Source organism: Cucurbita pepo, unplaced genomic scaffold (genome assembly GCF_057944985.1).
Source record: "Cucurbita pepo subsp. pepo isolate OVF unplaced genomic scaffold, ASM5794498v1 scafford_6, whole genome shotgun sequence".
Lineage (NCBI taxonomy): Eukaryota > Viridiplantae > Streptophyta > Magnoliopsida > Cucurbitales > Cucurbitaceae > Cucurbita > Cucurbita pepo.
This window is the reverse complement of record NW_028257911.1, coordinates 425,813-496,859: the sequence shown is the minus strand read 5'-3', so window position 1 is coordinate 496,859 and position 71,047 is coordinate 425,813. Positions and strand designations below refer to the sequence as shown.

Genomic DNA, 71,047 nt, shown 5'->3' with positions numbered 1-71,047 from the left:
GACCAAACTTATATAATGATTTAGGCAACTAAAGGACGAGAGATTTTGTGATATAACTATGTCAAATACTTGCTCCTACCTAACATCCATGTGGTTACATGATTTAGTTACTACATAAAGTATAGTGAAGAGTTAGAAGTTTACCTTTGACCGTAACTAGGTAGATAAGTAGAATGAGCCATATAACCTACGATTAAGAATCTAGGTTATCCTTAACAACAGCTTTATAGCTAAGTCTAAGATTTATATGATGATGTTGTATAAGAAAAATGTTTAAGTTTAAGCGAGTTTGAGTGAGTATAGTAAAACTTGAGCTAGATGAATGAGACAAAACAGGAAGGAAAGACGAAACAAGAATGCTCCTGAACCTTTACATTACAGTCGGTAAAAGAAAAAGAAAAAGACTCCTTTCCTTATTCATTCTACTGAACCTTTACAGTTGAGCTACTTACTCCGGTTCCTATTCTCTCGTTCACCTTCAAACACTGAAAAAGAAGATGAGAGTCACCCACCCACCCTATTTATTCAAACACAAGGTCAAAGAAAAAGAGAAAGACTTTCACCTCGCTCGTAAACTATTAGTTTGCTTCTCCTTGCTTTCCTTTGATTCTGGATTTTCTCCTTTCTAGAACTGTAAACACTAAAGATGAATGAGACTCAACCTTAAACCTTAGACTGATGGAAGTCTTTCGGTAAAGTGGCTGGAGGATTCGATTCTTCTCTCACTCTTTGACTCTATCCCCTGAAGTGATTGTGATTGTGATTGGATAATATTATTTTGAAGTGACCAACATTCCTCCATGAAAATTTTGGAACATAGTTGGAACATACTTCACTTAGCCTCGTTAAAAATTACAAAGGAAAACGACAAGTCGACTTTTGCTTTACATAGCTGTCACCTAATCCAATTAAAATTACCCACACAGAAAAAAGAAAAAGTATATATATTATTTGGAGAAGGAAGAAACGTGGAGGAAATGACCATTTTAGTGTTATCTATATATATATATATTATAATTAGTGTTGGAATTGGTGATATTCCAGGGTTCGTTTCAGTCAAAATGTGACTACTTCCTTCAACGTGGATAATTCCAATCATTTTTACCCAATCTTTTCTTTTTGTTTTTATTTATTTATTTTTATTAAATACTTTACTTTTCTTTTTATTTAAACGGCAAAACCCCCAACCTACCTCCTACCTGCTACCCGCTACCTTTTCCGTCTTGTCTCGGTCAAATTCGTCGCTGCCTTCCTAATCCGCCTTTTCTTACCAATATAATCGGGTCTAAATTATTAAAAATATCTATAAACTTTATAATTTCTTTTAATTAATAAAAATACTTTTAATTTTTTTTTTTTAATATTCTTCAAATTTCCCCATTTTCTTTTTTTCTCTCTATTTTAAATGAAAATTTATATCTAAAAATGTTTAATTGAGTATGCTTACTTGAATATGCCATTCTAGATTGGTTCATCGAAAATGGCTCATTAGTGAATTTGGATATGCATATGTCATAGTCGATAGGAGCTTACAAGTATTGTTGATCACTGTGATGAGTAGGCTTACAAACTACGACACCTATCATTCATGTGCATCCTCAATAAACCCACTAAACAAACTTGCAGCCACGTAGAAGTGTAGTAGAAAAACAAACCTAATATCGACCGATGACGTTTAGTCTAACTTGACTCAGGAGAGAAAATCAAATGAAATGGTTAAATAATAATAATAATAATTTAAAATAATGAGTCAAGGCTATTCTTAATTTAAAAAAATTAGAAAATAAAAGTTTATAATTTAATAAAATCAACAAATGTTTCTCCTGTGTTGAAAAAACAGGAAAGAACAGCAATTATCTCTCTGAAACCACAGATATACACAGTAGCCGCTTCCACCAATACATTCTCTCTTTGTGTATCTGTGTTATACGCCATAGCGCGTCTGCTTGGGTCTTGCTCAGAACCTTCCATGGCCGCACACCACAGCTCAAGCCTTTGAAATGCTCTCTACTCCTCCACCACTGTATATATACCTTTCCATTTCCCCTCTTCCCCTTATCATCTTCCTCATCGTCCTCCCAATTTCCCTCTGCGTTTGGATCTCCCAATGAAGTTCGGCAAGGAATTCACGGCTCAAATGGTGCCGGAATGGCACAACGCCTACATGGATTACAATTTCCTCAAGTCTCTTTTGAAAGAGATTCAGAGATTCAAGCTCAGAACTGGCTCTCCTCAGCTCCCTCAGCCTTCTGCCTTGAAGCGCAAGCTCACTCTCTACAGAGCCTTCAGCGGTCTCACTCAAGGTTACGCTCATCCTTCCCCTCCTTCTTCCCATGCCGATATCGAGAGCCAACCCATTCTCGTTAACTCTATGCACGAAGATGGCTCTCAGAATTACAAGACCACCTTCCTCATGGCTGCCGATGATGGCGCTGAGTACGAACTCGTTTACTTTAGGAGACTCGATGACGAGTTTAACAAGGTCGATAAGTTCTATAGGGCTAAGGTCGAGGAGGTTATGAAGGAAGCGGAGATGTTGAACAAGCAGATGGATGCGTTGATTGCTTTCAGAGTCAAAGTCGAGAACCCTCAGGGTTTGGTTTTCGATATGTCTGAGAAGACTGTTGAGATGACCCGTCTTGCTTCTGGAATTGCTGCTTCTTCCGCTGCCTTGTCCGTTTCCACTCCCAAAGGCGCTTTATCTGGAAGTGAGTTTTGAATGTTTATATATAATCAGGAATTTCTGCTCTTGTTTTAGCTTCATCTAGATTACCGTGGATTGGATTTATCTTTTGTTTAGGTTTTTGATGATATCTGTTTTCATGGTTTGATGAAGTTGAAAGAAGTTGTTTCGTTGCTTGTTTTGGTTTTAATGGAGTTCTTGTATGGTAGATCAGTACTAAGTAGAAACTGTGTTTATGAACATATGTTTTGATGAGCAGAGAGACCTCACATGGCCATGGAGATAATTGAGGAAGGCGGGGCCGGTGAGCTTGGACAATCTGATGAATTAAATGAAGATGGGGACGATATCGACATGATATCGAGAGGTAAACAGGTCGAAGAAGATAACTCAAGCAAAAGGAAGGGTGTTAGACCACCTCCATTAGAAGTTCTTGATCGTGTGAAAATAAATCAACCCATTGAAACACCTCGTTCAACCATCAAGGGATTCCTTAAAATCTCTAAGAACACTGAACTCCAATTCAGCAGAGACAATCTAAATAAAGTTGAAGAACAACTCAAGCATGCCTTCTCTGTGTTTTACCAGAAACTTAGGCTTCTCAAGAGCTTTAGGTACATCTTATCCCCTATTTTCTCGTCTTTTTCAATGCTCAAGTTGCTAAATCTTTTCTCATTCATGGAATTTACCCAGCTTCTTGAATACACTGGCATTCTCAAAGATCATGAAGAAATATGACAAGGTAATTTCATTTCTGATCTGATTGATCGTGTTGAATTAAAGCCGAAAGAAAGTAGCATTGGACATGTCTCCTTACTTCTTTATTATGTCTTTGTAATTTGATTGCAGATTACATCAAGAAATGCCTCAAAAGCCTACATGAAAACGGTGGACAGTTCTTACCTTGGAAGCTCAGATGATGTGAGATATAGCTTGTAAAACCATTTCTTTCTTAAAGAAGTTACTCAGTAAAGCAAGTTCTTTCTTCAATTCTAATATACTAAATGCCACTGCAGGTTGCCAAGTTAATGGAGAGAGTTGAGAACACATTCATCAAACATTTTTGCAATGCCAATCGCAGCAAAGCAATGAATATTTTAAGACCCAAAGCAAAGAGAGAGAGACATAGGACAACATTTTCCATGGGTATGCTCTGATTTTCACCATGATTTGTTGTACCATTTATGCTTATTATTATTTTAGGGACAACCCTTTTTACTTGAACTCAAATGATTTGCAGGTTTTCTAGCTGGCTGCTCTGCAGCTCTTGTTTTAGCCCTCGTCTTAATTATCCGTGCCCGCAATATTATGGATAGTCGAGGAAGCACAAAGTACATGGAAACCATGTTTCCCCTTTACAGGTAACTACACAACTCTCCAGTCATATTACACATGTTGTTGACCTGTTCATTTTCATCTCGTACATTCTCAGTCATCCTTGTTCTTAGCTTAAACCACTGTGTAAATAACTGGTTGGTAATTGTTGAGGATTGTTGGGAGGAAGTCCCACATTGGCTAATTTAGTGAATGATCATGAGTTTACAAGTAAGAAATACATTTTCATTGGTATGAGGCCTTTTGGGGAAGCCCAAAGCAAAGCCATGAGCACTTATGCTCAAAGTGGACAATATCATACTATTGTGGAGAGTCGTGATTCCTAACACTAATAACTTAGTTGCAGCATAAACTATATTCTGTCGTAATGGTTTGACGTGGGAACTCTGATCTGTTTGCAGCCTGTTTGGATTTGTTGTTCTGCATTTGGTTATGTATGCTGCGGACATATACTTTTGGAGGCGATATCGAGTGAATTATTCCTTCATATTTGGTTTGAAGGAAGGAAATGAGTTGGGCTATCGTCAAGTTCTCCTTATTGCTTTTGCTCTAGCAGTACTTGGACTAGGCTCTGTGCTCTCAAACCTTGACATGGAAATGGACCCAAGAACAAAAGATTTCAAAGCATTTACTGAACTTATCCCTCTGTTGGCAGTTGTTGTAAGATTTTCACACCAAACTTCTCCAAATGCTTTCAATTTTGCATATGCAGTAGTGCTAAACAAACTTGCCTTTTCTTCTGCAGCTTGTAACTGCAATACTTATCTGCCCGTTTAACATCATATACCGCTCGAGTCGTCTCTTCTTCCTCACTTGTCTGTTTCACAGCATCTGTGCTCCGCTCTACAAGGTAAATTATGTCAGCCACCGTGTATATAAGCTCGAAGATTCTGAAGTTGCTATTGCAATATTGTTCCTCAAACAACTTTCTCTATCTCAGGTGGTGCTCCCAGACTTTTTCTTAGCTGACCAGCTAACCAGCCAGGTGCAAGCACTCAGAAGTTTGGAATTTTATATTTGCTATTATGGTTGGGGAGACTACAGAATTAGAGTAAACACGTGCAAGGCTAGCGCCGTATTCCAAACGTTCAGTTTCATTGTCGCCGTTATTCCATACATGTCGCGCTTTCAGCAGGTACCACTCCAATCTTGCTATCAATTTTTAACTGAACTCCCACATTGCAGAAAGAACACTGGGAACTGATGGGAACATATTCATCCTTAGCTTAATGTGTTGTCTTCCTTTCGTGTTTTCGCAGTGCCTTCGTCGACTGTATGAAGAGAAAGATAAAATGCACGCACTAAATGGATTGAAATACTCGTTTGCTATAGCTGCTGTTTGCTTCAGGACAGCATACAGTCTAAACAAAAACTTATATATTTGGTATGTACTAGCTTGGGTATTTTCAGTCATAGCAGCAGTGTCAGGCACGTACTGGGACCTCGTGATCGACTGGGGGCTTCTGCAACGGAATTCGAAGAACCGGTGGTTAAGGGACAAGCTCCTCGTCCCTCAGAAGAGCGTATACTTCGTTGCAATGGTGAGTGATATTATAACGAATGAGAATAGAAGAACATGTTGCGTTTTATTTGGCGATTCCTAAAGAGAGAAAACATTGCAGGCATTGAATGTAGTGCTGAGACTTGCTTGGATGCAAACCGTATTGAACTTCAAAGTCCCTTTCTTGCACAGAGAAGGTTTGGTTGCAATTGTTGCTAGCTTAGAGATCATTCGTCGTGGCATATGGAACTTCTTCAGGTAAACTAATACCAAACAATTTTCTCTGAAATGAAAAATCTTAGTCTTATCCAATACTTATTTATATATGTTTTGATGATGGATGGTACAGAATTGAAAACGAGCATTTGAACAATGTCGGTAAATACCGAGCGTTCAAATCAGTGCCGTTGCCTTTCAACTACGACGAAGATGATGATAAAGATGATTGAGGGATGATTCAAAATGGACCCTTTTCTTATGTTGTATTTTTATGATGTATATAGCAATTTTGCAAGAACTGTGTGTTCTGAGATTCCATGGATATTGGAAGGTAGAAATTAAGGAAGGAAAAAGGAAAATGAAAGAGTTAGAAATGAAGAGATTGCAGATAAAGCGAAGGCAAAGGGAAAAGGACAAATCCAGAAATGGTTTGAATATCATAAGCTGTAATGTAGAAGATTATGATATAAGATCCGTATGAAAACGAGAGATTTGATGTGGTTGGATGGTCAAGGCCTTCAATTCCACAACATGACAACGGTGCATTGAATGCAAGCAATAAATAGTGGGCCACCTAATATAATTACACTTTACTACCATAATTCAACTATACTACCATCCTCCACGTCTATCACAAACCAATAATGTAACACAATTATGTTCCTTCCTTGTTCATATCCATCACTCATTTTTTGACACGTTTTCATTTTCTAAAATGTTTGAAAAAAATTGCACTCTCTCATTGGTCCCCATTTCCGTTAAGGTACTATCTCTTTCAACACGTAAGTCCTAATCTGACTTTTTCTTTTTCCGACATGTGAAATTTTATTGAGAACTTTAAAGGTTGAATTTCAAAATGGAGTAGTAGAGAAATATAATAACAAAAATCATAGAAATCTACACAATGAAGATCGTAAAAAATAGAAAATATGGTCCAAGGCAACTCCAAAGGGGTAAAACGGTCTTTTTCACCTTTTACTATTTAAGGGGTCTAATTTACTTAATGCAGAATTAATTGGGGAAGGAAGGAAGAGAGAAGGAACAAGAAAAGAAAAGGAGAGGAGGTTGAGTTTCTTGAAAAAAAATGTTGGAGAACCGTCTTTAGATTCGACTTATTCAAAGTATTCTTTGACGAGAATTCTTTATTGGAGTTTCTTAGAATGATGTTGTTTGTTGATTTAGACTTTTGAGTCACCAGAATCATTCAAAAATCGAAAAAGAATCGAAGGTATAATATATGAGTTATAGAATATCGTTTTTCTATATATCTGTGCATTTAGGTGTTGGAAAACTTCTAAAAACTATTTATTATGATTTGGGAGATTATTCTTAATAAATCTTGGGAAGGAATCTCGGAGAAAAAAGATTAAGGTAACTTAAGTAAGTTTAAGGTGTTCACGAGCAAGTTAAAAAAGATCCAATTAAAGGAACTATGGGAGGACACGACCATTAAATAAATAATTTCAATACTCTAACATTAAATTATTGAAAAATGTTTGAAAGAAAAAGATAAACATAAAGGGCAAAATTATAATTTTTCCAAATTTTAAAGATTTTTCTGGATTTTTAATTACTTATGGTTAATGCTTCATCTATAAATATGAGGTTATGAGCAACATTTTGGAACAAAAATCAAACAAAGTTGAGCCTCCAATCACACGATAGAAGTAATTCATTTTTCGGTTTCTCTTCCTTGGATTTTATTTTTTTAATTCGAGAGTTATGGTTAACCATTATTTCTTTAAATTAATTACTACGCAAACAAGCTCTCCAACAAATTTCCTCCTTTCCCACCTATGACAGACATTTCTAGGTTGAGATGAGTATTTACCACGAAGGCCACCAAGATTGAGAAGCTTAAGATCGAGAGTAATCAAGAAAACTTCTAAAGAAAGCTGATTTAAGTTTTAAAAGGGGATAATCCAAACTTTGTTCCCGACACGAAAGTTCGTTGGGTAAGGCCTATTCCTCTACCCTCATAGCAATAAGAGGAGAAGATTTCAGGAAGAAGTTGGGGGGTGAGGAGCTCCCTATCAAGTTGCCTAATAACCTTCGGGTAAATTTGGGTAAGAGACCGAGACAAAGAATCGAGAAATTGGGGGCCTACGAAAGGGTTTATTCTTCAAAAACTATTTCTTAAGCTTGAAGGAAAGATAAGGAAGAGATTTCATGGAGGAATCGAGGTCTAAAAAATGTCTCAATCATCCTAACTAATAAAGAATTTTCTGGGTTTATATTTGACGAGGACAAAAGTTTTTTTCGGCAAACTTTTAAGGCTTATAACTTTGGCTACTGCCTATGACAAGGTGAGTTATTGGTCTCTAGATCGTACTTGCAACATTATCTTTAAGTTCTATGAAGAAATTGAGATCTAAGGTATGGTTTGCGTCCCTCCTACGTACATCGTCGTCGATAATAAGAGAGGAACCTCGATTTTAGAGAGTTTCATGGATCTATGGTTGGCCCATGCAACCCAGCGTGACCCAAAATCGATCACTCGGCCCAGCCCACACAGTTAGCCCTTGCAACCTAGCATGATCCACGACCTATACACCAGCACCTCGACCTAAATAGTAGAAGCGATGTGTCCCACTCCTACAATAACATGTCACATCTGTAGCCTGACACACATTCGGCTCAGTCGGTTTAGACGGCTCGGCGGCTCAAAATCTCAGCTCCTTACCTTGGTAAAGGAAAAAATCACCATTTTTCATCGTTATGACCCTCTCGAAGCCGATTTCGACCCTAATTAAGATAGTTAAGGTCATTACGATGTCCTATTTCACAATTTCAAGTTGAATTTAGTTTAGAATTGTGAAATACTAACGAAAGGAACGAGACCACCATTAGACAACGAACTCCGGTGACACTTGGAACAACATTCGAGGAATGGGAGCTAATGTATAAGAATTTATGGAGAACACTGGCTAAGGCCAATCAAGTAAGTGGTCTTACTGCTGGATACTTGTTTGTTGTATGACGACATGTGCTTAGTGGCACTGGCAGGTGTTCTTTATGCTTTATAATTATGACGTATGACGTATGATCTATGATGTATGATGATATGTATAAGTTATATGATGATGTATGATGATGTGCTATAATGATTGTGACGTAGTTCAATAGCGTTATGATAACGATGTAGGATGATGACAATACATGTTGTTATTTCCTTAATGACGTTATTTTCCATATTAAGTTGAGATGTATGTTGTGAATACCATATTGCATTATGTCGATAACTCGGCCTAGGACACAACCCTACAAAAGATTATTTATGATGTTAAGATGGAAAGCTAATGCACATATATTATTAATAGTAATATAAGGACGAAACTATGGTTGTGTCATAAAGACGAGAAATATTATCTTGGTTTATAGAACCATGCCGCCCAGAGGATGCGGACGCGGAAGAGGAAGACGAGGAAGGGACGACCCCCTATTAGAGGTAGAGGGTGAGGTGAGGCTGAAGAGAGCCCACCTCGAAAAGGATTAGAGACTAGGATGGATGCAGCTGCATCACCAAAAGTTGCGCTGCCACAAGTCGCGCTACCACAAGCTGCATCGCCACCACAAGCTGCACTACCACCACAACCTCCACCGACGCCGCAACCTGCACCTGAGACTGCACCCCTTCCGGCGGCCCCAGCGGCTGGACTAGACACCATCACTAGACTAATGTGGGAGTCTCTCCAGGCCATGATACACACTATGATGGTCACCCAACTAGGCCATGATACACACTATGATGGTCACCCAACTAGCCAACATTTCGTAACCTACCCGAGGGGCAAATTGGTTAATGAACTTCAAACGATATGATCCTAGCACATACACTAGTACTACAAGAGATCCAATAAAATCTCAGATTTGGATTTGTCTATAGAAACTATATTTGAGTCGATGGAGTGCCCAGATAACCAGAAAGTCTCATGCGTGACCTTTGTACTGCAAAAGAATGTAGAGGTATGGTGGAGAGGGACAATAAGGATAGTGTCAACCTAGGAGGGGGAGCCATGGAGTGGGATCACTTTAAAGAAGCCTTCCTCAATCAGCATTAATCCAAAGGGGAACGCTTAAGGCGAACACTCTGTGTTCGACCACTTGACCCAAGGCGGACACTCTGTGGAAAGATATGACAGGGACTTCATGAGACTAAAGAGTTTCACACCATCTTTAGTAGATACTAAACAAAAGATGACTAAGAAGTTTGTCTTTAGTCTGGACCCAGACTTGCCGCACGGTGGAAGCTATAGACCCGAAGACATATGAGGAGACTTTGAGAGCTGCCAAAGTCTTATAAAAGCTTAGGGATGAAGCACGACGTGAGCAGCAAGTAACTGTTGGACGCAAACAGCTATATGACTCAGTAGATTCAGACCATCGGCCATCGGCGCATAGTCCCTACTCTATCGACCCATCTGCCTTGCGAAAAGCGAGAGCACCCTTCTCAACGCACAAATTGACACCCCAAAAATTAGGATGGGGCAAGAGGAAGAGGGGAAACAGGGTGCAAAGATCTGTGGGAAGTTGTATGGGGGAAGGTGTGGCCAGGACGAGAGCCTGTTTTCGATGTGGTCAAGAATGTCACATAGTCATCAACTGTCCGACCAAGGACACCGAAAACCAACCTAACCCACCTAGAGCAGTGGAAGAGGCAGACAGACCGGTGCAAACTGTGAAAAAACTACTCGCGTATTTGTGAAGGAGATGTCGAGGGTGGAGACACAAAGAGACAAAGAACACCGAGTTGATCCAAAAAAACCCCAGTATTCTTCTTTCTTTTTTCTTTGCTATGTTTCTTTTCTTGTTGACTTTACAATAGAAAGACTAAGCATTTATAAGTTTTTCTAATTCTAATAATAGGTATGAGAGTGCCACCCATAAACCTGCCATTATTCCTACGCAGGGCTCTCTCTTTATGGCTGACTTTTCAAATTAAACTCTAATAATAAATTAACTAATATTGGCATTTAACATTTAAGTTTATTCAACAAAACTCCCCCCCATATACTTAAACACTATATTCAATGACTCCATCTGTATCGTTTTCGTTTTCGTTTTCTCAAGCTCAGTCGTGGCTTCTTCAATTTCCTCTCCTTGTCCTCGAGTAGCAAACTAAGCTTATCCTTTTCTGACGAAACTTCATTTTGAGATTCTCGAAAACAGCCCATTTGAGACAGCAACTCCTCATTTCTCCCGTTCTCAGCACACTCGACTCAGTCAAAGACGTCATAGCTTCTTTCAGTTTACTCAATTCCCTTCGCAAGTCCACAACGACATTTTCCACTTCCAGTTTTGCCTCCTCCATTTCGGCTTTATCACGAGTGATTATCTCAATCATGCGTCGTAAACTCACTGCCTCCTATTGGACTCGATTCAGATTCACGTCAAGTGAGTCTCTCTGTTGAGTTAGCATCTCTACATTTTTCTCCTCCCTCACTAGCTCTTCCACTAAACCATCAATGTCTATTAATAAGTCATTCTCTTTCTCCACACCTTCTTCAATTTTCTTCACAAACTTAGAGATTACCTTCTCATTCTCTTCCTTCTCATGTTTGAGATGGAAAGAACTCTCACTAAGCTCAGTCACTTTCTTCTCTAACCTTTCAATCTCTATTTCTAAATCTTTCCTTCTCGTTCAGCGATTTCAACGTCTGCAACTGAGACTTCTCCATAGATTTATCCATGACAGTTTTGGGTTGTTGCTCCAAATCTCTGTTCTCCTCCTCATGATCTGGCAGATTCTTTGGCTCGTTCGCTGATCGCGTGGGCTTCTTCTTCGCCATTGTTTGGGATTTTGAAGGGATTGCGGCTTGCATTTGCATCATCTGTTTCTCATGTTCAATCTGCATTTCTACCATCCTTTCTCTCCATTACATCTTTTCTTCTTCCATTTTCTCTTCCATTCCATCTTTTCTTCTTCCATTTTCTCTTCCATTCTCATCCTCTTTCTTCTTTCTTCCTCAAATTCTCTTTCTCGCCATTGAAGCTCTCTCTCTTCGAGCTCAAGCTCTCTGTTATCCAGTTGTTCATCCCTCTTCGATTTTCTCGTCTCCGATATCGCGATTTCGCCAAATCCGCTGCATATCACCTCATTTCCAACGGCTTCCATCGTCTCACGACTACCGCCATCGTCTTTCACGCCGCCATGTTCTTTTGCTTTCAGGTCTTCATTTTGGGCCATCAAGATAATACCTTCGTTTGTTGCGTCATCCAAGGCTAGGTTGATCGTTTCTTCCACCTTTTATTGGCTCGACAATCTTTTGCAACATGCCCCATTCTACTACAATTGTAACATTTGTCGAAGTTATGACCATATTTATGACATTTATGGAACTGTATGTTGGAATAGATTGGTCGGTCGCCTCTTCCTCGACTGCGTCCTCTTCCACATGCCAATTTGCTTGGCTCGACTGTCTCTTCTTCTTATAGTATCCTTCATTACTGTTGCCTTGACCACCTCGACCATTTCGTGACTTCCATGACCACAACCTCTACCTTGAAAATTTTGAGAGTAGCGTACCATTTCATATTTGATTGATGTCTTGGTTTGAAGTGCTTGATCAAGTGTTTCCTCCTTCTTCTTCTTACGTTGCTCGTGTGCCTCAAGAGAACCAGTGAGTTCATCGACAGTGAACGTCGCTAGGTCTTTTGACTCTTCTATCGCACATACAAAATTCTCGAAGTTGTTGGTTAATGACCTCAAGATCTTCTCCACAACCCGCGTCTCGGGTAACATTTCTTCGTTTCGATTGAGTTGGTTTACCACAGTCTATACATGCGTGATGTAATCAGATACGTTTTCTGACTCCTTCATTTTCATTCTCTCTAACTCGCCACGAAGAGTTTGGAGACGCACTTGTTTGACTTGGTCGGTTCCTTTGAACACTTTTCCTAAAATGTCCCACGCTTCTTTTGAAGTAGTTGCACTGGCAATCTTCTCAAAGCCCGACTCGTCAACGGCTCGGAACAACATGTATAGTGCCGCCTTATCCTTTGATTGCACCTCTTTTAACGCTTTGTTTTGTGCCACCGTATAACCTGTGGTATCTTTTGGTTCTTCGAAACCTTTTTCGATCATCTCCCATGCATCTTGAGAACTGAGAAGAGCTTTCATTTGGATGCTCCAATTCTCATAGTTTGTCTTCGTTAATCGTGGTAGCGGCATTTGACCCATCACATTTGCCATTAGCTCTAATACCAATTTGTTAAAGAAAACTCGCTAATTTGTGAAATAAATCTCACACACACTAACAATAGAGCGCTCTGATATCAATTTGTGAAAAAACTACTACCCTTTTCTATTACTTCTCTGTATTCTTTTTTTTTTTTTTTTTTTTTCATTGCTCTGTTTCTTTTCTCTTTGACTTTATTCGACCTAGGGTATCCCCTTAGGGTGCGCCAGTGTTGTTTGTCAAAAAGAAAGATGAATCGATGTGCTTGTGCATCGATTATAGAGAACTAAATAAGAGAACGATAAAAAACATATATCTTCTGCCTCACATAGAAGACTTATTTGACAAATTTAGGGAGGCGACAGTATTTGCCAAGTTAGACCTTCGGTGAGGGTACCATTAAATTAAGATTAAAGAGAGGAATGTACCAAAAAGAGCGTTTATGACAATATACGGTCACTACGAGTTCATAGTGATGTCGTTTGGCCTCACTAATACCCTAGCTTTGTTTATGAAATTATGAACCGAGTATCCAAGGACTATTTGAACAGGTTCGTTATCGTGTTCATAGATAACTTCCTAGTATACTTGAAAACGTACCAAGAACACATTCGAACGGCGAATGCCGGAGTTTTCGTTCGCACATGACCCACAAAGAGCACCCGACGTCGGGGTCACCACGGAAACCAAACTCGACCTTCAGCCACCTCCAAGACACCTGCAGAGAAGAAAAATAGTGAGAAAACGAGAAAGACGGTGAGAAAATCCGACGAAGCTCTGGCAAAGCCAAACCCTATGAAATCGACGTCGAAACCTCCGATTTACGCAACGAAAATAATCCCAGAGGCTTTTACACATACCACGGGTAGATTTAGACGATTCCTACACGTACACCGTCGGGCAAGGGAGACAGAACGTCAAATTTCTGAACCCTCTCAGATCCGGGAGTGTAAGGCCTTTACGAACCAAACAAATACTAAAAACGAAATTATGGAGAGAAGGAGACTCGGAAACGGAGAAAAAAGGAGGGAAAAAGGACGTCGAAATGACGTTACTGAGGAGAGAGAGAGGTCGCCGACAAATTTCGTGTAACCGGGCGAAGAAGACAAAGTCCGACCCAAGGGCCGGACTCCCGCAACCTGAACCGAGTCCAACCCACTCCAGTCCAAACCTCGGTCGACGACACCCCCGAGGCCCAGTCACCTCAGCCCAAACCTGAAAGCCCAATTACGGCCTAACCCATCAGCTGCGACCCGAGACAACCCAGCCGAGCCGAGACCCGCAAGCCCAATCCAATACCCAATGCTCACAGCCCAGCCCACCTGCAAAGGTTTCCTTTCAGTCTAGGGCCGATCCATCACTCGCGGTCAACCCAGACCTGCGACTACAACCGAAAACCCGCACGCTCGACGCGACAACCCGCGCCTCGACTCGAGACCGCTGCACATGCGTCGCCCTCTGGTTGTGCCACGTGGCACATCTGCAGCGCGACACCCCCTCAGCTCCAGTGACTTGATCAGCTCGGCGACGGCTTCTCGATTCCAGTGGCTTATTCGACTTGGGAAACCTATTTTTGACCTGTTTGGCACCGTTTCGACCCTCGCGGACTTGCTTCGATCCCATTTAAGGTAAAATAGATCATTTTAAGGTCGTATTTCACAAATTCAAGTTGAAAATTAATTGTGTTTGTGAAATACTAACGAAGGTGTCGAATGATCCAACAGGAACCAACCACCAACGAAAGCGTAGGACGTATACGAGGAGCTAGGAGCTTACGCTTATATTTTAGGGAGTACTTCGGCTAAGCCTACCAAGTAAGTGGCTCACCCATTGTAGGTTATACATTGTATGTTGTGTTAGCATGTGTCCGTGGATTTGCACGTGTCATTAAATTGTATGCTAGATTCTTATACTTCAATACGTACGCTTGTGATGTGTGAATGTATGCTGTTTAGTATGATGTGATGTGCTATGCTTATGATGTTTATGATATTTCTGGATGATTCTGGCATGAATGATACTAAAATTTTGATTGTATACAGCATGAAATGTAAGACATGATACCACGATAAATGACATGAAGTGTAACCCCGTTAGGATTATGTATGATATGTAGACTGAAAAATGAGAAATGACATGTTAGGCATGAAATATGATAGTGGGTTTATATTCATTAATGATAAAAGTAGAAGTATTGGTGACCTCATGCATTATGTGTGCTCATGCATTTGGGGGATACCCCTATTCCATCACGAGGGTACGGACGTGTACATCCAATGGCAGGACAACGATCGTTATGTTTTGCATAGTGCTGCCATGATGGTTACTAGTTCTAACGGGTGTCCGGCCTAAGGAGCTCCAGAGTATGCTCGCCCTACAAGGAAAGTGGCCTAGCGGTGTGTGAACTGGCTGGTGAGCCCATACTCGCACGTATGGGCTGTGTGTAGAGTATATGGTACACGTCCAAATTTACCCGTTAGAACAGCACCGTAGGAAGACAGATTGAAAGATAGGTCCCATCATCTCATTGCATGTGATTGTTGCATAACCCCGATAGGGGGTCACTTACTGAGTATTCTAGAAATACTCAAGCCTCGTGCTACTATATTTTTCAGATAAAGGCAAGGCACCCATGTGAGATCGACAGCGGCATCGCACACCCCGGGACCGTGGCACATGCATAGAATAGTTGTTTTCCATTTCGTAGTATAAGTTAGTATAGGTTGAATTTTGTTTGCATTCAAAGTATAGGTTAGTTTAGGTTGAATTCCCGATTGCATCATTAGTATAGGTTAGAATAGGTTGAATTGTAATCGCATAATAAATCATAGGGTAGTATAAGACAATTGTTTCAGTGTTGTTCTTTTTCCTTTCTTTCTCTTGTATTCGTTTTTCACGAGGTAATAAAAGGCCAGCGTAAGTCCCATTTATGATAAGAGCCCATTTAATGTAAATTCCGCATTTCTAGGTATAGTCATGACCTTAGATTAAATAGGTAAAATTTACGGTCCTTACAAACAAGTTGTACGCCAAGTTCTCCAAATGCAAATTTTGGCTGTGACAAGTCTCATTCTTGGGCATGTGGTATCAAAGAATGAAATATTCGTAGATCTCACCAAAATCGAAGCGGTTACCAAGTGGAAATGCCCAATTATGGTTACAATGATGCAAATTTTTCTAGGATTAACGGGGTACTATCGAAGATTTGTGTAGGACTTTGCTAAGATAGCCTTGCCACTTACATAGCTAACGAGGAAGGGCGTACCATTTACATGGAACGATGCGTGTGAGACAAGTTTTCAAGACCTAAAACAAAGATTGGTAACAACCCTAGTGTTTACGGTACCCAAGAGTTCAGAGGGGTATGTGATCTATAGTAATGTTTCTAGGAAAGAACTAGGATGTGTGTTGATGCAACATGGCAAAGTTTTTTTATACGCATCCCGTCAATTGAGGGAATACGAGAAGAAATACCCTACACATGACCTAGAGTTGGCCGCAGTAGTGTTCGCATTAAAAATTTGGCGACTCTATCTGTATGGAGAGAAAACCCAAATTTACATCGACCACAAGAGTTTGAAATATTTCTTCACCCAAAGAGCTGAACATGAGGCAAAGAATGTGGTTAGAACATGTGAAGGATTATCATATAGATATCTAGTACCACCCTGGAATGGCAAACGTGGTCGTTGATGCCCTGAGTTGAAAGACGGCCCACTCGTCAACCCTCATTACTAGAGAGGTACGAGTACAACAAAATTTCGAGTGAGCTAACATAACTGTAGTCAATGAAGAAGTCATAGCATAGATAGCTCAACTCACAGTACAACCTACACTTAGACGAAGAATTATTGATTCCCAACGAGAGAACCCTGACCTACGTAAGATTATGAGTCAACTAGCAGAGGGTCCAGTGGACAAATTCTCAAAATCCTCAGATGAAAAATTAATGTGTAAAGGATGCCTATGTGTCCCAGCAATGGAGGAGTTAAGGAAAGAGATACTGACGAAGGCTCAGAACTCGCCATTTTCTATGCATCCAAGTGATACTAAGATGTATCAAGATCTAAAACAACATTTTTTGTGGCGAAGTATGAAGAAAGACGTAGCAGAGTAGGTGATAAATGCTTAGTATGTCAACAAGTAAAAGCTACCAGAAAAAAGATGGCAGGGATGTTACAACCCCTAAGTATATTGGAGTGGAAGTGGAAAAATATAGCCATGGACTTCATAGTAGGACTACCCAAAACTCTAAAGGGCTGCACAGTAATCAGGGTTATTGTCGATCAGTTGACAAAATCGTCACACTTCTTGCCAGAAAAAGAAACATATATAGTTGACAAATGGGCTCAACTGTATGTGAAAGAGATAGTAAGATTTCATGGAGTCTTGATGGTAATAGTGTCGGATCGAGACCCACGCTTTACGTCGACATTTCGATTTGACTTTAAAAAGTATTGGGTACTCGTCTCGTCTTCAACACTGCCTTCCACCCGCAAACAAATGCTCAAACGGAGCGTTTGAATCAGATTCTAGAGAACATGCGTGCTTGCGTATTAGACTTCTAGGGAAGTTGAGATTTCAAACTACACTTGATAGAATTCTCATACAACAACAGCTTCCAAGCGACCATCGGGATGGTACCGTTCAAGGCCTTATATGGAAAACGGTGTAGATCCCCATTATGTTGAGATGAAGAAGGCGATAGAGAATTGGTAGGACCAAAATTGGTGTGAGTCAACAATGAGGCCGTTTAGAAAATCCAAGCAAGGATGCGTACCCCTCAAAGTAGACAAAAAAGCTATGTTGATGTAAGACGTAGAAGCTTAGAGTTCAAAATAGGGAACCTAGTATTCCTGAAGGTGTCTTGAGGTTCGGGCGTAAGGGTAAATTGAGCCCTCGATTCATTGGACTTTTCAAGATTCTTGTGAAAATTGGTCGCGTGGCATATAAACTAGCACTACCGCCCTCCTCTCTTAGGGGTACACAATGTATTTCACATGTCAATGCTGAGAAAGTACATGACGGAACCTATCCACGTAATAGACTACGAACCCCTTCAGCTTAACGAAGACCTAAGCTATGAAGAAAAGCCCATAAGGATCCTTCATCGAGAAGTGAAAGCCCTATGCAACAGAGATATTGCCTTCATCAAGGTATTATGGTGAAACTATCATACTGAAGAAGCCACGTGGAAGCGGGAGGATGAGATAAGAGAAAAATACCCCAAACTAGTGCGGGAGTTTGAGACTTTTGAGGAAGAAAGTTCTACTTAGCGTAGTAGTCGAAAAACGTGAGAATTCTGGCGACCGTCGTAATTCTCAAGTCCTCAATTCAGACCATGCTCCCTCACTCCCCACTGCTCCCACTTGTTTTCAGCCACATACGCCTAGAAGGAAAACGTCAGAGAGAGGAAAAGGTAGAGAAACACAAGTTAGAGAGAGAAAAATCGAAGTTTTTCGACGATACCCAAAACGCCAAACCCATAACCAAAATGATCAAACTAGATGTTGGAACGCTCTATTCATGCCACGAAAGGGATCCTCGATGATTGTACGTTCGTCTAAGGTACATTTCGCGTCCTCCTACGTACATCATTGTCGGTAACAAGAGAGGAACCTCGATTTTTTAGAGTTTCATGGATCTATAATTGTAGGCGTTTTCAAGTCACGAGATGTCGGGAAAGGGTAGAATAGAGGCTGATAGAGAAGTAGAGGAAGAAAAAGGATGAAAAATGGTTTCAGAAATGATCAACAAAGGAGAGAGAAGTAGAATCGAAAAAACACAGAAGTCGGGGGAAGATGAAAGGATCCATCGGATCTGGGTTAGGTACGATTTGCAACCAATAACCTGCAAACCGAGAGCCACCGCGTCTCACATACATTTGCAGCCGTCAACCCATTTACTTTGACTCAGTAACTGGCCTAGCTCGCGCCTGGAGCAAACGCAAACCCACGCGCCTGCACGATTAACACGATGCCCAAAATTGAACACTCGGCCCGACCCACATAGTCAACGTAGGCAACCCAACTCGACCTGCGCTACGACAACCTATTTGTAGGCTCAAATCGCATCCAGTTCCTGATAGGTTTCCACGAGCTTTTCTCTAGGCTCTAGGAAGTTTCGGCTTTACTCTATAGTTGTCTGACCTTCTAGGAAATCTTCCAATGGTGATGTGGTGTAGTTGGTTATTATGTTAGTCTATCACACTCAAGGTCTCTAGTTCAAGTTTGGGTGATGCCATGTCTGAAATTTTTATTTTTATTTTTATTTTTATTTTTATTTTTATAATCCTGATTCATTTTAGACCTCTACGGGAAAGTTTAGGAGCTTTAGAGCTTGATAAGCCCGAGAATCGTGTCCTCGAACACACATTGAGCATGTAATTAATTGTTTGTTCTTTTATTGAAGAAATACTCGTAGGAATCAACAAGGACTAGGGTGGAATGGTTGTGAGCACGTTATATGCTCGATTTAGCCAAGAAATTTATGAACCAAACTTAGTATCCGAGGTCTAAGATGATTGGTCCAACATACTGTTTTCTCTACACGAAGAGTAATTGAGTCTTTTGTTGCGTGATCTTCGAGGCTTCAAATGTCAAACTGTGATGAAAATGACAAAGAGAAAGAAAAATAAAACTAAAAGTAAAATTAAATTAATCATTAAAATAATGCAATTTAAAACCAAACAACACCTCCACTAAATACGAATTGAATAGCAATGCAAACATGTGTTGTTAAAGGTTTGTTACAAATGGAGAAAGGGTTCGGGATACTATTTCGAACGAAATATAAAAGGCCCAAAGTACACAAACCAGGTCGACACTCATAAACGAACGTCAATTGACAATGCAGCTCTCAAGCGCTCCCTCACCTCGAGCATAGTTAGTGAAGACAGGAAAAAGAAATCTAAAAGGCGACGAGTAAAAAAAGTACTCAGTAAGCAACCTACTTGTAGGCTCTCATCGCATCCAATTCCTGGTACGTTTCCACGAGCTTTTCTCTAGGCTCTAGGAAGTTTCGGCTTTACTCTATAGTTGTTTGACCTTCTGAGGAATCTTCCAATGGTGTCATGGTGTAGTTGGTTATCACGTTAGTCTAACAGACTAAAGGTCTCCCATTCAAGTTTGGGCGACGCTATGTTTGAGATTTTTAATTTTATTTTTATTTATATATTTTTTTTAATATGGATTCATTTTAGATCTCTACGGGAAAGATTAGGAGCTTTAGAGCTTGATAAGCCCGAGAGCCGTGCCATCAAACACACATTAAACATGTAATTAATTGTTTGGACTTTTATTGAAGAAATACTTGTAGGAATCAAGGGTGGAATGATTGTGGGCACGTTATATGCTTGATTTAGCCAAGAAATAAATTTATGAGCTAAACTTAGTATCCGAGGTCTAGGTTGATTGGCCCAACAGGCTGTTTTCGCTAGACGAAGAGTGTGATTGAGTCTTTTGTTACGTAATTTTCGAGGCTCCAAATCTCAAACCGTGACGAAAATGACAAAAAGAAAGGAAAATAAAATAAAAAGGTAAAATTAAGTTAAACATTAAAATAATGCAATTTAAAATCAAACGGCACCTCGACCAAAACAAATTGAAAAAAAAATGCAAACATGTGTTTTTGAAAGGTTTGTTACAGACGGAGAAAGGGTTCGGGATACTGTTTCGAACGAAATATAAAAGGCCCAAAGTATAGAGACCGGGTCGACACTCATAAACGATCCTCAAGTGACAATGCAGCTCTCAAACGCTCCCCCACCTCGAGCGACAGTTAGCGAAGACGTGAAAAAGAAATCTAAAAGGCGGCGAGTAAAAAAAGTACTCAGTAAGCAGCCTACTTGTAGGCTCTCATCGCATCCAGTTCCGGGTAGGTTTCCGCGAGCTGTTCTCTAGGCTCCAGGAAGTTTCGGCTTTACTCTATAGTCGTCTGATCTTCTGGGGAAGCTTCCAATGGTGTCGTGGTGTAGTTGGTTATCACGTCAGTCTAACACACTGAAGGTCTCCAGTTCAAGTCTGGGCGACGCCATATCTGAAAATTTTATTTTTATTCTCTTATCTTTATACTGTGGATCATTTTAGACCTCTACGAGAAAGTTCAGGAGCTTTTTAGAGCCTTGATAAGCCCGAGAACCGTGCCCTCGAACGATCATGTAATTAATTGTTTGGACTTTTATTGAAGAAATACTTGTAGGAATCAAGGGTGGAATGATTGTGGGCACGTTATATGCTTGATTTAGCCCAGAAATAAATTTATGAGCTAAACTTAGTATCCGAGGTCTAGGTTGATTGGCCCAACAGGCTGTTTTCGCTAGACGAAGAGTGTGATTGAGTCTTTTGTTACGTGATTTTCGAGGCTCCAAATCTCAAACCGTGACGAAAATGACAAAAAGAAAGGAAAATAAAATAAAAAGGTAAAATTAAGTTAAACATTAAAATAATGCAATTTAAAATCAAACGGCACCTCGACCAAAACAAATTGAAAAAAAAATGCAAACATGTGTTTTTGAAAGGTTTGTTACAGACGGAGAAAGGGTTCGGGATACTGTTTCGAACGAAATATAAAAGGCCCAAAGTATAGAGACCGGGTCGACACTCATAAACGACCCTCAAGTGACAATGCAGCTCTCAAACGCTCCCCCACCTCGAGCGACAGTTAGCGAAGACGTGAAAAAGAAATCTAAAAGGCGGCGAGTAAAAAAAGTACTCAGTAAGCAGCCTACTTGTAGGCTCTCATCGCATCCAGTTTCGGGTAGGTTTCCGCGAGCTGTTCTCTAGGCTCCAGGAAGTTTCGGCTTTACTCTATAGTCGTCTGACCTTCTGAGGAAGCTTCCAATGGTGTCGTGGTGTAGTTGGTTATCACGTCAGTCTAACACACTCAAGGTCTCCAGTTCAAGTCTGGGCGACGCCATATATGAAAATTTTATTTTTATTCTCTTATCTTTATAATGTGGATCATTTTAGACCTCTACGAGAAAGTTCAGGAGCTTTTTAGAGCCTTGATAAGCCCGAGAACCGTGCCCTCGAACGAGCATGTAATTAATTGTTTGGACTTTTATTGAAGAAATACTTGTAGGAATCAAGGGTGGAATGATTGTGGACACGTTATATGCTTGATTTAGCCAAGAAATAAATTTATGAGCTAAACTTAGTATCCGAGGTCTAGGTTGATTGGCCCAACAGGCTGTTTTCGCTAGACGAAGAGTGTGATTGAGTCTTTTGTTACGTGATTTTCGAGGCTCCAAATCTCAAACCGTGACGAAAATGTCAAAAAGAAAGGAAAATAAAATAAAAAGGTAAAATTAAGTTAAACATTAAAATAATGCAATTTAAAATCAAACGGCACCTCGACCAAAACAAATTGAAAAAAAAAATGCAAACATGTGTTTTTGAAAGGTTTGTTACAGACGGAGAAAGGGTTCGGGATACTGTTTCGAACGAAATATAAAAGGCCCAAAGTATAGAGACCGGGTCGACACTCATAAACGATCCTCAAGTGACAATGCAGCTCTCAAACGCTCCCCCACCTCGAGCGACAGTTAGCGAAGACGTGAAAAAGAAATCTAAAAGGCGGCGAGTAAAAAAAGTACTCAGTAAGCAGCCTACTTGTAGGCTCTCATCGCATCCAGTTCCGGGTAGGTTTCCGCGAGCTGTTCTCTAGGCTCCAGGAAGTTTCGGCTTTACTCTATAGTCGTCTGACCTTCTGGGGAAGCTTCCAATGGTGTCGTGGTGTAGTTGGTTATCACGTCAGTCTAACACACTGAAGGTCTCCAGTTCAAGTCTGGGCGATGCCATATATGAAAATTTTATTTTTATTCTCTTATCTTTATAATGTGGATCATTTTAGACCTCTACGAGAAAGTTCAGGAGCTTTTTAGAGCCTTGATAAGCCCGAGAACCGTGCCCTCGAACGAGCATGTAATTAATTGTTTGGACTTTTATTGAAGAAATACTTGTAGGAATCAAGGGTGGAATGATTGTGGGCACGTTATATGCTTGATTTAGCCCAGAAATAAATTTATGAGCTAAACTTAGTATCCGAGGTCTAGGTTGATTGGCCCAACAGGCTGTTTTCGCTAGACAAAGAGTGTGATTGAGTCTTTTGTTACGTCATTTTCGAGGCTCCAAATCTCAAACCGTGACGAAAATGTCAAAAAGAAAGGAAAATAAAATAAAAAGGTAAAATTAAGTTAAACATTAAAATAATGCAATTTAAAATCAAATGGCACCTCGACCAAAACAAATTGAAAAAAAAATGCAAACATGTGTTTTTGAAAGGTTTGTTACAGACGGAGAAAGGGTTCGGGATACTGTTTCGAACGAAATATAAAAGGCCCAAAGTATAGAGACCGGGTCGACACTCATAAACGACCCTCAAGTGACAATGCAGCTCTCAAACGCTCCCCCACCTCGAGCGACAGTTAGCGAAGACGTGAAAAAGAAATCTAAAAGGCGGCGAGTAAAAAAAGTACTCAGTAAGCAGCCTACTTGTAGGCTCTCATCGCATCCAGTTCCGGGTAGGTTTCCGCGAGCTGTTCTCTAGGCTCCAGGAAGTTTCGGCTTTACTCTATAGTCGTCTGACCTTCTGGGGAAGCTTCCAATGGTGTCGTGGTGTAGTTGGTTATCACGTCAGTCTAACACACTGAAGGTCTCCAGTTCAAGTCTGGGCGACGCCATATATGAAAATTTTATTTTTATTCTCTTATCTTTATAATGTGGATCATTTTAGACCTCTACGAGAAAGTTCAGGAGCTTTTTAGAGCCTTGATAAGCCCGAGAACCGTGCCCTCGAACGAGCATGTAATTAATTGTTTGGACTTTTATTGAAGAAATACTTGTAGGAATCAAGGGTGGAATGATTGTGGGCACGTTATATGCTTGATTTAGCCAAGAAATAAATTTATGAGCTAAACTTAGTATCCGAGGTCTAGGTTGATTGGCCCAACAGGCTGTTTTCGCTAGACGAAGAGTGTGATTGAGTCTTTTGTTACGTGATTTTCGAGGCTCCAAATCTCAAACCGTGACGAAAATGTCAAAAAGAAAGGAAAATAAAATAAAAAGGTAAAATTAAGTTAAACATTAAAATAATGCAATTTAAAATCAAACGGCACCTCGACCAAAACAAATTGAAAAAAAAATGCAAACATGTGTTTTTGAAAGGTTTGTTACAGACGGAGAAAGGGTTCGGGATACTGTTTCGAACGAAATATAAAAGGCCCAAAGTATAGAGACCGGGTCGACACTCATAAACGACCCTCAAGTGACAATGCAGCTCTCAAACGCTCCCCCACCTCGAGCGACAGTTAGCGAAGACGTGAAAAAGAAATCTAAAAGGCGGCGAGTAAAAAAAGTACTCAGTAAGCAGCCTACTTGTAGGCTCTCATCGCATCCAGTTCCGGGTAGGTTTCCGCGAGCTGTTCTCTAGGCTCCAGGAAGTTTCGGCTTTACTCTATAGTCGTCTGACCTTCTGGGGAAGCTTCCAATGGTGTCGTGGTGTAGTTGGTTATCACGTCAGTCTAACACACTGAAGGTCTCCAGTTCAAGTCTGGGCGACGCCATATATGAAAATTTTATTTTTATTCTCTTATCTTTATAATGTGGATCATTTTAGACCTCTACGAGAAAGTTCAGGAGCTTTTTAGAGCCTTGATAAGCCCGAGAACCGTGCCCTCGAACGAGCATGTAATTAATTGTTTGGACTTTTATTGAAGAAATACTTGTAGGAATCAAGGGTGGAATGATTGTGGGCACGTTATATGCTTGATTTAGCCAAGAAATAAATTTATGAGCTAAACTTAGTATCCGAGGTCTAGGTTGATTGGCCCAACAGGCTGTTTTCGCTAGACGAAGAGTGTGATTGAGTCTTTTGTTACGTGATTTTCGAGGCTCCAAATCTCAAACCGTGACGAAAATGTCAAAAAGAAAGGAAAATAAAATAAAAAGGTAAAATTAAGTTAAACATTAAAATAATGCAATTTAAAATCAAACGGCACCTCGACCAAAACAAATTGAAAAAAAAATGCAAACATGTGTTTTTGAAAGGTTTGTTACAGACGGAGAAAGGGTTCGGGATACTGTTTCGAACGAAATATAAAAGGCCCAAAGTATAGAGACCGGGTCGACACTCATAAACGACCCTCAAGTGACAATGCAGCTCTCAAACGCTCCCCCACCTCGAGCGACAGTTAGCGAAGACGTGAAAAAGAAATCTAAAAGGCGGCGAGTAAAAAAAGTACTCAGTAAGCAGCCTACTTGTAGGCTCTCATCGCATCCAGTTCCGGGTAGGTTTCCGCGAGCTGTTCTCTAGGCTCCAGGAAGTTTCGGCTTTACTCTATAGTCGTCTGACCTTCTGGGGAAGCTTCCAATGGTGTCGTGGTGTAGTTGGTTATCACGTCAGTCTAACACACTGAAGGTCTCCAGTTTAAGTCTGGGCGACGCCATATCTGAAAATTTTATTTTTATTCTCTTATATTTATAATGTGGATCATTTTAGACCTCTACGAGAAAGTTCAGGAGCTTTTTAGAGCCTTGATAAGCCCGAGAACCGTGCCCTCGAACGAGCATGTAATTAATTGTTTGGACTTTTATTGAAGAAATACTTGTAGGAATCAAGGGTGGAATGATTGTGGGCACGTTATATGCTTGATTTAGCCCAGAAATAAATTTATGAGCTAAACTTAGTATCCGAGGTCTAGGTTGATTGGCCCAACAGGCTGTTTTCGCTAGACGAAGAGTGTGATTGAGTCTTTTGTTACGTGATTTTCGAGGCTCCAAATCTCAAACCGTGACGAAAATGACAAAAAGAAAGGAAAATAAAATAAAAAGGTAAAATTAAGTTAAACATTAAAATAATGCAATTTAAAATCAAACGGCACCTCGACCAAAACAAATTGAAAAAAAAATGCAAACATGTGTTTTTGAAAGGTTTGTTACAGACGGAGAAAGGGTTCGGGATACTGTTTCGAACGAAATATAAAAGGCCCAAAGTATAGAGACCGGGTCGACACTCATAAACGACCCTCAAGTGACAATGCAGCTCTCAAACGCTCCCCCACCTCGAGCGACAGTTAGCGAAGACGTGAAAAAGAAATCTAAAAGGCGGCGAGTAAAATAAGTACTCAGTAAGCAGCCTACTTGTAGGGTCTCATCGTATCTAGTTCAGGGTAGGTTTCCGCGAGCTGTTCTCTAGGCTCCAGGAAGTTTCGGCTTTACTCTATAGTCGTCTGACCTTCTGAGGAAGCTTCCAATGGTGTCGTGGTGTAGTTGGTTATCACGTCAGTCTAACACACTGAAGGTCTCCAGTTCAAGTCTGGGCGACGCCATATATGAAAATTTTATTTTTATTCTCTTATCTTGATAATGTGGATCATTTTAGACCTCTACGAGAAAGTTCAGGAGCTTTTTAGAGCCTTGATAAGCCCGAGAACCGTGCCCTCGAACGAGCATGTAATTAATTGTTTGGACTTTTATTGAAGAAATACTTGTGGGAATCAAGGGTGGAATGATTGTGGGCACGTTATATGCTTGATTTAGCCAAGAAATAAATTTATGAGCTAAACTTTGTATCCGAGGTCTAGGTTGATTGGCCCAACAGGCTGTTTTCGCTAGACGAAGAGTGTGATTGAGTCTTTTGTTACGTGATTTTCGAGGCTCCAAATCTCAAACCGTGACGAAAATGTCAAAAAGAAAGGAAAATAAAATAAAAAGGTAAAATTAAGTTAAACATTAAAATAATGCAATTTAAAATCAAACGGCACCTCGACCAAAACAAATTGAAAAAAAAATGCAAACATGTGTTTTTGAAAGGTTTGTTACAGACGGAGAAAGGGTTCGGGATACTGTTTCGAACGAAATATAAAAGGCCCAAAGTATAGAGACCGGGTCGACACTCATAAACGACCCTCAAGTGACAATGCAGCTCTCAAACGCTCCCCCACCTCGAGCGACAGTTAGCGAAGACGTGAAAAAGAAATCTAAAAGGCGGCGAGTAAAAAAAGTACTCAGTAAGCAGCCTACTTGTAGGCTCTCATCGCATCCAGTTCCGGGTAGGTTTCCGCGAGCTGTTCTCTAGGCTCCAGGAAGTTTCGGCTTTACTCTATAGTCGTCTGACCTTCTGGGGAAGCTTCCAATGGTGTCGTGGTGTAGTTGGTTATCACGTCAGTCTAACACACTGAAGGTCTCCAGTACAAGTCTGGGCGATGCCATATATGAAAATTTTATTTTTATTCTCTTATCTTTATAATGTGGATCATTTTAGACATCTACGAGAAAGTTCAGGTGCTTTTTAGAGCCTTGATAAGCCCGAGAACCGTGCCCTCGAACGAGCATGTAATTAATTGTTTGGACTTTTATTGAAGAAATACTTGTAGGAATCAAGGGTGGAATGATTGTGGGCACGTTATATGCTTGATTTAGCCCAGAAATAAATTTATGAGCTAAACTTAGTATCCGAGGTCTAGGTTGATTGGCCCAACAGGCTGTTTTCGCTAGACGAAGAGTGTGATTGAGTCTTTTGTTACGTGATTTTCGAGGCTCCAAATCTCAAACCGTGACGGAAATGACAAAAAGAAAGGAAAATAAAATAAAAAGGTAAAATTAAGTTAAACATTAAAATAATGCAATTTAAAATCAAACGGCACCTCGACCAAAACAAATTGAAAAAAAAATGCAAACATGTGTTTTTGAAAGGTTTGTTACAGACGGAGAAAGGGTTCGGGATACTGTTTCGAACGAAATATAAAAGGCCCAAAGTATAGAGACCGGGTCGACACTCATAAACGACCCTCAAGTGACAATGCAGCTCTCAAACGCTCCCCCACCTCGAGCGACAGTTAGCGAAGACGTGAAAAAGAAATCTAAAAGGCGGCGAGTAAAAAAAGTACTCAGTAAGCAGCCTACTTGTAGGCTCTCATCGCATCCAGTTCCGGGTAGGTTTCCGCGAGCTGTTCTCTAGGCTCCAGGAAGTTTCGGCTTTACTCTATAGTCGTCTGACCTTCTGGGGAAGCTTCCAATGGTGTCGTGGTGTAGTTTGTTATCACGTCAGTCTAACACACTGAAGGTCTCCAGTACAAGTCTGGGCGATGCCATATATGAAAATTTTATTTTTATTCTCTTATCTTTATAATGTGGATCATTTTAGACATCTACGAGAAAGTTCAGGTGCTTTTTAGAGCCTTGATAAGCCCGAGAACCGTGCCCTCGAACGAGCATGTAATTAATTGTTTGGACTTTTATTGAAGAAATACTTGTGGGAATCAAGGGTGGAATGATTGTGGGCACGTTGTATGCTTGATTTAGCCAAGAAATAAATTTATGAGCTAAACTTAGTATCCGAGGTCTAGGTTGATTGGCCCAACAGGCTGTTTTCGCTAGACGAAGAGTGTGATTGAGTCTTTTGTTACGTGATTTTCGAGGCTCCAAATCTCAAACCGTGACGGAAATGACAAAAAGAAAGGAAAATAAAATAAAAAGGTAAAATTAAGTTAAACATTAAAATAATGCAATTTAAAATCAAACGGCACCTCGACCAAAACAAATTGAAAAAAAAATGCAAACATGTGTTTTTGAAAGGTTTGTTACAGACGGAGAAAGGGTTCGGGATACTGTTTCGAACGAAATATAAAAGGCCCAAAGTATAGAGACCGGGTCGACACTCATAAACGACCCTCAAGTGACAATGCAGCTCTCAAACGCTCCCCCACCTCGAGCGACAGTTAGCGAAGACGTGAAAAAGAAATCTAAAAGGCGGCGAGTAAAAAAAGTACTCAGTAAGCAGCCTACTTGTAGGCTCTCATCACATCCAGTTCCGGGTAGGTTTCCGCGAGCTGTTCTCTAGGCTCCAGGAAGTTTCGGCTTTACTCTATAGTCGTCTGACCTTCTGGGGAAGCTTCCAATGGTGTCGTGGTGTAGTTGGTTATCACGTCAGTCTAACACACTGAAGGTCTCCAGTACAAGTCTGGGCGATGCCATATATGAAAATTTTATTTTTATTCTCTTATCTTTATAATGTGGATCATTTTAGACATCTACGAGAAAGTTCAGGTGCTTTTTAGAGCCTTGATAAGCCCGAGAACCGTGCCCTCGAACGAGCATGTAATTAATTGTTTGGACTTTTATTGAAGAAATACTTGTAGGAATCAAGGGTGGAATGATTGTGGGCACGTTGTATGCTTGATTTAGCCAAGAAATAAATTTATGAGCTAAACTTAGTATCCGAGGTCTAGGTTGATTGGCCCAACAGGCTGTTTTCGCTAGACGAAGAGTGTGATTGAGTCTTTTGTTACGTGATTTTCGAGGCTCCAAATCTCAAACCGTGACGGAAATGACAAAAAGAAAGGAAAATAAAATAAAAAGGTAAAATTAAGTTAAACATTAAAATAATGCAATTTAAAATCAAACGGCACCTCGACCAAAACAAATTGAAAAAAAAATGCAAACATGTGTTTTTGAAAGGTTTGTTACAGACGGAGAAAGGGTTCGGGATACTGTTTCGAACGAAATATAAAAGGCCCAAAGTATAGAGACCGGGTCGACACTCATAAACGACCCTCAAGTGACAATGCAGCTCTCAAACGCTCCCCCACCTCGAGCGACAGTTAGCGAAGACGTGAAAAAGAAATCTAAAAGGCGGCGAGTAAAAAAAGTACTCAGTAAGCAGCCTACTTGTAGGCTCTCATCGCATCCAGTTCCGGGTAGGTTTCCGCGAGCTGTTCTCTAGGCTCCAGGAAGTTTCGGCTTTACTCTATAGTCGTCTGACCTTCTGGGGAAGCTTCCAATGGTGTCGTGGTGTAGTTGGTTATCACGTCAGTCTAACACACTGAAGGTCTCCAGTTCAAGTCTGGGCGACGCCATATCTGAAAATTTTATTTTTATTCTCTTATCTTTATAATGTGGATCATTTTAGACCTCTACGAGAAAGTTCAGGAGCTTTTTAGAGCCTTGATAAGCCCGAGAACCGTGCCCTGAACGAGCATGTAATTAATTGTTTGGACTTTTATTGAAGAAATACTTGTAGGAATCAAGGGTGGAATGATTGTGGGCACGTTATATGCTTGATTTAGCCAAGAAATAAATTTATGAGCTAAACTTAGTATCCGAGGTCTAGGTTGATTGGCCCAACAGGTTGTTTTCGCTAGACGAAGAGTGTGATTGAGTCTTTTGTTACGTGATTTTCGAGGCTCCAAATCTCAAACCGTGACGGAAATGACAAAAAGAAAGGAAAATAAAATAAAAAGGTAAAATTAAGTTAAACATTAAAATAATGCAATTTAAAATCAAACGGCACCTCGACCAAAACAAATTGAAAAAAAAATGCAAACATGTGTTTTTGAAAGGTTTGTTACAGACGGAGAAAGGGTTCGGGATACTGTTTCGAACGAAATATAAAAGGCCCAAAGTATAGAGACCGGGTCGACACTCATAAACGACCCTCAAGTGACAATGCAGCTCTCAAACGCTCCCCCACCTCGAGCGACAGTTAGCGAAGACGTGAAAAAGAAATCTAAAAGGCGGCGAGTAAAAAAAGTACTCAGTAAGCAGCTACTTGTAGGCTCTCATCGCATCCAGTTCCGGGTAGGTTTCCGCGAGATGTTCTCTAGGCTCCAGGAAGTTTCGGCTTTACTCTATAGTCGTCTGACCTTCTGGGGAAGCTTCCAATGGTGTCGTGGTGTAGTTGGTTATCACGTTAGTCTAACACACTGAAGTTCTCCAGTTCAAGTCTGGGCGACGCCATATATGAAAATTTTATTTTTATTCTCTTATCTTTATAATGTGGATCATTTTAGACCTCTACGAGAAAGTTCAGGAGCTTTTTAGAGCCTTGATAAGCCCGAGAACCGTGCCCTCGAACGAGCATGTAATTAATTGTTTGGACTTTTATTGAAGAAATACTTGTAGGAATCAAGGGTGGAATGATTGTGGGCACGTTATATGCTTGATTTAGCCCAGAAATAAATTTATGAGCTAAACTTAGTATCCGAGGTCTAGGTTGATTGGCCCAACAGGCTGTTTTCGCTAGACGAAGAGTGTGATTGAGTCTTTTGTTACGTGATTTTCGAGGCTCCAAATCTCAAACCGTGACGGAAATGACAAAAAGAAAGGAAAATAAAATAAAAAGGTAAAATTAAGTTAAACATTAAAATAATGCAATTTAAAATCAAACGGCACCTCGACCAAAACAAATTGAAAAAAAATGCAAACATGTGTTTTTGAAAGGTTTGTTACAGACGGAGAAAGGGTTCGGGATACTGTTTCGAACGAAATATAAAAGGCCCAAAGTATAGAGACCGGGTCGACACTCATAAACGACCCTCAAGTGACAATGCAGCTCTCAAACGCTCCCCCACCTCGAGCGACAGTTAGCGAAGACGTGAAAAAGAAATCTAAAAGGCGGCGAGTAAAAAAAGTACTCAGTAAGCAGCCTACTTGTAGGCTCTCATCGCATCCAGTTCCGGGTAGGTTTCCGCGAGCTATTCTCTAGGCTCCAGGAAGTTTCGGCTTTACTCTATAGTTGTCTGACCTTCTGGGGAAGCTTCCAATGGTGTCGTGGTGTAGTTGGTTATCACGTTAGTCTAACACACTGAAGGTCTCCAGTTCAAGTCTGGGCGACGCCATATCTGAAAATTTTATTTTTATTCTCTTATCTTTATAATGTGGATCATTTTAGACATCTACGAGAAAGTTCAGGTGCTTTTTAGAGCCTTGATAAGCCCGAGAACCGTGCCCTCGAACGAGCATGTAATTAATTGTTTGGACTTTTATTGAAGAAATACTTGTAGGAATCAAGGGTGGAATGATTGTGGGCACGTTGTATGCTTGATTTAGCCAAGAAATAAATTTATGAGCTAAACTTAGTATCCGAGGTCTAGGTTGATTGGCCCAACAGGCTGTTTTCGCTAGACGAAGAGTGTGATTGAGTCTTTTCTTACGTGATTTTCGAGGCTCCAAATCTCAAACCGTGACGGAAATGACAAAAAGAAAGGAAAATAAAATAAAAAGGTAAAATTAAGTTAAACATTAAAATAATGCAATTTAAAATCAAACGGCACCTCGACCAAAACAAATTGAAAAAAAAATGCAAACATGTGTTTTTGAAAGGTTTGTTACAGACGGAGAAAGGGTTCGGGATACTGTTTCGAACGAAATATAAAAGGCCCAAAGTATAGAGACCGGGTCGACACTCATAAACGACCCTCAAGTGACAATGCAGCTCTCAAACGCTCCCCCACCTCGAGCGACAGTTAGCGAAGACGTGAAAAAGAAATCTAAAAGGCGGCGAGTAAAAAAAGTACTCAGTAAGCAGCCTACTTGTAGGCTCTCATCGCATCCAGTTCCGGGTAGGTTTCCGCGAGCTGTTCTCTAGGCTCCAGGAAGTTTCGGCTTTACTCTATAGTCGTCTGACCTTCTAGGGAAGCTTCCAATGGTGTCGTGGTGTAGTTGGTTATCACGTCAGTCTAACACACTGAAGGTCTCCAGTACAAGTCTGGGCGATGCCATATATGAAAATTTTATTTTTATTCTCTTATCTTTATAATGTGGATCATTTTAGACATCTACGAGAAAGTTCAGGTGCTTTTTAGAGCCTTGATAAGCCCGAGAACCGTGCCCTCGAACGAGCATGTAATTAATTGTTTGGACTTTTATTGAAGAAATACTTGTAGGAATCAAGGGTGGAATGATTGTGGGCACGTTGTATGCTTGATTTAGCCAAGAAATAAATTTATGAGCTAAACTTAGTATCCGAGGTCTAGGTTGATTGGCCCAACAGGCTGTTTTCGCTAGACGAAGAGTGTGATTGAGTCTTTTGTTACGTGATTTTCGAGGCTCCAAATCTCAAACCGTGACGGAAATGACAAAAAGAAAGGAAAATAAAATAAAAAGGTAAAATTAAGTTAAACATTAAAATAATGCAATTTAAAATCAAACGGCACCTCGACCAAAACAAATTGAAAAAAAAATGCAAACATGTGTTTTTGAAAGGTTTGTTACAGACGGAGAAAGGGTTCGGGATACTGTTTCGAACGAAATATAAAAGGCCCAAAGTATAGAGACCGGGTCGACACTCATAAACGACCCTCAAGTGACAATGCAGCTCTCAAACGCTCCCCCACCTCGAGCGACAGTTAGCGAAGACGTGAAAAAGAAATCTAAAAGGCGGCGAGTAAAAAAAGTACTCAGTAAGCAGCCTACTTGTAGGCTCTCATCACATCCAGTTCCGGGTAGGTTTCCGCGAGCTGTTCTCTAGGCTCCAGGAAGTTTCGGCTTTACTCTATAGTCGTCTGACCTTCTGGGGAAGCTTCCAATGGTGTCGTGGTGTAGTTTGTTATCACGTCAGTCTAACACACTGAAGGTCTCCAGTACAAGTCTGGGCGATGCCATATATGAAAATTTTATTTTTATTCTCTTATCTTTATAATGTGGATCATTTTAGACATCTACGAGAAAGTTCAGGTGCTTTTTAGAGCCTTGATAAGCCCGAGAACCGTGCCCTCGAACGAGCATGTAATTAATTGTTTGGACTTTTATTGAAGAAATACTTGTAGGAATCAAGGGTGGAATGATTGTGGGCACGTTGTATGCTTGATTTAGCCAAGAAATAAATTTATGAGCTAAACTTAGTATCCGAGGTCTAGGTTGATTGGCCCAACAGGCTGTTTTCGCTAGACGAAGAGTGTGATTGAGTCTTTTGTTACGTGATTTTCGAGGCTCCAAATCTCAAACCGTGACGGAAATGACAAAAAGAAAGGAAAATAAAATAAAAAGGTAAAATTAAGTTAAACATTAAAATAATGCAATTTAAAATCAAACGGCACCTCGACCAAAACAAATTGAAAAAAAAATGCAAACATGTGTTTTTGAAAGGTTTGTTACAGACGGAGAAAGGGTTCGGGATACTGTTTCGAACGAAATATAAAAGGCCCAAAGTATAGAGACCGGGTCGACACTCATAAACGACCCTCAAGTGACAATGCAGCTCTCAAACGCTCCCCCACCTCGAGCGACAGTTAGCGAAGACGTGAAAAAGAAATCTAAAAGGCGGCGAGTAAAAAAAGTACTCAGTAAGCAGCCTACTTGTAGGCTCTCATCGCATCCAGTTCCGGGTAGGTTTCCGCGAGCTGTTCTCTAGGCTCCAGGAAGTTTCGGCTTTACTCTATAGTCGTCTGACCTTCTGGGGAAGCTTCCAATGGTGTCGTGGTGTAGTTGGTTATCACGTCAGTCTAACACACTGAAGGTCTCCAGTACAAGTCTGGGCGATGCCATATATGAAAATTTTATTTTTATTCTCTTATCTTTATAATGTGGATCATTTTAGACATCTACGAGAAAGTTCAGGTGCTTTTTAGAGCCTTGATAAGCCCGAGAACCGTGCCCTCGAACGAGCATGTAATTAATTGTTTGGACTTTTATTGAAGAAATACTTGTAGGAATCAAGGGTGGAATGATTGTGGGCACGTTGTATGCTTGATTTAGCCAAGAAATAAATTTATGAGCTAAACTTAGTATCCGAGGTCTAGGTTGATTGGCCCAACAGGCTGTTTTCGCTAGACGAAGAGTGTGATTGAGTCTTTTGTTACGTGATTTTCGAGGCTCCAAATCTCAAACCGTGACGGAAATGACAAAAAGAAAGGAAAATAAAATAAAAAGGTAAAATTAAGTTAAACATTAAAATAATGCAATTTAAAATCAAACGGCACCTCGACCAAAACAAATTGAAAAAAAAATGCAAACATGTGTTTTTGAAAGGTTTGTTACAGACGGAGAAAGGGTTCGGGATACTGTTTCGAACGAAATATAAAAGGCCCAAAGTATAGAGACCGGGTCGACACTCATAAACGACCCTCAAGTGACAATGCAGCTCTCAAACGCTCCCCCACCTCGAGCGACAGTTAGCGAAGACGTGAAAAAGAAATCTAAAAGGCGGCGAGTAAAAAAAGTACTCAGTAAGCAGCCTACTTGTAGGCTCTCATCGCATCCAGTTCCGGGTAGGTTTCCGCGAGCTGTTCTCTAGGCTCCAGGAAGTTTCGGCTTTACTCTATAGTCGTCTGACCTTCTGGGGAAGCTTCCAATGGTGTCGTGGTGTAGTTGGTTATCACGTCAGTCTAACACACTGAAGGTCTCCAGTTCAAGTCTGGGCGACGCCATATCTGAAAATTTTATTTTTATTCTCTTATCTTTATAATGTGGATCATTTTAGACCTCTACGAGAAAGTTCAGGAGCTTTTTAGAGCCTTGATAAGCCCGAGAACCGTGCCCTGAACGAGCATGTAATTAATTGTTTGGACTTTTATTGAAGAAATACTTGTAGGAATCAAGGGTGGAATGATTGTGGGCACGTTATATGCTTGATTTAGCCAAGAAATAAATTTATGAGCTAAACTTAGTATCCGAGGTCTAGGTTGATTGGCCCAACAGGCTGTTTTCGCTAGACGAAGAGTGTGATTGAGTCTTTTGTTACGTGATTTTCGAGGCTCCAAATCTCAAACCGTGACGAAAATGACAAAAAGAAAGGAAAATAAAATAAAAAGGTAAAATTAAGTTAAACATTAAAATAATGCAATTTAAAATCAAACGGCACCTCGACCAAAACAAATTGAAAAAAAAATGCAAACATGTGTTTTTGAAAGGTTTGTTACAGACGGAGAAAGGGTTCGGGATACTGTTTCGAACGAAATATAAAAGGCCCAAAGTATAGAGACCGGGTCGACACTCATAAACGACCCTCAAGTGACAATGCAGCTCTCAAACGCTCCCCCACCTCGAGCGACAGTTAGCGAAGACGTGAAAAAGAAATCTAAAAGGCGGCGAGTAAAAAAAGTACTCAGTAAGCAGCCTACTTGTAGGCTCTCATCGCATCCAGTTCCGGGTAGGTTTCCGCGAGCTGTTCTCTAGGCTCCAGGAAGTTTCGGCTTTACTCTATAGTCGTCTCACCTTCTGGGGAAACTTCCAATGGTGTCGTTGTGTAGTTGGTTATCACGTTAGTCTAACACACTGAAGAAATACTTGTAGGAATCAAGTGTTAATTGTTTGGACATTGTTTGTTTGGACTTTTATAGAAGAAATACTTGTTGGTATCAAGGGTTAATTGTTTGGACATTGTTTGGTCTTTTATTGAAGAAATACTTGTAGGTGAAAATTTTAAGAGTTTTAGAGCCTTGATAAGCCCGAGAATCGTGCCCTCGAACGAGCATGTAATTAATTGGCTGGAATTTTATTGAAGAAATACCTGTAGGAATCAAGGGTGGAATGATTGTGAGCACGTTATATGCTTGATTTAGCCAAGAAATAAATTTATGAACTAAACTTACTATCCGAGGTCGAGGTTGATTGGCCCAATAGACTCTTTCCGCTAGACTTTGGGATGTAGGGAAGATGAAGGCCTTCGATTCTTCAGCCTTACCTGTATTAGGAGTTGCGAAGAGAACTCTCATCAAATTGGGGACTTTGACTGGACGAACCGACTTGGTGATAGTCAAGATGGATGACTTCGATATCTTGTTAGGGATGAACTTCCCTACTAGAACACAAAGTCATCCCCGGACCCCTAAGAAAAAGTTCATTTGTAACAGGGTCAAACCCGACGATTGTCCAGACTAACACCCGCCAACCAGGAAGGGTGAAAAAGATGTCGACACTACAGTTGAGGCAGGATCTAAGCCGTGATTAACTTACACTCAGTGCCATTACCGAATCAAAAGAGGGAAGCTCGAGCGAGCCAACCTCAACAAAAGTCTCGCGGTCAATTGAAAAACATCGCAACATGAGACAAGGAAGTCAGACAAAGTATTTTCTCCAGCTAGGAAGATAATAGCAAAGTTGATGTCATATCAGGGGCAGAATCACCTTCCACGAATGAATGTCATACGTCTGAATCCGAGCTAGCCGATTTCTACGAGCAGCTAAATGACTTACTAATAGTTGGGTCCATCAGGCCCTCAAATACCACTGTTAGTGATCATCCAAGTGTTAGAGAGAGACAACAAGCCAACACTGCCACCAAGGAAGGGAGAAAGAGACAAACCTTAGAAACAACACATGGTCACGTAGAAGTACCATCAAGACAAGAAGGAGAAGGGTCGGTTAAAAGCGTCGACCAGGACAGTTTTAAGAAGAAGAGAGAGTTCTAATGAAGTTGAGGTCAGATCAACTCCGAGATCAAAACAATAAGATTCGAAGACTGGTGAGAAAATACTATGGACCAGTCGAAGTTATTCACAAGATCGGAAAGGTGTCATATAGGATCCATTTGCTCCCATGGATGCGGACTAGCCCTGTTGTCCACGTCAGTAACATGAAACACTACTCTTCTGAAGTAAAAGACATCAAGCACTGAGAGGGGACATGACCTCACATAAAGAAGAAGAATCCCGAAGCAAAAGATGCAGGAGAAACTTTGACGGAGGAGACGCTAAGAGCTGACGAACCAAGAATCAGTTTTCAAAACCTCCTTACAGAATTGACGAGACTCCGCAATACTGAAATCAGCTGGAAGCACATTGAAAAGACCTAAAAGTCAACCTCAGCCTACAACACCAAGTTGTAATGAGTCGGTTGACAGAGACGTCAACCAATTGAGTGAGGGAGGACGTCACGATCATGCTTGTCCAAAGTCTGTTGCTTATGGCCGCATGATAGATGTCCTAGTCTTGCTTCTTTGGGTCGGTTGACAGGGATGTCAACCAATTGAGTCCTAGTTTTGCTTGTTTGGGTTGGTTGACAAGGACGTCAACCAATTAAGTGGGGGAGGATGTCACGGTCATGCATGTCCAAGGCGGGTTGTCAATGGTTGCATGACAGATGTCCCGGTCTTGCTTGTCCAGGACGTGTTGTCCATGGTTGCATGCTCGTTCCAAACCCTTTTTACATGCTTTCATCCTAGATAGGTCTTTACCATTTCATATATTGGGTCAGTATGATGGTGTATGCCCGTTCACCAAAATCATGTCTACACTTGCAAGGGCTAAAATGCCTCAAAATGTACTATAAGGGGATATGATTAGTTGTCAACTTCTCCTTACTCGATAGTTATATGCAGTCAGCCGTTGTTGTTGCCTCTTGCTTACATTCCCATATAACACCAATTTCAATTTCTCAAATCTTGTTTTCAAAACTCTATTTCGAAATCTCTCTGCTCCCGCTTTCTAAAACTTTTTTCTTGAACTAGGGCCAGAGGCTCGAGCATACGTCGCTTGGTCGTAGGCGATGCGAGAACGAATAGACTTAACTCACTTGTTGCTGAGAAGTGAGTATCGCACAATCACAAGTCCGCTGCCATCAAAGTGCTATTGTGACAACGAGTAGAATGGAGAAGTCAGTTATGGTCGACTCAAGAGTTTTATGTTTTTATTTTTATTTATTTATTTTATTGATAGACGTTTCCGCAGTTAGTTGTTCATTCGTTTAAACTGTGTTTGTGGACACCTAGTTTATAGGGACTAGGGAGTGATAGTGACACCGAGTTAACTAAGTGGTTTTAAGTTTTTATGTTGTTTGATTAATTTTTTTTAGGTTGCCCACCTTTTAACCTTTTTAAAGGGACGCGCACCTGATTTTAACAAATTACCTCTTTTGCATATTTCATTTGTTTTAAAACTCGTAAAATCACTTTTCTTTGTAACATCCATGACTGCTATGGGTAAGAAAAGTTGGGTCTTTTACCTATGATTTTTCATTAAAGTATTTTAAGTTTTAAGATTTTTTATTTATTTTTAGGTTACATTCACACCGTTTCTAATTAGGGTGATACACAAACTCTTGGAATACCTCAAGTAAAGTCAAAGGTTTCATTTTGAGGTTATAAAAACGTATGTATATTATCATTGTAAATACAATGATAATAAAAAGAGCATTTGTACTCTCTTTTAGTCAATTACTAAGTTTCAATGTCCCACCTCATTTAATGTACCTTATATGACTTTTGTAATTAATTTTGTAAGTTAATTTATGCATCGTCCAACTATCATTCATTTTTCTGTCCGTAAACATTAATATTCGATTCCTTGTCCGTGAATTTCAACCTAACTTGTACAAAGGTGAAAAATCGAACTACGATCATTGAGATGATATTATATTAATATCTTATCCTCTAAATTATATTTGGATCGACACACTTTCAAAGTAAATCAATAATGAAGAATGCCTCGAATGAGTTATCATAAATATATAAAATTAAAAAAAATATGAATTTATTTATAAAAATTAATTCTAAAGCATGAGAACTTACATTAATTATAATTTATAATAAAATTTCCAAAGGTGTTCAAATTTTAATAGCAAAATAATATTTAAAAAACATTCAATTTAATAATTTAAATACATTCGTAACATTGATACAAAAGCAAACATGTAAAAGTTTTTTTTTTTTTTTTTGGCAAAATTTACCACTTTATTTTAATTAAAATTATTTATAAATATTTTTAAAGTTTTGATTTGAAATTTAATGGTTAAGTGATTTTTAAAATTAAAAGCATAAAATTACATTAAAGCCAATAAATTTAAGCTAAAATATAAATAAAAAAAAAAACTCAAATATAAGAAATTACGTTAATTTATTGCAAAAAAAATTAATTTTAAGATATGTGATATTAAGTTTTAATTATAATTAATGACAGAATTTTAGAGAATTTTGAAATTTAATATCTTCAACTCCCACAACTATATAATGAGCTAAGTTCTTCTATTTTTTTATATCAAAGAAAATTTGTAATTTTTTTTAATATATATTTTTTTATTTAAATTAAGGAGAGATGAGAACCCCAAATAGTTCAACCAAACAATCTCGAATACAGGTATTAATATTTTTTTATAAATATTTTGAAGTTTTCTTGCGGTTCAATCAACACGGGCCGATAATGAAACAGAGGATAGGATCAATAAGTTGTGTCATCAAACGGAGGAATTTGGATCTGAAGGGTCCGACAAACAATATAGAGTTAACCCAAATAACAATGGTCCAAGCCAAAGCCAATGCAAGCAATACACTTCGGTATTATTGTAAAACTACAAATAAAATCTAAAATATAAAAGGATGGTAGGTTACAATAAATAATTGTATTTTAACAGGTATATTCAAGAGCTTCTGCCATCGACAACCAATCTTGCAGTGAAGAATGACCTCATAGTTTGTGAAAATACAAGATACTGAGTGAAGCATTTCAAGAAGGAATTGACTTATTCTTCAAAAAGGATTATAGAAGCATGTTGAATGTCAAGAAGGTTGCACCAAGAGCACAGGCGAGTTGTAGCGTGATTTTCAACATACCACTCGAGAAACAAAGCCCACTAGAGGAGAGGAATAGGGAGATGAGGATTCTCATTGCCATGACTATAGTTTCCGGCTCCATGATTGCATCTTAACGACCTACTCTAACTCTATCCAGACTCTTTTGAAATTTAAAATGGTTGTCTCTCTTTTTCAACAAATGTTTATTTCGAAAGATTTATATTAGAACATCTAATAGAAAGTATATTAAAAAATAAAAATTGTGCATTAAAAGTTGCTTTGAAATTAATATTTTTTTAGAAAATATTAAAAAAACAGAAAAAAATTCTTTAATTATTTAACTTTGTAGTATAGTGGTAATCACGCTAGTCTTATCGAAGACTCCCATCTCAATCTTGAGCAATAGTAATTTAATTTACACAACTCCGAAGTTATCTCAAAGAGAAATACATGGTGGAGAATCCCTATTTAAATAGATAATAGGGGAGGAAGTATATTTTATATTTCTATCTTCGATCTCGACCCCACCAAATTCTCGTGCGTAGAATACTTAGTATATATGTGTCGAATACTACGATATAATTTTACATTTTATGTTCAATATTTTATTATAGTTTGCTTATGGAACATTATTAAATTATAATTTATTATGTTTTATATTTTTTTTATACTAGAAATTATATTTTACCATAGAAATTACCCATTAAAATTTCATTGAAATTAATTTTTTTTTTTTTTTTTTTTTAGAAAATTATAAAATAAAGATGAAGAAAATGCTTTAATTATTTAACTTTTAGTATGTTCTTTTTAGACATCAAGTTGTTGTGGTGCAGTGGTTATCACGTTAGTCTTACACACTAAAGTGTTTCTCATGCCTAGGATTCATATCGATTACCTATTTATCTTGAAGTGTTTCTTAGTTATCCTACATAGCATTGCTCTAAAGGCTCCTATATTTGTTGTATCTTTATGGTATATGAAGACACGTTTAACTTTAGAGCTCGTATGATGGAGCCACCAGAAAGAAAGATGTACTTTTGGTATAGATATTAACTATCCATTCTAATATGCATTTCTTAACCATTATATCCAAAACCGTTCTCATTCCGGTGTGCTGTTGGTTCATTCATAAATCTCTCATTTAAGCATCAAATTTATTTGACTAATATTAGCTATCAATTCTAGTATGCATTTCTTAACTATTATATCTAAAACCGTTCTCATTCAGGTGTGCTCTTGGTTTATTCATAAATCTCTCATTTAAACATCAAATTTATTTGACTAAAACGACAAACAAACAAAAAAAAAAAAAAAAAAACAATATGTTTGTATCTTTTATCTTCTTGCCAAAAAGTGCTACTTCTTTGAATAAAGGGTATATAAGAGCAAAAATGGAAGTAATAAAGAGCATATTGGATATGGAATATACTTAGAATCAAATGTAGAATCATCCAAATGTTGGCCTTCAAAATCAAATTCAAAAAATAATCAGCATATTGTAATTAATTGAGTTATATTTAAATTTATATGTTATGAACGCTTTGAACGAAGTATTTAGCTTCGAATTTGAGCTAATATAACTGTTTGTTAGTCCGAGCCATTGAATTTCCCATTTCCAAAACCTAATACTTAGACTATACGATTGCTAACTTTTACGAACTAACTTAAAAAGGTTATTCCATGAAGGTCAGTTTTAACATAGTTTAACCAATAAGAATCTAATTATTATTTCAAAGGTCATAATTTGATTCTCTTACTCTCACAATAGTGTTAAACTAACAAAATCCAACTTAAAAAGAAACTATTTATGGAAAATGGAAGGGAAATAAAGGGAGAGAAGTGAGTATTATTGGATAACTCGAGCTACCCATTACTAAAGATAGTCCCATAAAATCGACATTCATCCCCTTCACTTTGTCAAAATCCAATATGGTTTTTACAAGATGTTTTTCCTCTCCTCTGATGTTGTTTGTCTTGATCGTCGTCTTCTTTATTGTTCAATCAGTAGTGGCTGACAGTGAAACTGAGGATAGGATCAATAACTTATGTCATCAAATGGAGGAATTCGGGTTTTGCAGTCAAACCTTCCATGAGAACCTAAATGGTCCGACCGACGATATAGGACTAACCCAAATAGCAATTTTCCAAGCTCAAGCCAATGCAAGCAAAACACTTCGGTATTGTTGTTAAAAATACATATAAAATTTAAAAGTTACAAAGGGTTTAAGTTGATAGGTTAAGATGAATACTTGTATTCTTAATAGGTATATTCAAGAGCTTCTACCAACAATAACTGATCCTGCATTGAAGAACGACCTTATAGTATGTGAAAATGCATACAAGACAGTGAATGAAGCACTTCAAGAAGGAATTGAATTATTCTTCAAAAAAGATTATAGAAGCATGTTAAATGTCGAGAAGATTGCACCGAGAGCACAAGCGAATTGCAACATGATTTTCAGCACACCACCCGAAAAACAAGGTCTACTAGAGGAGAGGAACAGGGAGATAAGAATTCTGATTGCCATGGTTATAGTTTCGGGCTACATCATGACTAGTTCTAGCTCTCTCTAATCTCATTTCTAATAAAACTCTTCTTTTAACACGTTTTTGAAGGATTTGATGATACAATCCATAAGTATGATTTTTTTTTATCATGAATTAAAAAATAAAGATCATAAGTTTTTTTTTTTTTTTTTTTATACTTATATTTGAGATATATCAAAAAAATCAAGAACAAAAACACGTAACATTTTATGGAAGTAGGGTAGTTTTTGAAAAATATTATTAAAAGTTGTTTATATATATATATATATATATGTGTGTATAATATTTACTAAATGAGTTTTTTTTTTTTTAGGAAGGAAAGAGAAACAAAAACAAAAGGAAAAATATTTTGAAACATTCTATAGCACATACAATAAACAAGTATTTGAAAGTTACTTAAATGATATATTTGTTGTCGCAAATATAGCCGTGTAAATGGTATGTGAGATCCCATATCGATTAGACAGAGGAATGAGCATTCTTTATAAAAGCGTGGAAATCTCTCCACAGTGAACGTGTTTTAAAACTATGAGACTGATGGCGATACGTAATGGGCCAAAACCGATAATATCTGATAGCAATAAGTTTGGGCTGTTACAAATGGTATTAGAGCTAGGCACCAGCAGTGTGCTAGCGAGGACGCTAGAGCCCAAAGGGAGTGGATTGTGAGATTCCACATCAGTTGGAGAGGGGAACGAAGCATTTATTATAAGGGTGTGGAAACCTCTTCCCGGTAGACGAGTTTTAAAACTGTGCGGCTAATAGCGATACATAATGAGCCAAAATAAACAACATCTACGAGCGAGTTAATTATCTCATTGAAAGTTTAAAAGTTATTGATGTAACTTTTTTTTAGTTCAACAACACATGCAGATGGAGAAATTTGAATATTTGACATTTTGGTTGATGAAACATGACATGATCATTTGACCTATATTCACATTTATTTATTAATATACTTTAACTGTTAAAATATATTTAGGTCTGTCTATGCATGATTCATAACTGGAGCTATAAAAAACAAGTAACACGATGATTTGAAAGAAGAATTTGACTTCGGATAAAATCATAAGAATTTTATGATTGGAAGTCTTCTTTTCAGCCGTATGTATATATTTTTCATAATTTACACTTAAAATAACTTCTGAATTTGCTCGTATTCAGTAAAAAGGAAAGTTAGATCATTCCTTTCAAAATCTTAACCACCTTTGTTTTTTTAATTCATTTTTTTAGTGTGCAATTCTATCCAAAAATCTTGATTGTCTTGAATAGCTCGCTACTATAAGAATTGATTTATATATATATATATAGCCTACCTTGATCATAATTTAGTCACTTTTTCAAATAGTCTACCTTTGTGTGTAATAAACACCAGTGTTTAGCCAAGAGAACTTCTTGTAGTCTTGTCATTGATAGTGGAAGTTGCACCAATGTAGTAAGTACCGTGTTGATCAAAAGGTTGCAAATTTCAACCCAACACCATCCTAAACCTTAATTGCTGGAGATTGGCCGATCTTGGGAATTTGATAGAAAGGTCATGTATGATGATTATTTGAATAGGTATTCTTTTATAAAAGATGGTAGAAAAACAACTCTTATACCTTTGAGTTCTGCAAATGTATTTTATGATCGATTAAGGTTAGAGGGAAAAAAAAGAGTTTGAGGAAAAAGAATCGAAATAAAAGCAAGACTTGAGTGAAAAATTAGAGAAAAATCAAAGATAAAAAAATTAATGAAAAGAAGAGGAAAAAAAAAAGTGAATTGTTTGGCTAGGGTCGGAAAGGTGAGAAGAGCAATGTTTTCACAAAAAAATCATTTTTGTAATTATGTATAAGGAAGGATATTTGGTCTCTAACGACAACAACTTGTCATTGATTACTGTGTTTCAATATCTTTTATAGGAAATTGAGGACGTGTTTGAAGATGAAGTACCTAAAGGACTACCTCCCATTAGAGGTATTGAATAAAAATAAACGTCATTCTGGGGGCTGTCATTCTTAATAGACCAGCTTACCAATCCAACCTAAACTAAAGAAATTCAAAGGCAAGTGGAGGAGCTCATGGAGAAAGGCTATATACGAGAAAGTTTGAGTCCATGTACTGTACCAGTCTTATTGGTGCCAAAGAAAGATGAAACTTAACACATGTGCGTGGATTGTAGAGTCATCAACAAAATCATGGTAAAGTACCGACACATCCTAAAGGACGGAAGGAAATCATTTTTCAACACCGAGACTGGGTTTGGATACACTTTTGCAATGAGTTATTCCTATCTCAAGGGAAGACAAAATTACATCCAAGAGGGATAACCTTTATCATGTCCTTGAAAGTATTAATAGCAATTCCTATGAAATTGATCTTCCCATAGAATTTTTATTTTCAGTACATCCTACTTTCAATGTTGCTGACTTGAATACTTTTAATGTAGGAGATGATTTTCCAGAATCGATGATAAATCATTTTGAAGAGGGGGAAGATGATAAGAATCACGATGTTCCAAATGTTCCAACTAGACCTCTTACACGTGATAAGGCAACCTTAATCCTCAGCCCAACGATCCAAGCTTTTATTGGAGCAAGAACCCTTGAATCAAATAAATTATCATCCTTGTACAAAATATAAAATTCAGATCAACCAAGAGATAGGCTAAAATTAGATTACCTCTTAAGATAAAAGATCTAAAACTAAGATTTGGAACCTTGTTCCAAATTGAGTCACTCCACAATCGAACTTGATCAAGGTTTGATTGAATGACTCAAATGCAATCTACCACAAGAATTGCTTGGAACTTAGAAATATGCTCGAATTTCTAGTGTATAAGTCTCAATTTTAGATCTCAATTTCATTCATTTGAAATCTGTCTTTTACATAATAATTGTGGGTATTTATAGTCTCTCCACAAAAGAAACTTTCAATTCTTAAATGTCCACTAAAGGAGTTAGTGGTCAATTTCATTTCGATCCTTTTAAATCTCCACATAAGAAGAAGTCAATTTGACAAATAACTCCCCCTTTGCCCATTATAAGAATTATGAAATTAAAAATAATAAATAAAGTTTTCTAACAACTTATCAATCAAGTGCAATTTATAGCAACTTCATCTACTACTTTCACTGTGCAAATATTCACATCTGAAGCTCCAAATGGTCCTTCCACAATCAAATCAACTTATAACACATGAAATAATGGTTGAACCGAGCCTAGCCAATTTTTTAGATGAAGAATGAATGATTGTTGAATTTTCTTGGGTTTTCATCGTGTAATAGGTCGAGTTGAAACATTTGGAACACCGAGATCCTTATCATCTTCGCACTTTTCAAAAGGATTCGTCCTCGAATTAGAAAAATCATTGCCTAGATCAAAAGGATTAAAGTCAGCAACATTGAAAGTAGAATGTACTGAAAATTCTCCAAGAAGACCAATTTTATATGCAGTGTTATTAATTTTTTCAAGGACTTGATAAGGGTTATCCCCTCTTGGATGTAACTTTGTCTTCCTTTGAGTTTGGAATCGTTCCTTGCGAAAATGTATCCAAACCAAGTCACCGGGTTGAAAAATGATTTCCTTCCGTCCTTTGTTATTCCTTGAAGCAACTTTGAAAATTTGTTTCTCAATTCTCTCCTTCACCTCTTTGTGCAATGTTTTGATCAAATCTGCATTACTCGTGGTTGTTTCACACACAAAAATATTAAAAAGAATAGGAAGCAAATCAAGAGGCGTAAGTGGATTAAATACATAAAAAACTTCAAAATGAGAACAATGAGTGGTACTGATAAGAATCACGGTCTTCCATATGTTCCAATTGGACCTACTACACGATCCAAGGCCAAGAAGATTCAACAAGCATTCATTCTTCATCTACAAAATTGGATAGGCTCGGTTCAACAATCATTTCATGTGTTACAAATTGATTCGATTGAGGAAGGACCATTTGGAGCTTTAGGAGTGAATATTTGCACGGTTGAAGTAGCTGATCAAGTTGCAAACATCATTCCATGAGTTGTTAGAAAACCTTGTTTATTATTTTTTTAATTTCATAAAGTTTGTAACGGTCTAATAGATTTTGTCTTTTGTGTAGATTAAGGGGATCGGGATTAAATCCCGACCACTAACTTCTTTTGTAAGGAGACTATAAATACCCACAAATTACTAGGTAAAAATTAGATTTTTGATGAATGAAATTGATCTCTCAAGTTGAGACGTGCCCCTTAAAAATCTTAGCTTCATCTTTGTCATTTCTAAGTTCTAAGCAATTCTTGTGGTAGATTGCATCGGAGCTATTCAATGAAGCCTTGATCAAGTTCGACTATGGAGTGACAAAATATAGAACAAGATTCCAAATCTTGCTTCTAGATTTTTTTATCTTAAGATGTAATCTAATTCTAGCCTTATCTTTTGGTTGATTCGAATTTTGTATAAGAAGGTATTAATTTTTTTGATTCAAGAGTTCTTGCTTCATTAAAAGCTTGGATCGTTGGACTGAGAATTAGGGTTGCCTTATGAAGGTTGGAAGAATTGGAAGATGAGCTGAGGATTAGGAAGAATTGGAAGATGGACCGAAGATTAGGAAGAATTGGAAGATGGGAGTAATTTGGCACTTGTTACAGGAAGACTTCTTAAAACTCAAGTTACGGAGAATAATGTTGATGATCAAAGAGACAACATATTTCACAAAGGTGTTTAGTCAAGGGGACTCATTGTAATCTTGTTATTGATAGTGGAAGTTGCACCAACGTAGTAAGTGCCATGTTGATCAAAAGGTTGTAAATTCCAACCCAACACCATCCTAAACCTTGTAAGCTTCAATGGTTCAATGACAGTGGACCAATGAAAGTAGTTTCTCAAGTTTTAATATCTTTTACTTTGGGAAACTATAAAGATGAAGTTCTTTGTGATGTGCTACCAATGCTTGCGGGAGACATGTTGTTTGGCTGACCTTGGCAATTTAATAGGAATGTTATGTATGATAGTTATTTTAATAGGTATACTTTTATAAAAGAGGGTAGAAAAATGTAAGGATTGGGCTGACGCGATGGCTCTAAAAGATAGGTAATTTTTTTGCGAAATAAAATAATTAAAATTTAAAACATAATTTACATTATAACAAAATGGTGTGCGTACATTAATAATTTAAAATACAAAATATGGAACACGACACAAAACATTGTAAAACAAAAAGGGTTGAGAATGGGTGAGGTTTGTGTATGGCACCTGCTCCAGAGTCTGCTCCCGACCTCGACCAGCTTCTTATCACCTGGAAAAAATTGAAAATAAGGAATGAATACAAGACTCAGTAAGTAGCCTACTTGTAGGCTCTTAATCGTGTCCTTGATATGCTAGGGTACCACATTCTTTGTTCTTGTCTCGTTCTTGTTCTTGTTGTAAGTACTTAAGCCCTTTAATTCTTGTTCTTGACTTGGAGTTCTTATCTTGATCTTTCTTGAGGACCTTGGTCCTTGAATTCTAAAACCTTAGTTTTCCTTTAGCGCCTTAGTACTATGTTTTTTGGTTTTTAGTTCTTGGTTCTTGGTTCTTGGTCCTTTGTTCCTGGTTCTTGTCCTTAGAACTAGGATCTTGATCCATGTTCTAGTCCTTGATCTTTCTCTTGTTCTTGGTAATTTTTTGGTTCTTGTTCTGTTCTTGATTCGTTCTCCAAGACACTCCCCCTAGGATTTACGGCACTAAACATGCACTTGACAATCCTGTGACCAAGGCTTCATGCGTTCCAAGCAACACAGCTTTAACCTACGTCCAAGGCTTCATGCGTTCCAAGCGACGTAGTCTTACCGCATCTTAGGGCTTGCCCTACGATACGGTTTGCTTAATCTATGCCCAAGGCTTCATGCATTCCAAGCGGCATAGTCTGAAAACCTACATCCAAGGCTTCTTACGTTCCAAATGCTGTAGTCTAATACTGCATCAAGAGCTTGCCCTGTAATACAGTCTGCTTACCTACGCTCAAGGATTCATGCGTTCCAAGTAGCGTAGTCTAAGTCATGAGCATGTTGTACCATGGGAGGTCTTAGGAGGTTTTTTATTCTTGGCTAAGGTAACTTACTCTCTTCCTTGTTCCTCTGAGTCCCTATACTACTCCCCATGATAGACCATAAAGATCACTTGCTCGGTGCATACTTAAACATGGCATCCTACAAATCTTTTGGGTACCCATAACTTGGTGCAGGGCATCTCTTCTAGGTGAGAGAAACATGAGGCCAAACATGACATCTTGCAAAGGAAACATGGTGCAGGGCATCCCACCTAGAAGAGGAATTCTTGTGCCTCATAAAGCACCGCTTGGTGGGAGGTCATGGGTCACTTTGGACATACTAGAGTATTACCTAGCATTCTTGAGTTTCTGAATTTGGGGACCTTGGTCCCTCGTCCTTGAGTGGTACCTAGCATTCTTCTTACTTGGGTGGTTGTAAAGCTTATGTGGTGTTGTTCATTGTTCTCAATCTTGTAAGTTTCTAAGGTTTGTAATTCCTTGAGGCATAAGTTGTAACTTGCATTTGTAACCATATGAACCCATCTTAGCGTAAGTTGTTCTAGAAGGTCATAGATTCCTAGGGAGTTCTTTAGAGGGTTATAGAAGAGTCTAGAGTCTTGTGGTGTTTCCTTTAGGTGTTTCTTGGGTCCTAACTTGGTTTAGTTCCAAACTTGCTCCAATCAACTCAAGTCCTCAAACATATCTTCATGTCCTTCATAAAACTTTATAAGAAGTAGCAAATCATTTAGAGCACGTATAGACCTTGAATTTCCATAAGTAGTTCTAGGGGCATTTTGGTCATTTTACCCCTAATTCTTGGTTTTGCTACTTAACGTACTCCAATGACTTTCAAACTTCACCATATCATCAGATATCATAAAATAAGATCTACTGCAAAGTTCCATGGAGGTCATCTAGGTCATGAACCGTAGGTAGTCTTCCTTAGGGGCATTATGGTTCTTTTGCACCATTTATTGGTTATTTCACAGACAATTATCCTACTTATCATTATCCAATAACCACCAAATTTCATATATAACCTCAAAATGCTATAATATGCTTAGTATTAAAATTTCATAGGTAGTGAAGTTCATCTAGTGGGTTATTTTAACATTACCTAAATTCTGAGCAATTTGTTCGGTTTAAGGCCTTAACTCAAAGTTCCTAGGGTTTTTCTTTCATGTATCCTTAGTTCATACTTTGTTTAGGGTTCATATGGAACTTCAAGCGATTCCTACAAGTATTTCTTAACAAAAAGTCCAAGGTGGCTACTTACCTCGTTGTCGAGGGACCTCCGTTCTTAAGCTTTCGATACCCGAATTACCTCAAATTCTCTTCCATAGACTCCTTAATGTGTCTAGTTTCTGGAACTATAAATTTGTTCATGAGAACCGGTCTAGAAGGAGGTTAAAATTGAGAAAAAAATAAGGAAAGGTCGAGTTTTGGGTTGACATGGCCGGTTCAACTGAACCGGCCACGTCATCGTCCTCTTCCTCCAGACGGGAAGAAGACGCACGCGATCGATCACGCCGCCATCTTAAACCGCCCTCCCTAGCTCTAATCATGCCGTTTCTCCCCTCGATTTCTTTATGAAACTTAAAGATGGTGTTACAAGCAAGAGTTAGGGATTGATTTCATACCTTCTAGTGGATTGTAGCCTAAGGTATTCGCTTCCGAAGTTTGTCCAAAATATGATTTCTCGCTGGAGTATAAACAGAGGATTTCTTATTAGATAGCTGATCCTAGGGGTTTTCAAGGCTCGATTTCTTCATGGAACTTTTTCCTTATTCTTCCCCCAAGCTTAAGGAATTGATTTGGAGGAACGACTTTGAGTGTGGGGTCTTAATTTTGAGAAACCACTCTTGGTCTGCATGTTACCCGACAACTCCGATTATTCAATCTCTTGGGTATCTTGTTCTACGATGTTTCAGCTCTCAATTCCTTCATCAAAGTTACTCAAAGTCTTCCTCTAAAGCTAAAGGAATCCTTAATTTTAAGGAAAATAGGTCGTAAATAAGAATTCGACACTTACCTCCCATTTGAGCCCGAAATGGATTTTCTTCAATTAGGCACGTTCCTGAGGTTATTTCTCTTCATGGTCTTCTATGGAGACATTCCTTGGAGGTGCCGAAATCTATTGGGGTCGTCCTTGCTTGATGAATACTTGTGTATCCTCGGATTAGAATTTTGAGTTTTCCTTGAAGCTCTTTAATGGCGAATTGGATTGGGGGAATGGTTTCTAGGCACTTTCAAGACTCTATTCCTTCATAGAACATGTGGGTAATCTTTTTTAGAAGATTTAGAAGCTATATGGCAGAGAATTGCTCTTGAATTTAGAAGAAACTCGAAAATAGGAGACCCAATATCTAAATGCTTATTGCCAATGACTGGGAGCTCGAACTTGCTCGATTCTTGTTCCAAACTATTGCCCCATCTTCAGAATTTATAGGGAAAACTTAAACCGACATTGAGAGCTCCAGAATCGTCGTGAATTGACCGTTGGATTTTCTGAAAAATTCATCGAAATTATCTACTCCGATCAGAGCCTCACCGACTTTGGGTTTGAATCCTAGCCGTTGGATGTGATCATCCGTGAATTTTCTAGAATATATCCAAGTTTAGAGGAGAGATCCAACGACTGAGAGTCGAGATTCGAAGGATTTTGTGCAGAAGGCACGATGAAGGTTCTGATTTTTTAGCAAAATGACAAATCCATAATTATCCTTAACTCCAAGGGTATTTTGGTAATTTGTCACTTTTTGAATATTTTATTATTATTTTCTCGAAAAATCCATAATTTTCCTAAAACTTCTTCATTCCTGGGTCATTTTTCCCTTCTAGAGCATCTTGAAATTCCTTCAAGATAAGAAACTAAAATTCCGGAAAGATCCTCGATAATTGGAAAAATGAACTTTTCGTCATTTTCGCTTGCGCTTTCATTTCCAATCCTTCTCCAAATGCCTCAAGTCCTTAATTATGGTGTTAATATAACACATGCGGAAGCAATTTGGATCTTTGGCACTTTTAGAACATCAATTATAGTAAATAACTAGCATGTTCAAAAGTATTGAAACTTAATGAGTTTAGATACTAACCTTTTGTAGTTCAAACTCCTTTTTCCTCACGAACCGATTTCGAACAACCACAAATGTCTTCTCCACTATCCTCCGGCCTTAGAACGAGATTGTGGAATCCGGTGAGTGACTAAACTTGGGAGGGATTTTGTATATATGAAGAGAGTGTTTGTGAGAGGTTTTTTCTCAAGGTTTTTCACCAAGAAGAAGAAGACTTTCCATGTACCATAATCACTCCTATTTAAAGAGTCATGTTTGCATGTTCATGCAAATTTGAGTTCACCAAATTTTGACACTCAAAATTCCACTCAAATGTTTGGGATTATGTGGCAAGCATGCATGTTTGAATTAACCAAATTTTGACACTTAAAATTCCACTCAAACTTTGGGATTTATTTGGCAAGCATGCAAGTTTGGTTAAACCAAATTTTGACACCTCAAAATTCCACTAACATGTATTTTTCCATTAAATGAAGTCAACATTTTGACTTTCTTCATTTTAATTCAACAATAAATTTGAATAATTAATTTCAAATTAAAGTAACATTAAATGATTAATTAAACTATTTAATTAATATTTAATATTAATTCAAATGTCAATCCCAATCAATTCCGACACATAATTGATTAAGATATTTAAATCTTATTTAAATATCTCAGATTCTCTATTTTTTTGTTTAATTCGTAAATAAAACAAAAATGCGGTTAAATATATCGTATATATGTAGCGCATGTTCCCTAATTTGAATTCGAACACTTCGAACTCACTCGTCACACTGTTCTATGGTTTAGTCCAATATGAGCTAGCAGAGGGACCTAATGGACCTATAGATCATGGGCTCCAACGATCCAAGATTAACCGGTTAAACTCATTAACCTAGTTAACCAACATTCGTTAACTACTAGGACACTCTACTATAGCCTAGTAGTTGCACTCCACTTACTATAGATATATTTCTGTCCATTTGATATAACCATGATTAGTAAGTCGATCCTTCACAGGTTGTTCGTAACTAGAGCTGGGTCAATTTACCGTTTTACCCCTGAAGTTACTTTTTGTTCCTTATGTCTCACTGATCCTCTAATGAACAATTGATTTGTGGTCCAACCAGAAAACTGAATCCCTCTCAGGCCAATGAGAGGGTGGGGCCCCTTGTTCAAGACCTGGAGTCAATACTTAAGGGAACTACCTCTCTTCTATCCCTAAAAGTGTGTAGGAGTGAATTTCATCTTGCACCCCACGTCCCCAGCCATTCACCCAGTCTTACCCCTGAAATGGGAGGCCTATTGAGTCGGTGAACTAGAGCCACTCTCACCCATGCAAATCTAAGGATAATTCCGAATAAACAGGAGTTCATGGTTAGCTCAGGATTAAAACCGAGTTACCTAGGTTATCGAATGAAAAGAAAATCAGTCTCAACAGTAAACTACATTATAAAGTGAGAGTGGTTTTCTTCATGGTCCGATCTTATGCAATACTCATTGCATAGGACGCCCCCACTCACATGTCTCCACATGTACAATTTAGTGATCACATTATTTATATCATATACAAAAGTGAGCCGCATCCATAGTGTCCCCAGAATAAGGTACTCAGCCTTATCCTTATACTATAGATCATTTTGACTATATACTTGAACTTGATCTACTCTTATGTCTCTACATATAGTTCAAGTAATCATACTATAGCCAGAGTGTTCTTAGTTTATTGGATTTAGATTAATGATCGTAAAGTTCACTTTATTTAATAACAATATTTATTGAATAAATAATAATAATAACTTTATTGAAAATAGAATATGTTTTTGTTTACAAACTATGAGTTTTAGGACATAAAACCCAACACTTAAGACTACTTCTTAGGGTCTATAAATGACTTAATAAGACCCTTTTCCTTGCTTAATCCTCTTAATTCCTTCCTTGCTAGAGTTGGAGAGGTTAGAAGGGAATGTTTTCACAAAAATCATCTTTGTACTTATGTACAAGGAAGGATGTTTGGTCTCTAACGATGACAACATGTTTTTTCCTAGTGTGTTTCAACCTCTTTTACATGAATTTAAGGATGTGTTCCAAGATGAAGTACCTAAAGGACTACCTCGCATTAGATGTTTTGAACATAAAATAGACTTCATTCCATGGGTGACTCTTCCTAATAGGCCAGCTTATAGAGACAACCCAACTGAGAAATTCAGAGGCAAGCAGAGGAGCTCAGGGAGAAGGGCTATATATATGAGAGAGTTTGAATCCATGTTCTGTACCAATCTTATTGGTGTCAAAGAAAGATGGAACGTGGCGCATGTGAGTGGATTGTAGAGTCATCAACGAAATCGCAGTAAAGTATCGGCATCCTATTCCTAGGCTAGACGATATACTTGATGAATTGCATGGTTCATGTCTATTTACAATGATTGTTTGGAATCTGGATATCATCAAATTAGAATGCATATAGGAGATGAATGAAAAACCGCTTTCAAAACTAAGTTTGGATTGTATGAATAGCTTGTTATGCCTTTTGGGTTAACTAATGCTCCTAGTACATTTATGCGCTTAATGAATCACGTTTTGAAAGAATATTAAGGAAATCATGTTGTTGTGTATTTTGATGATATTTTAATTTATTCAAAGATTTTGCATGAGCATGTGGAGCATGTTAAGTCAGTTTTGATTACGTTTAGAATAGAGAAACTTTATGCTAATTTTAATAACGGTAGTTTTTGCATGGAAAAAGTTAACTTTCTTAGCTTTTGAAGAGAAAAAGTTAACTTTCTTAGCTTTTGAATGGAAAATGTTAACTTTCTTGGCTTGGTAAAAATGGAGTAGGAGTAGATGAAGAGAAAGTTAAAGCAATTAGGGATTGGCCAACACCAAAAAATGCAAGTGAAGTTCGTAGTTTTCATGGGTTAGCTAGTTTCTATATTCATAGGTTAGCTAGTTTCTATAGGAGATTTATAAAAGATTTTAGCACCATAGTTGCACCATTGAATAACTTAGTGAATAAAAATGTTGTTATTAAATAGGGTGCAAGAGAATACATTCAATGAGCTTAAGAAGAAATTAACCACTGCACCATTACTTGTCTTGCCTAACTTTGATAAAACTTTTGAAATTGAGTGTGATGCAAGTGATTTAGGCATAGATGCTGTTTTGATGAAAGATAGAAAATCCTTAATGTATTTTAGTGAAAAAGTAAATGGGGCAGCATCAAACTATCCTACCTATGATAAAGAATTGTTTGCTTTAGTTCGCACATTGTAAGTGTGGCAACACTACTTATGGCCTAGAGAATTTGTGATTCACTCTAATCATGAAAGCTTGAAGTATCTTAAGGGTCAAAGCAAACTGAATCGTAAGCATGCAAAGTGGGTGGAGTTTATTGAAACATTTTCATATGTCATTAAATATAAGCAAGGTAAGAATAATGTGATAGATGATGCATTATCTAGGAGGTATAATCTTTTTACTTCTATTAGTACAAAAAAAGTCTTGGATTTGAGCATATTAAAGAATTATATAGAGATGTCAAGGACTTGAGAATTATTTATGCATCTTGTCTTGCAAAAAAAAAAAAAAAGCGGTGAATGATTATTATGTATTTCATGAATCTTTATTTAAGAAAAGTAAGATTTGTATTCCTAAATGCTCTATAAAATATTTGCTTTAAAAGAAGCACATGGTGGTGGCTTAATGGGACATTTTGAGATTAATAAAATGTAGCATGAACACTTCTTTTGGTCGAAGATGAAGTATGATGTTCATAAGTTTTGTAGCCAATGTTTTAAATGCAAAGAAATTAAATCTAGATCACAACTAAATGAATTGTATACTCTTTTAAATGTACCTAACGAACCTTGGACTAATATATCTATGAATTTTGTTTTTGGTTTGTCGCACACTAAAAAGGGTAAAGATAGCATTATTATTGTGGTAGACAGATTTAGTAAAATGACTCATTTTATTGCATGCAACAAGACGGATGATGCAAAACATGTTGCTGACTTATTCTTTAGGGAAGTAGTAAGATTACATGGAATCCCTAGAATAATTGTTAGTGATAGGGATGCTAAATTTTTAAGTCACTCGTGGAAAGTAAGTCTTGGACGAATGTTTGTCATTTGTAGAGTTTGCATATAATAGAGCAATTCATAGTATCACTCATTGTTCTCCTTTTGAAGTTGTTTATAGATTTAATACACTTACGACTCTTGGTTTGCTTCCTATTCCTTCTAATATTTCTGTGAGTGATCAAAACATTGCACAAAGAAGTGAAGGAGAGAATTGAGAACAAAATTTCAAACTTGCTTCAAGAATTAACAAAGGACGAAAGGAAATCATTTTTCAACCTGGTGACTGGGTTTGGATACATTTTCGCAAGAAGCGATTCTCATCTCAAAGGAAGACAAAGTTACATCCAAGAGGGATGACCTTTATCAAGTCCGTGAAAAAGTTAATAACAATGCATATAAAATTGATATTCCCAGAGAATTTTCAGTATATTCTACTTTCAATGTTGCTGACTTGAGTCCTTTTGATGTAGGTGATGGTTTTTTTTGTTTGAGAACGAATCATTTTGAATAGGAGATAGATGATAAGAATCACGATGTTCCAAATGTTCCAATTGAACCTATTACATGATCCAAACCCAAGAAGATTCAACAAGCATTCATTCTTCATCTACAAAATTGAATAGGCTCGGTTCAACCATCATCTCATGTGTTACAAGTTGATTCGATTGAGGAACGACCATTTGGACCTTTAGAAGTGAATATTTGCACGGTTAAAGTAGCAGGTGAAGTTGCAAGCATCATTTCATGAGTTGTTATAAAACTTTGTTTATTATTTTTTTAATTTCATAAAGTTTGTAATGCTCAAATTGACTTCGTCTTTTGTGGAGATTTAAGGGGATCGGGATTAAATCTCAGCCGCTGACTTCTTTTGTGGGGAGACTATAAATACCCACAAATTATTATGTAAAAATCATATTTGTGATGAATGAAATGAGACGTTCCCCCTCTTAGAAATTTGAGCATTATCTTTGTCATTTCTAAGTTTCAAATAATTCTTGTGGTAGATTGCATCTGAGTCATTCAATCAAGTCTTGATCAAGTTCGATTGTGGAGTAACTCAATTTAAAACAAGGTTCCAAATCTTGCTTCTAGATCTTTGATCTTGAGAGGTAATCTAATTCTAGCTTTATCTCTTAATTGATCCGAATTTTTTATAAGGAGATGTTAATTTCTTTGATTCAAGGATTCTTACTTCATTAAAGGCTTGGATCGTTAGGCTGAGGATTAGAGTTGTCTTATCAGGTACTACGAATTGCTCTATTATATGCAAACTCTACCAATAGCAAACATTCTTTCCAAGGCTTAATATTCTCATAAATAATAGCCCTAAGCAATGTTCCTATTGTTCTATCAACCATCGCAGTTTGTCCATCACTCTAAGGATGACATGGAGTTGAAAATAACAATTTGGTACCCAATTTAACCCGCAATATTTTCCAAAAGTGACTTAAAAATTTAACATCCCTATCACTAACAATTATTCTAGGGATTCCATGTAATCTTACTACTTCCCTAAAGAATAAGTCAGCAACATGTTTTGCATCATCCGTCTTGTTGCATGCAATAAAATGAGTCATTTTACTAAATCTGTCTACCACAATAATAATGCTATCTTTACCCTTTTTAGTGTGCGACAAACCAAAAACAAAATTCATAGATATATTAGTCCAAGGTTCGTTAGGTACATTTAAAAGAGTATACAATTCATTTAGTTGTGATCTAGATTTAATTTCTTTGCATTTAAAACATTGGCTACAAAACTTATGAACATCATATTTCATCTTCGACCAAAAGAAGTGTTCATGCTACATTTTATTAATCTCAAAATGTCCCATTAAGCCACCACCATGTGCTTCTTTTAAAGCAAATATTTTATAGAGCATTTAGGAATACAAATCTTACTTTTCTTAAATAAAGATTCATGAAATACATAATAATCATTCACCGCTTTTTTTTTTTTTTTTTTTTTGCAAGACAAGATGCATAAATAATTCTCAAGTCCTTGTCATCTCTATATAATTCTTTAATATGCTCAAATCCAAGACTTTTTTGTACTAATAGAAGTAAAAAGATTATACCTCCTAGATAATGCATCATCTATCACATTATTCTTACCTTGCTTATATTTAATGACATACGAAAATGTTTCAATAAACTCCACCCACTTTGCATGCCTACGATTCAGTTTGCTTTGACCCTTAAGATACTTCAAGCTTTCATGATTAGAGTGAATCACAAATTCTCTAGGCCATAAGTAGTGTTGCCACACTTACAATGTGCGAACTAAAGCAAACAATTCTTTATCATAGGTAGGATAGTTTGATGCTACCCCATTTACTTTTTCACTAAAATACATTAAGGATTTTTCATCTTTCATCAAAACAGCATCTATGCCCAAATCACTTGCATCACACTCAATTTCAAAAGTTTTATCAAAGTTAGGCAAGACAAGTAATGGGCAGTGGTTAATTTCTTCTTAAGCTCATTGAATGTATTCTCTTGCACCCTATTTAATAACAACATTTTTATTCACTAAGTTATTCAATGGTGCAACTGTGGTGCTAAAATCTTTTATAAATCTCCTATAGAAACTAGCTAACCTATGAATATAGAAACTAGCTAACCCATGAAAACTACGAACTTCACTTGCATTTTTTGGTGTTGGCCAATCCTTAATTGCTTTAACTTTCTCTTCATCTACTCCTACTCCATTTTTACCGAGCCAAGAAAGTTAACATTTTCCATTCAAAAGCTAAGAAAGTTAACTTTTTCTCTTCAAAAGCTAAGAAAGTTAACTTTTTCCATGCAAAAACTACCGTTATTAAAATTAGCATAAAGTTTCTCTATTCTAAACGTAATCAAAACTGACTTAACATGCTCCACATGCTCATGCAAAATCTTTGAATAAATTAAAATATCATCAAAATACACAACAACATGATTTCCTAAATATTCTCTCAAAACGTGATTCATTAAGCGCATAAATGTACTAGGAGCATTAGTTAACCCAAAAGGCATAACAAGCTATTCATACAATCCAAACTTAGTTTTGAAAGCGGTTTTTCATTCATCTCCTATATGCATTCTAATTTGATGATATCCAGATTCCAAACAATCATTGTAAATAGACATGAACCATGCAATTCATCAAGTATATCGTCTAGCCTAGGAATAGGATGCCGATACTTTACTGCGATTTCGTTGATGACTCTACAATCCACTCACATGCGCCACGTTCCATCTTTCTTTGACACCAATAAGATTGGTACAGAACATGGATTCAAACTCTCTCATATATATAGCCCTTCTCCCTGAGCTCCTCTGCTTGCCTCTGAATTTCTCAGTTGGGTTGTCTCTATAAGCTGGCCTATTAGGAAGAGTCACCCATGGAATGAAGTCTATTTTATGTTCAAAACATCTAATGCGAGGTAGTCCTTTAGGTACTTCATCTTGGAACACATCCTTAAATTCATGTAAAAGAGGTTGAAACACACTAGGAAAAAACATGTTGTCATCGTTAGAGACCAAACATCCTTCCTTGTACATAAGTACAAAGATGATTTTTGTGAAAACATTCCCTTCTAACCTCTCCAACTCTAGCAAGGAAGGAATTAAGAGGATTAAGCAAGGAAAAGGGTCTTATTAAGTCATTTATAGACCCTAAGAAGTAGTCTTAAGTGTTGGGTTTTATGTCCTAAAACTCATAGTTTGTAAACAAAAACATATTCTATTTTCAATAAAGTTATTATTATTATTTATTCAATAAAGATTATTATTGAATAAAGTGAATGTGTTTTGCAATAAAATGTGTTTTGCATGTTTTGCATCATTTAAATCCCTATCACTTAAAAACTTAAAAATAACATGTTTGGCATCATTCGTCTTGTTACATGCAATAAAATGTGTCATTTTACTAAATTTGTCTACCACAACAAAAATACGATCTTTACCCTTTTTAGTGTGCGGCAAACAAAGAACAAAATTCATAGATATATTAGTCCAAGGTTAGTTAGGTACATTCAAAGGAGTATACAATCCATTTAGTTGTGATCTAGATTTAGCTTATTTGCATTTAAAACATTGGCTACAAATTTTATGAACATCGTGTTTCATCTTCGGCCAAAAAAAGTGTTCATGCAACATATTATAAGTTTTATTAAACTCAAAATGTCACATTAAGCCAGCACCATATGCTTCTTTCACAAACAAATCTTTTATCGAGCATTTAGGAATATAAAGCTTATTTTTCTTAAATAAAAATTCATGAAACACATAACAATCATCTACACACTCTTTTCGCAAGACAAGATGCATAAATAATCCAAAGTCTTGGTCATCACTATATAATTCATTAACATGCTCAATTCCAATAATTTTTTAACGCAGAGAAGTAAAGAGATTGTACCTTCTAGATAATGCATCAGCTACCATATTATCCTTACCTTTCTTATATTTAATGACATACGGAAATGTTTCAATAAACTCCATCCACTTTGTATGTCTACGACTCAGTTTGCTTTGATCCTTAAGATACTTCAAGCTTTCATGAAGCTTTCATGATCATAGTGGATCACAAATTCTCTAGGCAATAAGTAGTGTTGTCACGCCTGTAATGTATGAACTAAAACAAACAATTCTTTATCATAGGTAGGATAGTTCAATGCTGCCCATTTAGTTTTTCATTAAAATATATTAAGGGCTTTCCATCTTGAATTAAAACAGCACATATGTCCAAACCACTTGCATCACATTCAGTTTCAAAAGTTTTATCAAAGTTAGGCAAAACAAGTAACAAGTAATAAGTAATGGTGCATTGCTTAATTTCTTCCAAAGCAAATTAATTTCTTTCAAATCATTTTCCCATTTAAAAACAATATTATGCAATTATTGTGCTAAAATCTTTTATAAATCTCTTATAGAAGCTAACTAACTCATGAATCTTGCATTTTTTGGTGTTGGTAAATCCCCATTTACTTTAACTTTCTCTCTATCTACTTCTACTCTTTTCCATGCCAAAACTACCTCGTTAAAATTAGCATGAAATTTCCTTTTTTTTATGGGTAATTCATGCTCACATGCTCAAACAAAATCTTTAAATAAATTAAAATATCATCGTAATACTCAATAACATGCTTTTCTAGATATTCTCTCAAAACATTATTCATTAACTGCATAAATGTATTAGAGCATTAGTTAACCCAAAAGGCATAAGAAGTCATTCATACAATCCAAACTTAGTTTTGAAAGCTATTTTTCATTCATCTCCTATATGCATTCTAATTTGATGATATTCAGATTTCAAATCAATCTTTGTAAATAGACATGAACCATGCAATTCATAAAGCATATCGTCTAGCCTAGAAATAGAATGTTGATACTTTACATATGTGCCACGTTCCATCTTTCTTTGGCACCAATAAGATTGGTACAGGCCATGGACTCAAACTTTCTCGTATATAGCCCTTCTCCATGAGCTCGTCTACTTGCCTAAATTTCTTTGGTTGCAGTTGGGTTCGTTCTATAAGCTAGCCTATTAGGAATGACTACCCCTGAAATGAAGTCTATTTTATGTTCAATACCTCTAATAGGAAGTAGTCCTTTAGGTACTTCATCTTCTAACACGTCCTCATATTTCTGTAAAAAAGACTTAGACATACTACTAGGCAAAGACAAGTTGTTACTATTAGAGACAAAACATCTTTCTTGTACATAAGTACAAAGATGATTAAGATGAATTTTTTGTGAAAACATTGCCCTTCTAACCTCGCTAAATCTAGCCAAACAACTCATATTTTTTTTCTTTTTTTTTTTTTTTCAATTTCATTCTTCTTTTCACTATTTTTTTCTCTCAATTCTTCATCCTCAAACTTTTTTTTTTTTTTTCTTCAACTTTAATTGATCAGCAAAGACATTTGTAGAACTCAAATGTACAAGATAGATTTTTCTACCCTCTTTTATAAAATACTATCTATTCAAATAACCATCGTACATGACCTTCCTATTAAATTGTCAAGATCGATCAAGCAATATGCCTCCAACAAGCATGGTAACACATAACAAAAAACTTCATCTTTATATTTTCCTAAAATAAATGATATTAAAGCTTGAGAAACTACCTTCATTGTTCCACTATCATTGAGTCATTGAAGCTTGTAAGGTTTAGGATGGTGTTGGGTTGAAATTTGCAACCTTTTGATCAACATAGTACTTACTACATTGGTGCAACTTCCACTATCAATGACAACAACTCACTGATTTTACACTCAGAGACACTCGTGTTTAATACACAAGGCTATTTGGAAAAGTCACTAAATTATGACCAAGGTAGGCTAATATATGGATAAAGTAGCTATTCAAGACAATGAAGAGAGTAATTATGAAGTAACAACAAAATAAAACAAAGAAATGATCAAATAAATAAGGAAACAAAGATATTTTAGGTAGAACTGCACACGGAGAATAAATTCAAAAAGGAAAGATCGTTAAGATTTTGACTAAATTCCCTTCTCAATTATAAAATATAAGAGAATGATTTAACTTCTTCTTCTTTTTTTTTCTTTCGGGCAAATTCAGAAATTAATCTTCGAGTTTAAATAATGAAAGAAAAATATCAAATGATTCTAGATTTATATGGTTATAGGAAAAATGAGAATGGAAGCAAACGGAGAACAAATATAATGATTTGTTTTTTTGTTTTTTTTAATAAGATCTACATATAATTTTTAGGAAGAAAATGAGAACGAAGTGAGAAGATGATGAAAAATGGTGGAAATAGCAGCAAGAAAACAAATGAACCGATTTGAAAAGATCATCAATAGCATAAATGAAAGATAAAATCATCAATTCTAGGGTAGCCCGGAAAGATAAAATTAATTCTAGAATACGCTACAAAGATGCCACCCTACCCTACTCTACCCTAATCTGCAACTCAACAATCCAAACTTTTGTTGAAACGAGAACTCTTTAATCAAATAAATTAATACCTCCTTATACAAAATTCAGATCAACCAAAAGATGAGACTAGAATTAGATTACCTCTTAATATCAAAAATCTAGAAGCAAGATTTGGAATCTTGTTCTAAATTGAGTCACTCCACCATCGAACTTGATCCAGGCTTGATTGAATGACTTAAATGCAATCTACCACAAGAATTGCTTGGAACTTAGAAATGGCAAAGATGAGGTTCGAATTTCTAAGGATAAAAGTCTCAATTTTAGATCTCAATTTCATTCATCCGAAATCTATCTTTTACATTTATAATAAATGGTGGGTAGTCCCACCACAAAGAAACTTTCAATTCTTCAAATGTCCAAAGTTAGTGGTCATAATTTAATCTCGATCCTTCTAAATCTCCACAAGAGAGAAGTCAATTTGACAAATAATTTCCACCCTTTTACCCATTACAAGAATTATGAAATTAAAAATAATAAATAAAGTTTTCTAACTACTTATCAATCAAGTGCAATTTATAACAACTTCATTTACTATTCCAACCGTGCAAATATTGAATCTTCTTGGCCTTGGATTGTGTAATAGGTCCAGTTGGAACATTTGGAACACCATGATCCTTATGGCCACTAACTTCTTTAATGGACATTTAAAGAGTTGAAAGTTTCTTGGATTGTGTAATAGGTCCAGTTGGAACATTTGGAACACCATGATCCTTATGGTCACTAACTTCTTTAATGGACATTTAAAGAGTTGAAAGTTTCTTTTGTAGAGAGACTATAAATACTAACAAATTACTACGTAAAAGACAGATTTTGATGAATGAAATTTAGCTCTCAAATTGAGACTCATCCTTAAAAATTTTAGCATCATTTTTGTCATTTATAAGTTTCAATTCTTATGGTAGATTACATCTAAGTCATTCAATCAAAACTTGATCAAGTTTGATTGTGAAGTGACTCAATTTAGAATAAGGTTCCAAATCTTGCTTCTAGATATTTGATCTAATTATAGTTTTATCTTTTGATTAATTCAAATTTTGTACTAATGGTTAATTCAAATTTTGTACAGGATAATTGGACTGAGAGCTAAGTATGCCAGAAAAAAGAATCATTATCTGATTGCTAATGGAATAAAAATACTAGCCATAGTTTTGTTTGCTGGGTCCCTTATTGTTTTTATTATTTTGTTTAGAGTTTGCTTCAACAACAAGGTTTAAATATGTGAGATCCCACCTCGGTTGGAAAGGAGACGAAGCATTCTTTATAAAGGTGTGGAACCCTCTCCCTAGCATACGCGTTTTAAAAATCTTGAGTGGAAGTCCGAAAGAGAAATCCCAAAAATGACAATACTTGCTAGGTTCCTTTCACGAAAATCCAAAGAGAATAATATCTACTAGGGAAAGCCCAAAGATGACCAAATTTGCTAGGAAAAGCCCAAAGAGGACAATATTTGCTAGGGAAAACCAAAAAGGACCATATTTGCTAGGGAAAGCCAAAAATAACAATATTTGCTAGGGAAAGCCAAAAATAACAATATTTGCTAGGGAAAGCCAAAAATAACAATATTTGCTAGCAGTGGGATTGGGTTGTTACAAATGGTATTAGAGCCAGACACCGAGTAATGTGCCAGCGAGGACACTGAGCCCCAAAGGGGTGAACATCGGGCGGTGTGCCAACGAGGACGTTGGGCCCCGAAGGGGAGTGAATTGTGAGATCTCACATCGATTGGAGAGAGGAACGAGTGCCAACGAGAACACTGGGCCCTGAAGGGAGGTAGATGTGAGATCCCACATTGATTGAAGAGGGGAACGAGTGTCAGCGCGGACGCTAAGCCTCGAAGGAAGGTGAATTCTGAGATCCCACATCAGTTAGAGAGAGGAACAAAACATTCTTTATGATAGTGTGAAAACCTCTCCCTAACAGACACGTTTTAAAAACTTTGAGAGAAAGTCCGAAAGGGAAAGCTCAAAGAGAACAATACAGGACAACATCTGCTAGCGGTGGACTTAGACAGTTAAAAAAAAAAACTAACTTTGTTAGTCAAATCTTTCTTCAACATATGTTATCTCTAGAGAAAGAAAAGAGATAAACTTAGAAAATTTAGCAGATGATGTTGACCTGACCTTAATAATGCTTCCAATACCTATCAGTTCATAGTGCAACGATCCAGCAACAGAGCTGCTCTTGAGAATTGCAGAATTGGTTCATTGTCCTAGCACACTCTTCATCTGTTGAGAAGGCTTGATCTACAGCTAACCCTTTATATACACATACAAGAACGAGCATCTGAGTCAGTAATAATATCATAACAATGCAGAAAAATTTAAGATTTGGCTGGCATGAAACATGTAACAACTACAAACTGATCTAAGTAAAACGTTGATTATTTGGGTGCTTGTGTTCATTTGGTGGCGCATTGCTGCAACTCATGCCCCAAAAGCTCAAAGCCTGGATTCAGTTCTGTATATCATTGACAAAAAATTGGCTTAAAATGAACCATGATTATCCGGTGAACACTGAAAAGGACCATGGAGTACATGGAGTACATGGAGTACATTTTAGCAGGCAAATTATCAAGTATTTGGACAACAATATCATGAGCCTGTCTTGAATTATGGATGGTTAATTCTGGCAAAATGAAGGATATTCAAAGTTCATCGGCCAAGCAAAGCAACACGATCCTTTTGCACTGCCTGCACGAGGTTGATATCAAAGAGCTCACACCGAATAGGCATCTCCATCTCATAGAATGGATTCTTCAAGACATAATCTGTGTATAACTCATAAATGTACTTCAGAAGACCCTCCATGTGCACTGTCCCGGGCTCACACACAACAAAAAACTTTGTTCCTAAAACACCCAATTTCATCCATGATTCAGCTTCTTAATTAAGAACTACAAAATGAATATAACATGAAAGTTGATGTCGAGAGACTTTGAAAATATCAGACAGCACAATCATATCTGTGATGAAGACATTGTAATATGATTATAAAAAAGCTACATTTTTCTAAAAGAAGATCAACCTCCTTTCTACCCAACCAATCAAACTGAACAGAGCTCAACTAATTAAGGCATTAAAGACAGATGTCAACTAATTAAGGCATTAAAGACAGATGTAACAGCCCAAACTCACCATAGCAGATATTGTCCTTTTTGGGTTTTCCCTTACGGGTTTTCTCTCAAGGTTTTAAAACGCGTCTGCTAGGGAGAGGTTTCCACACCCTTATAAAAAAAATATTTTGTTCCCCTCTCCAACCGATGTAGGATCTCACAATCCACCCCCTTTGAGGCCCAACATCCTTGCTTGCATCGCCCGGTGTATGGCTCTAATACCATTTGTAATAGCCCAAGTCCACCGCTAGTAGATATTGTCCTCTTTGAACTTTCTCTTTCGGGCTTCCCCTCAAGGTTTTAAAACGTGTCTGCTAGGGAGAGGTTTTCACACCCTTATAAGAAATATTTTGTTCCCCTCTCCAACCGATGTAGGATCTCACAATCCACCCTCTTGGGGACCTAGCTTCCTCGCTAGCACATCGCCAGGTGTATGGCTCTAATACCATTTGTAACAGCCCAAGTCCACCACTAGCAAATATTGTCCTCTTTAAACTTTCCCTTTCAAGCTTCCCCTCAAGGTTTTAAAATGTGTCTTCTAGGGAGAGGTTTCCACACCCTTATAAGAAATGTTTTGTTCCCCTCTCCAACCGATGTAGGATCTCACAATCCGCCCCCATTGGGGGCCAGCGCTGGCTAACACATCGCCCAGTGTATGGCTCTAATACCATTTGTAACAGCCCAAGCCCACCACTAGCAGATATTGTCCTCTTTCGGCTTTTACTTTCAAGTTTCCTCTCAAGGTTTTAAAAAGCGTCTGCTAGAGAGAGGTTTCTACACCCTTATAAGAAATGTATTGTTCCTCTCTCCAACCGATATAAGATCTCACAAAAGATCAATAACGCTTCTAGAACTTCAATCGTGCTTTCACATTAGGAATTTGATTGCATGTCTTTGAAACAGAGTTTGAGACAGAATCCATGCGTTTGAAGCACAAATTAAACAAAGTAGTGGAAGAAAAAAATGTACCAGTAAGTGACTGGAAGCAATGGAGGTCGAATGTGTCGGCTTCAAGGAGTTCAGTACCCGAACAACCGGAAATAGGCGAAAGCTGCTGGGAAATGGCATGCATCGAATGCCATAAACTCGCCACTCTTAAGCTATCGTTTGTGTCCATTCGTCCAGCAGACCCATAATCCTAAATTTTCAAACAAACACAATAAGAGATTCAATCCACGTAAAATACTCGATGAAGATTAAAATAATTCCACCGATAACCGGTTTATAATTCATGAGTTTTAGAAAGGTCGATTGAAAATCTGATGAACAAACTGGAATCATGATTTGGGGTTCATATTTGTTTTTCGTTTCAGATACGAAATTAAGGATGAAAACTCCAAATCCAGAGGGGAATTAGCAGAAATTTAGTTTATAATTGCATTATGTTGATTACCTTGTAGAAGATCAAGCCACCAGATTTGTTGATGATGTAGAGGCTGTAAATTGCTGCCATCCTCTTCAGATCTTTCCGGGTTGAAACTTCTGAAGTCTTAACGAAAGAAATGGAATGAATGCGATTGTGGGTGTGGTGAAGAGCGTAGATTCAAAGGCGCAAAATCCAGACCCAGTTTCAATGAGCGCCCAACTTAAGCGAGTGGGTGAGTTTTGGGAGATACCCAAAATTAATAATTAAACTAATTTTTGTTATAAATTTTATAAATCAAGCTTTAAAAAAAAAAACTTTTTAACACATAATTTCACATTTGTATATGATGTTTTTAAAATTAATTTAATTTAGAGAGAATATGAATATCAATTTGATTGTTTTTTTCTTTTCTTTTTTTTTTTTTTTTTTTTTTTGGTTAAATTTTGAGTTCGTTTACTTCATTTAATTATTTAACTAATTCTGAGCTTATGTAGTCTGTCTAAGGTTGGGATCATCAGATTTATTTATTTATTTTGTTTTTGTCAATTACTCATTTTTTATAAAAAAACAAATTATTTTCCAATTAAAAATAAAAATAAAATAAATAAAATAAAACCTTTTTTTTCTTTTTTTTTCTTTCTCACTTTTCCTCCCACCTTCTCCCTCATCTCATTCCTCTTTTTTTTTTTCTCTCTCTCTCTCTCTTCCTTTTTCCTCAGGTCTATGGTGTTCTTTTTTCTCCCTTTCTCGAATTTATATGACTTAAGAACCCGACAAACTTAATTATCCAACTAAAGTCATAAAAGTTAGGTTTAGTTGAACTTCTCTTTTTTTTCCTCTTCTTTCCGTCTTCAATCTTTTACTGAGAACCCAACCAACTAAGACTATTCCACTCAAATCATAAAAGTTGGGTTGAGTTGAACTTTTAGAATAGCAAAAAATTCTAGCATAAAAGTTGGGTTGAGTTGAACTTTTAGAATAGCAAAAAATTCTAGTGAGTTTGTGATGTGACATTTTTTGGTTGGGTTAACCCGATCAACTTGAAAATAGCATTACAACTTAACCCTACCATACTTATAAGATTATTATAAACATTAAAAATATTTTTGATGCATTATTTAATTTTAGTACAACCCAACCAAACCCAAAAGTCTATAATCCAACTTAACCAAACCCAAAAGTCTATAATCCAACTGCTAAATGTACAATCTCGGCATCCAATTTATGCAGCTTGTTTGTGTTAGTACATGAAGTCACAGTGTAGGAAGTTCCTCCTCGTATAAACTCGAGGAAAAACTAAAGATATAGACCAGCAACCAAAGTCACAGTGTAGGAAGTTCCTCCTCGTATAAACTCGAGGAAAAACTAAAGATATAGACCAGCAACCATATAGCTTAGGTTTTTGTTATGGGCTGATGACTTAATAATCAAATGGTCATAAGCACGTAATCTTACAGGTATTGGGTGCTGAAACCAGATAAATCATTAACCACATGAACCGTAACAACTCCACAGCTTTCACTCTTAAAATGTCACCCAAAAAAAATGTATATATATAACAGACCAAGCCCATCGCTAGTATATATTATCCTCTTTTGACTTTCCTTTTCGGTCTTCCCCTTAATGTTTTAAAAGCTGTCAGCTAGAAAAAGGTTTCCACATCTTTATATAAAAAATGTTTTATTTTTCTCTCCAATCGATGTGGGATCTCACAATCCACCCGAGGCCCAGCGTTCTCACTAGCACTCGTTCCTCTTTCCAATTGATATGGAATCTCACAGTCCACTCCTGTTCGGGGCCAGCGTACATCCTTGCTGACACACATTCCCCTCTTACAATTACAAACAACTTGAACAACAAGGGATAGTTCCATTACTAAATATTATTAAAAACAGACCACCAAACTACAAATACACGGTATAGTTAAGGCAGGAACATGCATATGCATTGGTTTTGATGACTCCATGGCTCTAGAGAGAAAAACACATAAACGAAGATCTTTGTAGAGTTTTCTTTTTTTTTTTTTTTTTTTTTTTTTTTTTTTTTTTTGTAGAGCTCTTAACGAAAAAAGTACAAGAGAAATCAACTGGGAATTATTATTATTGCTAATGGCCAAATGAAGGATTTTCCCGAATTGAGTCGGATGTCCTAATTCTTCCTCCCTTCACACAAGATGATATGGTACCCATGCCTGCATTACACCGAAGCAAAAATGTGAGTTCTGCGGTGTATTCATAGCTCATTCACAGCACCAGGAGAATCTTGACTTTGCAAAAAGAATCCAAACACATCTTATTATATCAACAGTCACTCTAATCAATCCAAACCTTAACCCAAACTAGCATATAAAGGATGACTTTTCAGTATTAAGCAAAAAAGAAGTACATGGCCATAAAGGAAAAATTCAGAATGAAAACCCAATGGAAACAATCAATTACAATAAAAGAAATTGGAGAAAGGACATACGTCGACTTGAATGGTGCACTGGTTGCTCCAATTAAAGTGCTGAATGCAACGTCTTGAAATGGGCCGGCCATTTTTCCACGAGGAAACCATCCCAGGTCCCCACCTTTTTTCCCTGATGGACACTCCGAGTATTCTGCTGCTAACTGAGATACCAACCAGATTGTTATAAAGTGTTGTTATCAGTTGGAAATATACCCACAAAAACCCCTAATTTCCATTCATCGATGAGAATGCGTATGGGTTGTTCAGAAAGTAAGGTACCTTTGTTCAGACAATGTGGAAACATTAATCTTTGCAATGAAATACAGATGAATATGAAAATGTAACAATAAAATCCTAGCAATCACTGCTTGCTGTATTTGATGGGCAGCATATGTTTACGTTTATAGACGACTAACAAATAGAACCCAACTTTATTGATATGAAAGATAAAAGAAATTACAATATCACTCTCCTCTTGTTCCTGTTTAGTCCCTTCCGTTTCTTTCAGTTTCTTAGTAAGAATGGGTGACGGTATTCTGCCTAAATAGTAGACACGGGTAATAAATAAGAGAATACTAAAGATTCGAGCCATAGAATTTCTCAATTCTGACACAAGGTACTTATTAGATCTAATAAAATTATTTTGCTCTATCCAAACTAATATCAATTTAACCCATTTCATGAATAAAATGTGACCAATTAACCAACCAACAAAACTACTTGTTACAAATAACGTCTTGTTGTTGCATCGAAACATAGAAATGTTGACTAATCTGACTAACATTGAAATTGGTAAAATGAAAGGGTTGAATAATTGAAAAATAATTATTCAGGCAAGTATTCAAGGGACTTGGAACCACCCTCCTCTCTTGACATATCATTCAATACCTAATCTAAGAGAATAGACGACTTCACAACCAAGCTGATGAGCCCAGCCCTCCACTCCCGAGCATTGAAATTATTCTCAAGACTAAACATTTTTCTTTGTAGATGATAAAACCGAGATCTCTTCAAACATAATGAACATTATAACCATTGTCTGACATATCTTTTCGATAAGAAAACCTTGTATGACATTCTAATCTTGGAATAAGATGTATAATGTATTCACAAACAAAGTTTGTATCAAAGTAAGAGGTCATACGTTCAAACTCTTCTAGTCTTAGTTCCTCAAATCATCTTGTTTCTCACAGAGTTAGTCAAGGAAGTAAGTTACAAGAAGGATGACTTCAGTCAAGTAAAATGAGACTCAAGTCCACACATGAGAGGGAGTGTTAACAAAGATTAAGTTTACTCAAATCTACCCATTCAAACCTTTGGGTTTACCAGTAATTAAAACCCACGAAAAAAGAAAGAAAA

The 71,047-nt window shown here is 37.4% G+C and overlaps 4 protein-coding genes and 10 non-coding genes across 14 annotated transcripts in view; 12 read left to right on the top strand and 2 right to left on the bottom strand.

The window, feature by feature from the left end:
* Window positions 1–1,824: 1,824 nt before the first annotated feature.
* LOC111784721 (phosphate transporter PHO1 homolog 3) lies at window positions 1,825–6,432 on the top strand. Its single transcript, XM_023665332.2, has 12 exons — window positions 1,825–2,708; window positions 2,943–3,297; window positions 3,377–3,425; window positions 3,533–3,604; window positions 3,700–3,829; window positions 3,924–4,044; window positions 4,420–4,678; window positions 4,764–4,868; window positions 4,959–5,153; window positions 5,278–5,559; window positions 5,641–5,777; window positions 5,869–6,432. The coding sequence occupies exons 1-12, from the start codon at window positions 2,108–2,110 to the stop codon at window positions 5,966–5,968; spliced, it is 2,406 nt and encodes an 801-aa protein (XP_023521100.1). The 5' UTR covers window positions 1,825–2,107; the 3' UTR covers window positions 5,969–6,432.
* A 14,444-nt stretch (window positions 6,433–20,876) lies between these two features.
* On the top strand, window positions 20,877–20,950 carry TRNAV-AAC (transfer RNA valine (anticodon AAC)). The gene has a single exon. It is a non-coding gene; the product is annotated as a tRNA-Val (tRNA).
* A 1,691-nt stretch (window positions 20,951–22,641) lies between these two features.
* Window positions 22,642–22,715, top strand: TRNAV-AAC (transfer RNA valine (anticodon AAC)). The gene has a single exon. It is a non-coding gene; the product is annotated as a tRNA-Val (tRNA).
* Window positions 22,716–23,523: 808 nt separating this feature from the next.
* Window positions 23,524–23,597, top strand: TRNAV-AAC (transfer RNA valine (anticodon AAC)). Its single transcript has one exon. It is a non-coding gene; the product is annotated as a tRNA-Val (tRNA).
* An 808-nt stretch (window positions 23,598–24,405) lies between these two features.
* On the top strand, window positions 24,406–24,479 carry TRNAV-AAC (transfer RNA valine (anticodon AAC)). The gene has a single exon. It is a non-coding gene; the product is annotated as a tRNA-Val (tRNA).
* Window positions 24,480–25,287: 808 nt separating this feature from the next.
* TRNAV-AAC (transfer RNA valine (anticodon AAC)) lies at window positions 25,288–25,361 on the top strand. The gene has a single exon. It is a non-coding gene; the product is annotated as a tRNA-Val (tRNA).
* An 808-nt stretch (window positions 25,362–26,169) lies between these two features.
* On the top strand, window positions 26,170–26,243 carry TRNAV-AAC (transfer RNA valine (anticodon AAC)). Its single transcript has one exon. It is a non-coding gene; the product is annotated as a tRNA-Val (tRNA).
* Window positions 26,244–29,697: 3,454 nt separating this feature from the next.
* On the top strand, window positions 29,698–29,771 carry TRNAV-AAC (transfer RNA valine (anticodon AAC)). Its single transcript has one exon. It is a non-coding gene; the product is annotated as a tRNA-Val (tRNA).
* An 806-nt stretch (window positions 29,772–30,577) lies between these two features.
* On the top strand, window positions 30,578–30,651 carry TRNAV-AAC (transfer RNA valine (anticodon AAC)). Its single transcript has one exon. It is a non-coding gene; the product is annotated as a tRNA-Val (tRNA).
* Window positions 30,652–31,458: 807 nt separating this feature from the next.
* On the top strand, window positions 31,459–31,532 carry TRNAV-AAC (transfer RNA valine (anticodon AAC)). The gene has a single exon. It is a non-coding gene; the product is annotated as a tRNA-Val (tRNA).
* Window positions 31,533–34,986: 3,454 nt separating this feature from the next.
* Window positions 34,987–35,060, top strand: TRNAV-AAC (transfer RNA valine (anticodon AAC)). The gene has a single exon. It is a non-coding gene; the product is annotated as a tRNA-Val (tRNA).
* Window positions 35,061–42,067: 7,007 nt separating this feature from the next.
* Window positions 42,068–42,712, top strand: LOC147786088 (uncharacterized). The gene is made up of 2 exons (XM_087120910.1): window positions 42,068–42,315; window positions 42,403–42,712. The coding sequence occupies exons 1-2, from the start codon at window positions 42,068–42,070 to the stop codon at window positions 42,710–42,712; spliced, it is 558 nt and encodes a 185-aa protein (XP_086977036.1).
* Window positions 42,713–65,188: 22,476 nt separating this feature from the next.
* LOC111786054 (uncharacterized) lies at window positions 65,189–67,483 on the bottom strand. Its single transcript, XM_023666408.2, has 3 exons — window positions 67,268–67,483; window positions 66,844–67,012; window positions 65,189–65,610 (listed from the first exon to the last, which is right to left on the bottom strand). The coding sequence occupies exons 1-3, from the start codon at window positions 67,325–67,327 to the stop codon at window positions 65,414–65,416; spliced, it is 426 nt and encodes a 141-aa protein (XP_023522176.1). The 5' UTR covers window positions 67,328–67,483; the 3' UTR covers window positions 65,189–65,413.
* Window positions 67,484–69,248: 1,765 nt separating this feature from the next.
* Window positions 69,249–71,047, bottom strand: part of LOC147786087 (uncharacterized) — a 4,300-nt gene continuing 2,501 nt past the window's right edge. The window contains exons 3-4 of the mRNA XM_087120902.1: window positions 69,707–69,849; window positions 69,249–69,431 (exon numbers count right to left, since the gene is read on the bottom strand). Of these exons, the coding sequence (XP_086977028.1) occupies window positions 69,389–69,431; window positions 69,707–69,849 (186 nt within the window). The 3' untranslated portion in view covers window positions 69,249–69,388. The remainder of the gene's footprint in view (window positions 69,432–69,706; window positions 69,850–71,047) is intronic.

Coding starts and splice junctions, on each gene's coding strand:
- LOC111786054 (XM_023666408.2), bottom strand. CDS start 67,327: ATGGCAGCAATTTACAGCCTCTACATCATCAACAAATCTGGTGGCTTG. Junction 67,013..67,267: donor GTGGCTTGATCTTCTACAAG/GTAATCAACATA, acceptor TTGAAAATTTAG/GATTATGGGTCTGCTGGACG. Junction 65,611..66,843: donor TTGCTTCCAGTCACTTACTG/GTACATTTTTTT, acceptor TGGGTGTTTTAG/GAACAAAGTTTTTTGTTGTG.
- LOC147786088 (XM_087120910.1), top strand. CDS start 42,068: ATGGTTTTTACAAGATGTTTTTCCTCTCCTCTGATGTTGTTTGTCTTG. Junction 42,316..42,402: donor AATGCAAGCAAAACACTTCG/GTATTGTTGTTA, acceptor TATTCTTAATAG/GTATATTCAAGAGCTTCTAC.
- LOC111784721 (XM_023665332.2), top strand. CDS start 2,108: ATGAAGTTCGGCAAGGAATTCACGGCTCAAATGGTGCCGGAATGGCAC. Junction 2,709..2,942: donor CAAAGGCGCTTTATCTGGAA/GTGAGTTTTGAA, acceptor TTTGATGAGCAG/AGAGACCTCACATGGCCATG. Junction 4,045..4,419: donor ACCATGTTTCCCCTTTACAG/GTAACTACACAA, acceptor ATCTGTTTGCAG/CCTGTTTGGATTTGTTGTTC.